A 70962-nucleotide genomic window follows, 5' to 3' on the forward strand; every position below is an offset into this window, starting at 1 on the left:
GATGTGGCAAGTTCCTTGGCTACGTATCCTAATCATTGAAGGCTCAAAGTGGAGATTGGGTTTGAAAATTGAGGGACAGAAGAAACAAAGGGGATCCATGTTGAAACTCAAAAGAAGGGACTTGGAAAAATAAAGTCAAGTCTGAGGTATTTAAAGAAGAGCTACTGAGTAATCTCATCGTCAAATTTAGAAAGCCTCGCTTATAGATTTGCGTGTACGGAAGTTGAAGCTACTCAGAGATGCAAAGAGCCATTTCTTGTTATTTCGTGCACAAGCAACATGACGTCCCTCATCATTACTGTCTATGCACCACAGTTCTCGAGGTTGCACGTCTGAATTTGGAATGTCAAAAGTGACGCAGGTTACAAAATCGAGATGCCATGTGTTAGAAAAGTTTGAAACGGAACATATTCCAATTTACTCCGAAAGACATGATCCTTGGATAACTATCAATTCTCAAGAAAACAAGTCATTTTCAGATACATAGTTATGGACAATTGTGAGACCATAAGTTTTCAGGGCTAGAATAAGGCAGATCAAAATACGAATGCTTCGAACATCTGGTCATGAACTCAACAACTTCTCCAGCAGAGATGCTCAGACGGAGCATCGACGCCACCATCATTTTGTTTCAAAGCATTCGGCAAAGTCCGACGACTTCACTGAGATTGACCATGTTTGTTCCACAAGACACAGGAACCTAATCCAAAAAGGAATCAACAGGTTTCCTATATTCTTGGAGTCCTTACAACCTAAGAATTGGTATGCTCCGCAAGTAATCATGCTCCTAAGAGGAAGTCATATCTACTTCCCAGATATCATCTCGGATTCTTTCGGTTTAATATGGATTTCATATCCGAAAAGGTTTCTATCTCAACTAGTATAAATACACCCTTCTAAGGTTGATCTTTGGTAACAAAATTATTGCTCACTTATCCACTTGTCTACAGCTTGAGTCACATAATATTGCTTACTAACTTGACTATTAGAGAGTCTTTGGCTGGCGCATACTACCAGTTATTTGTTCTTTTACAGGTAAACAGATTTATACATCTTTCACCATATATGGCGGTGCATGAATTTGATTTCAACAGTCACGAAATGGGAAGCACCGGAGAAAGAAAAATCTAACATATCCAAAATTGGAGCAGCTTGCGACGACTCTAAAACTTGCCTATACAACCTCCATTGCATCCCAATATTGAAGATGCTTAAAGAGTACTATTTTCTTTAGAACTATTTTCGTGACGATTCAGATGGATACACTTAAGAACACAATGTTGTCAGACTCTACAAACCATGAAAATCTTATGCCACGGGAAAAATTCAATGAAATCCTAGACAAATATAATAATAATGATCAATATATAAATGATTATGTTGCGATAACAAAGTACAATTAAGACAATGACTGCTTCAAGTTTTTGTCCTCATATGTGCAACACAAATGGCTCACACTTTCACTAGAACTGCCTCAACTTTAGGTTCCTACGGATTAGTGCGAATGGATTGCTTATTTGATGCAAAATAAGATTTTTTTTTTTTTTTTTTAAGAGCACTTCTTAAGAAGGTAGTAATTGGGTAGTAAAATTAGATTTGCTATGACACGTAAGAACAATGCATTTGAAACGGAGGTAGCGTTCCAATTAATAAATTAAAGAATTAACAACTAGCCTTGCATATTTCCAATGTCAATTGCTATTTTTGAAGTTGGCAAATTGACCTGCAATATATTTTAATAAGAAAATATTGTTTATAAAGAGTTGGAAACTAAAATATGGGCTCTAGAATATTTTAAGCTGAAAAAGAATTGAAGAGTTAATTGAAGTGTGGGTCGAAGAGACAAAACTGTAAAACAGTATAAAAGTGTCAATGCGTTAGCAAATTATACATTTAAAAGAAATTTTTGCTATATATTCAGATCAAAGAGAAAAACAAGTGCTTGTATATACAATTGGAGCAAAAACAAAAGAAACTGGCAAGATCCCCGTATCACAAAAAGTGCACGTGTCATTTCGTTAACCGTGATTGTCTGGAATATCTATCCCTCTGCTCGTGTGTCTAGTCTAATGTCTCCCAGTGTTTCACACCTCCATCCCTTCTACCAATATAAAATAGAAAACGAAAATTACAATTTCACACCATTGGTGAACAAAAATAAAAAATATTTTGGAAGGTAGTGAACTGGCTTCCCTTCAGTTCTCTTTGGCGCCTTCTGAGTAACTCTATAAAAAATAAACGAATAAACAACTAAATTTAAAACAAAAAAATAACCTGAAAAAAGCTAGCAAATGGGCGGTGGAGCAGTGGGGGTGGGAATAGTAGTACGCTCCGTCCGTATCGCCGGTCGCGAGAGAGAAGAAACCCAGGCCAGCCACCTGGCCACAAGCTTGAGCTGTCGTTGTTGTTGTTGTTCCTGTTGGCTCTCATTGCCCCCGGTGGCTCTGTTCGAAAACCTGCTCAGGCCCGTGATTTCCAACACGCTTCTCGAATTTATTACGCTCCCGCCGCCGCCGCTGCCGCCGCCACCACCACAGCTCCATGATCTCCTGTTCCCATCAATCCCTCCGGGCCCTCCTCCTGCCGCGGGCCCCGCAATCACCTGCTGCCCATTACTCTTCTCATTCTGCTGCGCCCGCTGACGTGTCATGCCCTCGCTCATGATCATTTCTGACCGTAGATACAGAAGATCCGACGGCAGTACGTCGCTCCATCTCTGCTGGAGCCCACCGGGATCAGACCCCGACCCGGTGGGAGACACGATGATCTGGTGCTCCAACCTCGTCCTGTCTTGACCCAACAGGAGTCCATCTTTTCTGGGTCGGTCGAAGCATCCGACGGTGGCCGGCTCGCTCTTCATTCGGATTGCCGTCCAGCTGTCCAGCGACCTCCGAAACGACCACGTTTGGGTTTGATGATGTCCCGGTCTGTGTTCTCCGGCGAACGAGTGCCGCCCCGAAATCCGACGAAAAACCGGGTCGTTCTCGATCTCCAAAACGACATCGCTATTCTTCGGATGCAACAGCTTTGCGGCGTCGTCGACTAAGAGGACGTCTTCGGGGTCGATCCGGTACCGGCAGAGCGGGCAGGTGGAGTGGGCGTCGAGCCACGTATCGACGCACTCGACGTGGAACGCGTGTTTGCATTTTGGCAGGAGACGGAGGACCTCGGTTTGGTCGAACCGGGTCAGGCAGACCGCGCACTCGAGCCCGTCCTTGTGGCCGCGAAGGGACCTGAAGCGGAACACTGGTAGGGACTCGACGATGGAGCGGTCAATGCCGGAGTTTTTACGTGGGGCGGGTCCGGTGGGTCCGGAATTGGAGTTTGAGCCGACGATAACTAGACCACCGCGCTTGCAGTGCTTGGCGTAGAGGAGAATAAGGAAGACGACGGAGAAGACGGTGGTGAGAACGGCGACGATTATGGCTATGCTCGGCCGGAGAGAGGAGGACCTGGTGGGGCCCGCGTTGTTGGGTTGAAGAGGATGGGGCGGTGAGGGAGATGGGTTGATAGAGCTGGCAATGTCGCCGAAGCCGGGGGTGGAGAGATGGGAATCTGCTGCTGCTGCGTGTGGGTGCGCGCGAGTGGGTTTGGTGATAAAAGAGAGGAGGAGGGTGGGGAGGAGGAGGAGGAAGAAGGTGGCGGGGGTGGTGGGCTTGAAAAAAAGAAAGAGGAGGCCCATTTTTCTGTTTTTTTTTTTTTTTTTTTTTGTGTGTGTGTGTGTGTATGAGGCGGGAGTGGTAGCAGGAGGCGGAGGGAGGGAAGAATCTTGGCGGCGTGAGGGCGAGAGAGTTTGTAGTTTTGTAGGCGCAAAAGGAGGAGGGGCGTCTTTCTTGAGATTCTTGCCCAAACATACAACCAAAATTAAACCTGACAATTGCATATGTTGGTATCTATGGGCTCGTTTAGATGTGCTTTCAAAATAACTGAAATCACTTTTAGAGAAAATGTTTTTGGGTTCCAAAAACACTTAAAGTGATTTCTATAAGAAGCACCAGTTATGTGCTTCTTCCAGGAAGCACTTTAAGTGTTTTTCCAGGATTTGCTTACATTTTTACTAAGGATTGGTTCCAAAAACATTTTTACTAAAAGCGCTTTCAATTATTTTGAAAGCACATCTAAACGGGTTCTATATCTCTATCATTTCTAACTAAAACTATATCATCATTAATGCATTTATTTCATCTTCCTCTCTTTGGATAATGCTAGGGATATTATTAGAGTAAATTATACAAAACTACCTCAACTATTGGTCTGACGATACTTTCATACCTCATCTTTTAAAAATGACAATGTCATACCTCATCTTACGAATTTGTGCCAATGTCAGACCTCCGTCAGTTTTTCTGTTACTTTTTTTGTCAAATGTTAACGTGACTAGAGACAAAACCCACTCACTAATCCAACTGGATTAAAAAATAATTAAATATTCAAAAATTAAAAAAAATTAAAAAACTAAAAAAAAAACAAAAAATGGCCTACGGGATCCGGCCTTCCCTTACACCCGCACCAACCATTTTTCTTCTTCTCTTTGACAACCACCAAACCCTTCCCTGTCCCCCCAACCTTCCTCCACCACCCTCTCTCTCTCTTCTCTCTCTCCTTTCTCTGGGATGCGGTCTCCCTCCTCCATCCCTCTCCCTACTTGCACTTGTCCTTCCCTCACCACCACCTCCCAACCCGACCCATCCCTCCCTTAGTCCCTCCATACCCAACATTCCTTCACCACCCCATTGCCGCCTCTCTTCCTCCATCTTCACCACCCTACTGAAGAAACCAAAAAAATCAAGCCCACACCTAGATCCCACACCAAAATAATAAAAAAAACAAAAAAAACAAAAAAACTAAACTCACACCCAGATTTCCTTCCCCTCCTACACACCCATCACCCTCCTTTTCTCCACCCAGCCCATCCTCCAACCTCTCTCCTCTGTCTGATTCGTCGTCGACCCCACACCTCCTCTGACCTCTATCCTTCGTTCGACCTCTCTATTTCCTCCTCCTCTTAGCCGTCAAAACCCTTATCTCCTTCCCACCTCCGCTCTCTTCGCCTTCAGACCCTCCTTCTCCTCCCTCTCTTCGTTGCTCTCTTCCTCGACGCTAGTGGTTGCAGAGAGAATAAGGAGTTAGAGTGGGAGAGAGATGCGGGAGAAGATAAAGAGAAGAAAGAGAAAAGGGTTGGTCTGCGGCGGTGGTTGTAAAGAGAAGAGGGAGTTAGAGTGGGAGAGAGATGCATGAGAAGATAAAGAGAGAGAGAGAGAGAGAGAGAGAAGGGTTGGTGCGAGTGGAAGAAAGGAAGGCCCGTATCCCTACGCATTTTTTATTTGTTTAGTTTTTTAATTTTAAATTTTTGAATATTTAATTATTAAAAATATATTTTATTTTTTTTAATCCAGTTGGATTAGTGAGTGGGTCATGTCTCTGGCCACGTCAGCATTTAACAAAAAAAGTAACAGAAAAACTGACGGAGGTCTGACATTGGCACAAAATCTTAAGATGAGGTATGACATTGTCCTTTTTTTTTCAAAAAAAATGAGGTATGAAAGTGTTGTCAGACTAATAGTTAAGGTAGTTTTTGGTCATTTACCCTAAATTTTGAGTAATGCTAGAGAGACTCAATTTGTAGACTAAATTTTGTAAACTAAATGGCATAGAAGTTGATGATTGGATTATTACTTAATCGTTGATAAACGTGCTCATTTTTTATTGTTAACACCTCATTTGATTTGCTAATTTAGTCTACAAATGTAGTCTCCTTAGCATTACTCTTGAAATTTCAAGAGTAATGCTAGAGTGATTAGATTTGTAAACTAAATTTTGTAAAATAAATAACATGGAAGTTAATGATTAGATTATTAATTAAACTTCGATAAACGTGCTCATTCCCTATTGGTGACACATCATTTTTTTTTTTTTGAACAATCTACACCAAAGGGAAGAGATGAACTTTGTCTGACAATGAACTAACAATAATGGGGTTCAAATTCTTCTTTGACAAGAATCTAACCTAAGAACTATCACTTATAAGTAAAGAGGAATACCACTAGACCGTAGTACTACAAATTTTGTTTGCAAACTCTACAAATTTAATTCCTATAGCATTACTCAATTTTTAAATTAAATTTGTAAACTAAATAATGTGTCACCAATAAAAAATATAAGTACGGTAGTCGACCTTAGTTAATAATCCAATAATTTATAATCACATCATTTGGTTTAAAAAAAAATTGATCTCTCGAATATTACCCTTTCTTTTTACAAAATTGTGATATTAGGAGACGAATTAGAACGAGGATGATAAATTCTCTTCATCATTGCAACTACAAATATTTTAAAGGGGCTTTTAAAGATGAGGACTTGTCAAAGACTTTTTTTTTTAAAATACAACCTGAAAGGCTTTCAATATCTAAAAAAAATCCTTCATTTTAATGCATCATGACACATCACTTATAATACAACCACAAATTTTACCACTATTTACAAGAATGCCATTTTTATTGTCTACAGTCTAACATCCACCATCAAAGTTTGAAAATATAACGGTATATTCATTATCAGCAATAAAAGTAACTTCCATCTTTATTGTCTAAAAAATGCCATCTTTACGTCTATAACTACCTACCTCTTGTTGTTGTTGTTGTTGTTGTTTTATTTATTTTTTTTATATTTAAATATTTATTCAAATTTGATATCATGTGGAGGATGCACTAATTTAGGTCCAATAGTTTCGGTATAGTCAATTAGATATGTAATATAGTTTAGGTCGGATAGATTCTGTATAATCAATTTGGTACGATTTGTATTTTTTATGTTTTAGTTCACTAAGTCCGATAAATTAGGTCCAATACATTATGTCCGATAAATTAGATACATTATATAATTTAGGTCTAATAGATTCAGCACGATCAATTTGGTATGGTTTGTATTTTTTTTATGTTTTAGTCCATTAGATCAAACTCGGTATCATAAATTTTTTATGTTTTAGTCCATAAGGTCCAATCAATTTGCTACGGTTTGCATTTTTTATGTTTTACATTATTCATTCATTAGGCCTTATACATTAGTTATGATTTACAAAATGCTTTTCAAATTTTTTGTGTTTGATCCCTTAAAAGGAGAATACATGCAAACTAAAAATACAATAAATTCATGAAAAAGTAATTAAATTTGACATGAAATATATAATTTGACATGTAATGTATAACTTGACATGGACACGAGTTAAAGGACTATTTTTAGTTTTTCATCTTACATACGGTATTATTAAAAACATGATTTTTTTAGCGATTAATGTGATATCCCACACCGCGCAGGGAAGTGATCCTTAAATATATATTCCTATCCCTACCTAGCACGAGGCCTTTTGGGAGCTCACTGGCTTCGGGTTCCGTAGGAACTCCGAAGTTAAGCGAGAAGGGCGCTAGAGCAATCTCATGATGGGTGACCCACTGGGAAGTTGCTCGTGAGTTCCCAAAAACAAAACCGTGAGGGAATGGTAAGCCTAAAGCGGACAATATCATGCTACGGTGGTGGAGCGGGCCTGGGAAGTGGTCCCGCCCGGGTCGGGATGTGACAATTGGTATCAGAGCCTAACCCTGGCCGTGGTGTGCCGACGAGGACGTCGGGCCCCTAAGGGGGGTGGATTGTGACATCCCATATCACCCAGGGGAGTGATCCTTATATGTATATTCCCATTCTACCTAGCACGAGGCCTTTTGGGAGCTCACTGGCTTCGGGTTCCATGGGAACTCCGAAGTTAAGCGAGTAGCTCACGAGAGCAATCCCATGATGGGTGACCCACTGGGAAGTTGCTCGTGAGTTCCCAAAAACAAAACCGTGAGGGAATGGTAAGCCCAAAGCGGACAATATCGTGCTACGGTGGTGGAGTGGGCCCGGGAAGTGGTCCCGTCCGGGCCGGGATGTGACAATTAAAATGAAGGTTTTTATATTTTAAATTATAGTAAAATTTTGTTCATTTTATGGTGTAATAAATGTACAGATGATGCTTTACCACAATATAGGAAAATAATTATACCTATGCAATTTGGTACGAGTTCGATCCCACCAATTCTCCTCTTTCCTAACAATCAACCATCTAACCCACTAACGCTATTATTTTACCTAAAACAAATGATGTGACATGTTTTTCTTTTGGGTCTAAATCATGTGATGATGTTTGTTTAGGTAAGTTTGCAACAAATTTGGATTCATTTATTTCTAACAAATAAGATGTGCTCACCATGAATCATGATAAGTATAGAGTACACCGAATTTATCCAATTTATGATTTTTGTTTCGTTTTCTCTTTAATTTTTTAATATGAATCTACGAAATTTGAATTCAATCATCTTCAAACGAAGCAAAGATAAGAATGTTACTACTACTAGACGAAATAGTCTTAGAAGCATTATTGAATCTTGATTTCAACCAGCTAGGGTTTAGGAAGATTTGCATTATTATAGCCATCGTTGCATTATTGTTCCTTAATTGGTTAGACAAAGACCTTACAGAAAAGAAAAAAAAAGAAAGAAGAACAAGGACAAGAACGGAACAACATCAGCACTGAGCCAATAAGAATGGCTGGTTTTGATGTGGAAGATAGGATGTACTGTAGGCGAAGGAAATTCATCCCCGCGTGCGTCCAATGAAGTATATACTTAAACGAATCCAATCAATCACAATGATACCAGAGAGGAGATGGAACAAGTTTACAATTAGCTAGTGTTCATGTTTAATAATATGTTGTCACGTATAAATTTGTATTCACGTGACAATGCATTATTAGACTGAAATGTTATAATAATAGCGAATAAGAAAAAGAAAACACTATAAAACCACACCATGGTGTAACAGAACGCGTGATAGATGCTTGGGATTGAACTCAACAACGAACAGCGCACAAGGTTGGTGCCCCGCTGTTCCTGCGCCCTTCTGGTTGATGATGGAATGTATTGGACTGGACTGCCAGGACTGGTCTAATTGTTCGTGTCCCGTGCGTTATTTCATGTTTGCTGCCAGGACTGGACCAGCATAAGAAATTTTGTGAACTTTTGGTTACATATGAATCCAATTTCCAAACCAGCAATTTACCTTTATTCCGTAGAGGGCATGGGATTGGGATTGTGCCTTTTGAAACGGTGGTTTGCTTAAAAACTTTTTATCTGAGCGCATCCACTACACAAGTAGTACAACCTGCAGACATCTCCTTTCAAGATCCACCCTGCTTAAGTTAAAATACAACTTTATACCTTACAAATAACAATATCAATATTCTTGTAAAATATAAGATAAAAGAGGACAATCGGAGGCAATTTTATAAAAAAGTGCATTACATGTGATGGAACCTAATTTTTTACGATTTTAGTGGTAATTAGGGTGGTGCCCGAACAATGTTATGGATTTTATGTAGAAACTTTTAAGATATATACATGTAGAAATCTGTACACATATACAAAGTTCTAAAAGATGATAGGCGCTCAACTTAATACTACAGTCTAGTGATATTTTTCTTCAGTTGTAACTGAGAAGTCTTAGGTTCAATTCTTGCTAAATGTGAGTTTAAACCACATTATTGGTAAACTACACGGTTAGGCGGAGACTAGGCCCTAGCACCTAGACGATTAGGCGGTCTAGGCATATTTAAGTAAACTCATTATATATTGTACAAATAAGTGTCTATTTATACTTAAAAAAATATAATTGTATCAGGATATATAAATTAATAAATAAAATGATGTATAGATTATTCTATTTTGTTTTTAAGAACATTTAAACCTAAAAGTATTTAAATTCTGATAAGTAATGAAAAACTAGTAAACAACCTCATTCATACACATATGAGTATACAGGTTCTAATTTTAATAACATGTTTATTGATACAAATTAGTATGAAATAAAAAGTTATAGCTTGTTTGGAAGTGCTTTTAAAATGACTAAAAGCATTTTTAGTGAAAATATTTTTGGGTTTCGAAAGCATTTTAAGTGTTTTTCCAATATTCATTGCATTTTAACTAAAGATTGGTTCCAAAAGCTTTTCATCAAAAACAGTTTTAGCTATTTTAAAAGTACTTCCAAACGAGTGACTCCAACTCATGCCCTTTTTATTAACATATATGAATCAAACTATATGTGAGTCTCACCTTAAATTCAGTAATATATTGCCTTCAAGATCAAGAATCTAATAAACTAAAAATGGATAATCCGGTTCCCACTCCTTACTGCCCATATTCCTAACTTACGCAATTCGCCCATTCATCTATTCCTCAAATTTAAATAAGTAAACACGTTAATCCGTAGTTAAATACATACAAAACTAGGAATTAGATTAATTAGGATGCTAATTGGTCTCATACCTATTTAATTCCCTTACTTATTGATGACTTATCTGATTTTGTGAATTCTCTCATTCCACGTAAGTATAGGCTCATTTGAAAATACTTTTAAAATGGTTGAAAACGTTTTTAACGCAAAAATATTTTTTGAAATCAAATCTTAATAAAAAAACACGAAGAAAAAAAAAAAAACAAAACAAAACCTAAGCAAAAAATAAAAATAAAAATTTCCCGAATGATAAATAGCAGCCCAATCTCAAGCAACAAGCCCATTCGTATTGACCCAACTGTAAAGCCTTTTGTTACCCTTTCTCTTCTTTTGTCATTTAAATTTGTTTATTTAAATTATTTATGAAAAAACATAGAAAAAGAGATAATAAAGAAGAAGAAGGAAGGCCTTAACCCTCGGGCCTCGACGTCGCGATTCAGAAAGAAGGTGAGAAAGAGGCGAAGAGGATTCGAAGCTGCTCAGCTGATCGTGAATTCGGCGGAAATTCCCCCATATTGATTCAAGTAATTGGCTTTCCTCTAGGTTGTTCTTTGTGACCCTAACCCTAATTTCCCTAACCCTAACCCTAGTCTCCGAATCCGCTGGCAGGGCAAATTATGAGTCTTTTATTTTGTTTGTCGTTAATGTCGATAATGTTACGCTTATTTGAAACGCTGGTGTCGATAATTAAAGGTTTGAATTTTGCAGAAGCGTAGGCGTGGATGGAGGTACAGACATGCGGGAAACCAATTGACTCATTGCTCGAGAAGGTGCTTTGTATGAACATTCTATCTTCCGACTACTTCAAGGAGCTTTACCGGTTAAAGACGTACCACGAAGTCATTGATGAAATTTACAACCAAGTAGACCATGTCGAGCCGTGGATGACCGGGAATTGCCGCGGTCCGTCCACTGCCTTTTGTCTGCTGTACAAGTTCTTCACCATGAAGCTCACCGTTAAGCAAATGCACGGTCTTTTAAAGCACGAGGATTCACCTTACATAAGAGCGGTATGTAGGTTAATCTGACATTATATACTCAATTTTATGTGTTGTTTTGAATTTGGAGATGACCATGTTTCTCATTAATATGTTATGTGCTATATTTTTTCTTAATGGATAATCAGCTTACTTTTATTTGATTTTCAGGTGGGGTTCCTCTACTTGAGATATGCTGGAGACCCAAAGACTTTGTGGAATTGGGTTGAACCCTATATTAAAGATGATGAGGTAAATGATAGATTATGTATTTTGGTTTTCAAGTTTCTTACTTTTTTTTATCATAGCTACGGAACTACTTTGAGACATAATCAAATGTTCCTGGCATGGACTTCTTTTATGTTATCGAATCATGTCGTCTACACAAGACTCTGGTGAAAGTAATGAAAAGGGGCATGTGGTGTGTCGTATATCCTGGAATGTTGCCACAAAGTAAAAATATTAGCTAATGGCTAATTTGAAGCGTGAACAAAATTTTGTTTCACTTTGTAAATGGTTTCAGAGTTCATTTCAAGATTATACTTTTTGGCTTGGTGGGTATAATTTTGTAGTAGTCAAGGCTTGTACATGGGGAAAGATGTTTCTCTCGGGGAAAAACAGAGGATTTCCTAACAAAAGGAAAACTCTGGTATTTGACTAAGATGTTTCTGTCATTAGATTGGAAATAGTGTTCAATATAGAAGGTATATATGTTAATATAAAATATTAGGAGATGTTATATTTAACGCTTCATTTCTGTGAACCAACGAAAATATAAGTCATCTACAAGTTTGGGTTCTCTTCCTTTTGGAACCTATGTTTACAGTTTACCGACTCTGAGTTTTGAATGATTCTTTGGTGCTTCTGCATGAATAGGGTTCTCAACATCCTTGCAAGTTTGTACAACAAAAAAATGGTTTATGAATTTTAAAGATTCTGGTCAAAGTCCTATGGTTCTTATAAGAGCTGTCCTTTGGTTCTTAAAATTCAAAAGCTGAAAATCACATTATTATTTTTTTTCTTCCAATTTTGATGGATTGGAAACTCTTACATTGTTGGCTGTTATATACCAATGGTTGTTCTCTTCACAAAACGTACTAACCATTTACTTGTGTCTCAATTTTCTTGGCATGAATTTGTGGTAGTGGTGGAGTTGCTATTACATGGAGTAGGTTCCTTTATCGGATGCTTTGTGTGTAAGTGTTAAATACGTTTCACTTGCAAATTTGAGACACAGGCGCTTCTTCAACTTAGTGAAGTAGTTCAATTTGCTTTCGTTATGCCTTTGGCTGAAATGAAGTGATGTTAACCTACGTAGAAAATGTTACTAATTTAGATCCATGTAGTAAAGTTGTATGTGCTTGTGAAGTTCTTTTGAACTATCTTGGCTTATCTTGTTCTTGGCCCGTGTTTTCTTAAGGTCTAGCTATTTATTGGCATAGATGATCACACATATAGAGGGCATTGGACGTAAATTGCTTTTGACACCAACTATTAGAATATAATATTAATCGTGTTCTGACACCTGTCTGTCAGTATTTTCATAAATTACAATATTACCATTGGATTTTCATCCAATGGGTAATAAAAAAAAAGTTTAGAACAGTCATTTAACCATCTTGGTTGAAAGGGTCTTATAAACATTCTAAGTAGTGTTCTAAAAAGCGGTCTAGGCGGTGGGCGGCGGTGCTCCGCCGTGATTAACCCGAAATCGTTCATTAAATCGGCAAGGACATTATGCGGTGTAAGGCGGCCGCCTGGGCGGGCTTGGCGGATGTTGGGCGGTCTGGGCACGGCCTGGGAAAAACTTATGTCGCGAGACTCACAACCTTCTTGTCTCCCCGAGTCTTGCCGTCTGCCTCTTTGTTTGCTAGAAGAGGAGTCGAATATGGGGAGAGGGAGGGAGGGAGGGAGGGAGGGAGATTTTTGCAATTGTAGGGATGGGTGATGGCGATGGGTTGTAGAAGGTAAGTCTGCAATTGCAGAGATGGGTGGGGCAGCAGGTTGTAGAAGATGAGTTTGTAATTGCAGAGAGGTGCGACTGCTTTAGTTAGGGTTTTAAGCAATTAGTAACTTTTTCTTTAGCTAGCATTTGTTAGGTTTATTTAAACAACTGAGTCGGTGAAAGATTAATTAAAAAAAAGAATGCAGGGCCAACCTTTTATTTTATTGAGAGGCCCAACAATATGGGATCACAAAATGATACAACTTTGGAACTTTACATATACACTCATATTTAACATATATAGCTATATATATTCTTTATTTTTTTTTAAAATAACATAGTATCAATGTTTATTTATATATTATGTAGTAAATTTAATTAATTTATATGATGTATTACTTAAATCTGCCTAGTCCGCCTAGGCCCCACCTAGCCACCTAGGCGCTAGGCCCTAGCCCACAGCCCGACTAGCCCCAAGCGTTTTTTAGAACCTTGATTCCAAGTGGTAAGTGTCTAAACCCTACTATTAGGAGATAACTTTTATTATAGTTTCTTTTCCAAATTTTTTGACTTGGCTTTGTCTTGATTTATACATTGACATGTAAGGATACTTCTGGACATAATAAATTACACTGCCAAAGAGGGGTGTCACTGTTAAAGAGTTGGTCTAAATGGTTCTCTTTAACATTGAAAATTAGTTCACCAGAGGATCTGCAGTTTAGTGCCATGGCATTTCAGGAAGAGAGGAGCAGCAATTTTGTACTGCCTGGAAGTGGGGTGGCAGTATTTAAAAGTTGATTGAGATTTTCTCCTCAACATTGATAGAAGATAACAATTAATGGTCAGAGTTGCCCATAGGATCCACGGTTGAGTGCATCATGGATTGGATATCTTGAATACTTTTTATTGTTCTCTTATGTTATTTTTTGTCACAAAGTCATTTGTATAACTCTTTGTATCCTGTGAATACCATCTGTTTCCACCTAATCTCATCTGTGTATGGTTCTGATATATTTCCCACTGATGCAACTTCTATGACAATTGTCACTTGTTTTTATTTTGTATTGTTATGTTAGCATATTGATTTTGTACTCCCTTAGTTATTCATTTATGTGTTGGCTTTGGTTTCAGGAATTCTCTCCTGGTTCCAATGGACGGATGACAACTATGGGTGTATATGTGCGCGATTTGCTGCTTGGGCAGGTTAGTTTCGTTGAAGAATGCACTATATTTGAATTTTTTTTTGGTGAAAACAATTATGTTCTCTATCTCTCTTCTCCCTCCCGTCCCTCACTCTGTGGGGATCTGCCAGTTGTACTAGTCACAACAAAGACACAGCCTAATTATTTATTCTGTATGCATTTGCTGTACCATATCTAGAATGCTGATGTACCTAATTCTACTGCATACATGTCTAGCATTTAACCAGCCAAAAATACAATAATTTATTAATTTAGTCTGCCAACTGGGAGCTCTTTGTTCTCCAAGATATGCCTATTATCTCCCTCCAAAATCATGTTTCGATCAATTTTATCTGATTATTAGTTGGATAAGTTTATGCACTTTTTAACTGGAGAGGATATCTATAACAAAATACACTAATGAGAGTGATCCTTTTTTTTTTTTTCTAATGAAAGAAAAAAGTCATGACTGGTGTAATTTGAGATTCGTGTACACCATATAGCAGAAATGTTGAACAAGTACCCTAAATATGAAGCTAGCTTCGCATTTAAACCAAGAATCAAGCTACAGTTTCTTTTGTTATCAAGTGGTGGTACAGTTATTTACTTGTGTGGCATGAGAGGGCTCTATGCACCAGCTTTTCGTTTCAAGAGTTCATCTGCTGAGATGCCACACCTAGTACTAAAGTGGGTAGGAGAAAGTTCACCAGCTAAAGTTGTTTGGAGTTATTGTCTCTAGTAGACAATAGTGGTTGACTAGAAAAAAGAAATGTACTTTCAATGTGTTTTTAGTACACTTACACATATCAGACTAGAAAGTATTGGGTAAAATACTTAGTGATACTTCTAGGACAGTAATTTAAATTCTTCTGTCTAATGCTCCGCCGATGCAGTCCTTTACAGTCACAGCTGCTGGTTTTCCAGATCACAGTGCGATTAAGGTCTGAATACATGTTCTTCTCGGAGTCTTGAAGCATGGTCTCAGAGTGCTACTGTATAAGGTCTAAATTTAACATGTGAAAACTATACCATTTCTTCTGAATTTGAATTGCACCATGCTGAAACTGTCCAAGAGAGTTATGAATTGTTTGTTAGTTGGTGTTCAAAGCCGAAGTTAGATGATGATATATTTTCTTTGCGATTTACAATATATGTAAGTTTATATACATTGGTAGTTTCTGTAACTGATCATAGTTAATTTTTCACATTTTCTGCATAGTTTCTGATGCAGCTTATTTTGGACAACAATTGCTCTTAACATGCAGCACTATAAATACTATTTTGCTGTCCACATAACACTTTTCATTGCTATAGTTGCTGAAGTGATTAAACTTTGTTGTGCTATTGCAGTACTATTTTGATACCCTTTTCCCCCGCATCCCTGTTCCTGTTATGCGGCAGATTGTTGCTAATCTTGAGAAGATGAAACTCCCCACCAAACTATCTGGTATTACTGGAGAGGCTACCCGCCATGGATCTGATGACACAGCTCGTCGCCCACCTTCTGTGAAAGCTGCTCTTTCAGTTTCCTTTGGTCAACGTGCTCCACATCGCGCTTCAACAAGGGACTCCTCACCTGTTCGTCGTACCTTACCGCCACCACCTTTTGACAAACCCAGTAGTGATGATCAAACGACCCGTCGCAGTCAGAGCCGTGAATATCCTGACAGAGAATATTCAGACAGGGACAGGGGAAGGGACCGGGATCGCAATCGGGATAGGGACAGTGATCGGGATCGAGAAAGATACAAGGAACGAGAGCGGGACCGAGACAGAGCAAGGGATAGAGTTAGGGATAAGGAAAGAGAGCGAGAGAGAGATAGAGAACGAAGTTCTGATTATGATCGGAGGTCCAAATATGGAGAGAGAGAAAGCCGAAGGGATCCATATGAGAGTAGCCGCGATGGCGGTAGGCATTCCCGTAGGAGTAGGAGTCGGAGTCGGAGTCGCAGTAGAAGCAGGAGTGGAAGTCGGAGTTTGCAAGCGGGCAGCACACTTCATTCGAGCCCACAGAGAGATGTAACCAAGGATAGAACATCTGCATCTAGCAACCTGGCAAAACTTAGGGATCTTTATGGGGATGTAAGTGACCAAAAAGGTGATACCAGTATGGACAGGATTCCCAGGGGAGATGGTGGTGGTGAAGAGGTGATTAGACTTGGCGGTTCTCGTTGGAAGTAGCACGGGGAGAATCTTCTCTTGTACCTGTTATCAGATGTGTCATTTGAGTCTTGTGGGCCGGATACTGTTTTTGATGATCAGGAGAAGGCAGAAAATCTTCCCATGTGTTGTCTTTCGTTGCAGCATGCTCATGTCGCGATGCTCCATGTATACCAGACATTATTTGGAACTCCAACTCCAGTCTTACAATTGATCCTCATGCGCTGGTTGTTGGGCATGAAGTTAACTTTGTAAGAGTATGTAATAACTCAAGTTTCACTATCGTTTCAAGTCTCTGAAATTTTGTATGTGTTAAAACATAGGTGCTGCAGCAGGGTTTATGCTATTTCTGTTGGATCAGATATTGCTTAGGCTTTCCTTGCTTTCCTTTCCTCTGGACTTGCGAGCTGTTGGTAGACGAGACTCGTGAATAATTAAGTTGTCTCAACTAGTTTGGTTTTTTGGGTTACGGCCTTCTGGATTCAACAAATCAAAACAGAATCGATGGACATAAACAAGGAAAGGAATGCACAAGGGGAAAAGAGGACCTCCGTTATAAAGAAGGCGTAATTGTATCACAAATTAATCAAACGAGAATCGAATCGTGTTCAGTCTTACCAAAGAAGGGTGTTTGATACGTCACAAAGTAATCAAACAAAATGTTTTGGCGTCTTCCCTCGTATTCCTTAGAATCCGTACAACGAGACGAGCAGAGCAGCAGTTGACAAAGCCCTGTAGGTCCCACCGCTGAGTGGACCGTCCTCCTATTACTTTATCGCTTGCTTATCTGTCAGGAATCAGATCAACCGAAAGGACACGCTCTGTCCTCGGAAGGCTTTACCTCGCCTGCTCACTGTTTGACTAGTGCATTCTGCTCTAGGGAAGGCTTTTTGTGCACTCACAATACAATTGTATGTACCTCCCTAACAACTCAAATCAAATCTTCCATACATACAACACGCACACCCCTCCCTCTCTCTCAATCCCACTCCAAGCCCCCAAACCACACATTAATGTCTTCACCTCTACCTGGTCAGCCACATCCCCTCTTTGCTGGTACGGTATTACTTACTCCTGTGCCATAATATTCCTTTCATCATCAGATATCTGACATGTTGTATTCTGCGTATATCTAGAGTTTAGCTATATCTTTGTACAAAAAGGCTATCTTATCACTGGTTTAGATTTCACAGTTTGACAACCTAACGTAACGCAGTTTCCATCCACTAATCAAAATCTGATTTGGGTTTGTAAATTTTGCTTGGCAGATGGGGTTGAAGCAGCTAGAGAGCACCTACTGACAGTGGACAATGGAGAAGCCCATGGGGACGTGAAATTCCGGATACGAAATCTGGCCAAGAAATCAGACACCACAGGAGCTTCCATACTCAATGGGTTGACCTTGAACATACCTAAGGGCGTCATCATGGGGGTCATTGGCCCTAGCGGCAGCGGCAAGTCCACGCTGCTCCGAGCTCTCAACCGCCTCTGGGAGCCCCCGTCCGGGACTGTCTTCTTGGACGGCCATGATGTTCTGGACACGGACGTCCTCAGCCTCCGCCGCAAGGTCGGCATGCTCTTCCAGCTTCCTGTTCTTTTTGAAGGTAACCCATTTGATCATTGCCCCAACTAGCACTCTCTCTCTCTCTCCCTCTCTCCCTCTCTCTCTATCACATATCAGATCAGAACATATCAGTTGGCAAATTGTTTTGCCAAATTAAGGAATTGATAACTTGTAACTTGTGCTAAACAGGTTGCTTAATTTATACGGTATTGACTTGGTTGCAGTTGGGTTGCTAATTGATTGTGTTTTAGATTGGAAAGAAGATTCTCAGCCCTCCTAATCTCTCTTCCCTTCCCTTCCCTCCCATTTGAACGGTTGCGGTTATAGCGTTTTTTTATAGAGACATAAAACAAAAAGCAATATGTGAGAGGAGGAGAGGGAAGGGGATGAGAATAGGAAGGGAGAGAATCCTGCTCCTTTAGATTGGTCATTGTAATAGAGATTTATAGTGTGATTATAATATGATTAGAGAGTGATTATAATATGAAAACCGTGGTGGGTTGGATTAGTTATATTGTAAAGTATTTATGCATCTTTGTCACTGTTGATGTAAGCATTCTAATTATAGATTTTTTATATTCTATACTCTGGAGTTTGCTAGAAAGTTTCAAAACAAAAAGAGAACAAATTCTATAGTTATGTGAATATTCCAAAGTTTTTAGCCGTTAGATTTTCATTTAAATATACAACAATGAAGATCTAATAGTTAAAAATGCTCTGAGACGCCCTAAAATATTATTTTCCCTTAAGTTTATTGAGTCCATTGCTGACTTTCCTTTGGGGTGGGGTGGTTCAAATCCAAAGCTTACTCTCTCACATTTAAAATTTAATACCCAATCAATTACTTGTAGGTATTTGCCTACCATGACCTGATTCTATAATAGCAGTGGTTAAACCTACTTGTCCTATTACTTGGATGGTGTTTTCCCTTTTGACCTTGGACATACCTAGTTGGTTACTCTCTCTGTCTAAACTACGAAAAAGGGATTAACATGCCTGCACATGTTCAGAACAAGACCACTTTAGAAAATATCAAATTTGGATGATTGTAATGTCAATTTCCCCCCTCTTTTGCCTACTTTCTCTCAACAATCAAGATTAAAAGAATTTGATCTTGTGCATTTCAAATGCAGTTTGATATTTGTATTTGAATTTCTGGTATCAGGTCTACTTGGAAAGAATTTGGAGTGCAGTGGTATATGAATATCCGGAAATTCTCCCCCACACTTTTTTTTTTTTTTTTTTTTTTCGCAAGTAAACGGTTGAGATACCATTCTTTTTTTTACTTAGATGCGCAGGAGAGCAAAGCTCTACCAATATATACTTGAGTATCTGTTTTCAATTGCAAATTAAGAATTGAGATCAATTCATTCATCAGGCACAGTTGCAGACAATATACGTTATGGTCCTCAACTGAAGGGGAGGAAGCTGAGTGACGAGGAGGTTCACAAGTTGCTGAACCTTGTAGACCTTGATTCATCCTTTGCCACCAAGACTGGTTCTGAAATGTCTGTGGGTCAATCCCAAAGAGTGGCACTTGCTAGGACCCTAGCCAATTCTCCTGAGGTAAAAACCCGATACATGATACCATCAACTCCTTTTTATGTGAATACTTGACTCTCGACATTCAAGAAGTCATTCCTTCTTACAGACAAATCATTGTTTGATACTTTATCCAGACATTCCTCCGTTCATGATCTTAATGTGTTCATATGACATTTAAGAGGTCATTCTTTCGTGCAGACAAATTCTAGTTTGACATAGCATTTTTCTTATTGTGATTGTAATAAGTTACTTTTGCATATGTCTGAATATGATTTGATGGTAAAAAAGGATGACTCGTTACATGTACGGAGCCAAACAGTGTTCCTTTTCGTTACGTATGGCATTGTTAGTAATGTGTTGTATTATACTTTTGGGAAGGTTTTGCTGCTGGATGAGCCGACAAGTGCGTTGGATCCAATATCAACAGAGCACATAGAAGGTGCTTTAGTGAAGCTGAAGCAGAAACAGGGGATGACCATTGTAATGGTCTCTCACAGCATCAAACAAATCCAGAGGATTGCTGACATTGTTTGCCTCCTTGTGGATGGGGAGATTGTTGAAGTTCTCAAACCAGACCAACTCTCTCAAGCCAACCATCCCATGGCACTACGGTTCCTTCAGCTCAGCTCTTAAGTTGTCTCTCCTCTCTCTCTCTCTCTCTCCTCTCTCTCTCTCTCTCTCTCTCTCCTCTCTCTCTCTCTCTCTCTCGATTGATTGGGGAATTTATATTGTTGTGTGCACAATGTTTACATAGCATTTGCTTGATGGTGCCTTCTGGAAAGGAAGAAACTTTTGCTTGTAACTACTCTAATGTTTGTAGTGGTTACAGTGATTCATATACATTTGAGAGGGGCCTAAGAACTATATTTACAGAATTTGTATACCAACTCACATTTCTTTCTCTACTCCCCCATCCATATATACACCACCATTACATATACACCACACATATACTTACACACACACACACACACTAATGTTTGGCTTTCTCTACTGAGCAAGTTTCCAATCTGACCAAAACTGGGGTCTTTGCATGTCTTCGCTTATGATTTGGCTTTGTTGTTGTCGTGGTTGATGACACGATCACCTCTTCGTGTTGAGCTTTGCTGAGCATGTTCCACATAATCTGTACATCTTCATATCCACACATTTGTACATCATCCTGAAGCTTTAGCAGACCACCTATTCCACCACCACACTCGCCGCCAACACTCCCTGCAACACCACCACCTGCTCATAAAGACAATGCAACATATATTCCTAATTCATAATTCACCTTACATTTTCTCTAGTAAAACGTCAAGAAAACTGTTATTAGCACTCTAAAAAGGTCGCAGCTGTAATGCACTCCTTGTTGAAATTTCTATTCAACAAACAGTGCACGATGACTTTTCTGGAGTGCTAATAAAAGCTACGTAGAAATCTAAATTCCTTTTCCATGGCTACAATAATCTGAGCCCACAAAACCCAATGCCATGAAAGGGTAACAAGAGTATATATGGCATTTGAATTTGATGGAGTACCAAAATGGCATGTTAACATAAAAGTGGGAAAGAAAGCAAAGTGGAAAAGTAGATGAAGTAGGTAGAGGGAAGAGGAAGAACAAACCAAGAGATTTACGAAGTTTGAGGGTGGCAGAGAGAGCAAGCAATGCCTTCCTTAACTTGTGCAGCCAATCCATCTTCAAGGTCCCAGGCTGGGACTCCACACTCCCAGCTCAGCCCAGCCCCTACCTTCCACCAGACTCCACACTTACTCGGTCTCACCTCTCAACAACAACAGATCATCCTATTCTATCCTATCCTATCCTATCCTAGAGAGAGAGAGAGAGAGAGAGAGAGAGAGAGAGAGAAGATAAGTGGGTAATTGCCAAGTGGATTTCTGAATTTATACACAAACTGTAAAGAAGAAGAAATGGATTTGGAGAGAGAAAGAGGTGATGAGCGAGCTTGCGGCAAGAAAGGCACCGAATCCCCAAAACACGTTTCTTGATGATCTTGCCAGGCGTCCATCTTCCAAGCAGCTCCATCAGCCACGACCCCCTCTTTAATTCCATCCCTTCATTGTCTTCACTCTCGTTCTTCTCTCTCTCTCTCTCTCTACATTTCCCGTTCCAAGACAACTCTCAATACTCATCATAGTCGGTTACTCTCTCGACTGACTGACTGAGTGACTGGAATGCCTTGAAGTTGTTGGATTTGACTCCCTCATTTTTGTTCATTTTTTGTTGAGAAATGTTAAGACACCTCTCTCAAAGTGAGATTTTAGAGATCTTTAAAATCTTTACAGACTTATTGTCTTCTTATAATTTAACATCAATTTTTATGTTAATATTATAAAATATTGTGTCAAAAATACAAAGTAACAGAGAATTTACGAAAAATTCCTCTTTTGAAAGAGTCTTCTTAACATTTCTCTTCTTTGTTTATTACTGCTGACTGTAGATTAACACCATCATCATCATATTATATACCTTTTTTATTCGGTTACATCCGTCCCTTCTGTTTACCATTCACTCTTTCTTTCTTTCTGACGGTCCACCTCACTCTTCTAGTCAAAAGTTTTTCCCAACATAAACTCTTTAAAAAAATTCATATGAGTCACTTGACTTTTACTTATAAATAAGATATCATAAATTGAAATCTCATAAAACGGACGAATTCAATATAAAATTATTACATATGTAAAAACATCATTATGTTAAAAGAAAATTCTAATTTAACACACAACTACATAATTCATTACAAAATTGTGGAGAGATGTATTATGGTTGTGTAAAATTATTAATTAAAAATGTGATTGTGTAAACTTAAAGTAGAATCCCTACAGGTTTTGGAGATCAAATCCTTATAGGTTTATATTACTTGCAAGACAAGAAAACCTATCATGATTTGTACAAATAAATGTGCAAGGCCAAGGTGTAAGGACATAATTCTCATACACCTAAGTCGTTCTCTCTCTGCCGTCGCTTGCCAAGGCAGACCTTGTGAAAGCTTTTCACCATCTTCATCAACATCCAATTAACCCTAAACTGCTAATTTATTTGATTTTAATTTAATTTATGCCTTTCTCATTGAAGTGGAGTGTTCTATGGTTGGTTACTCACAAGTGTCATTTAGAGTTTGGTATTCAAACAATCGTACGACGTTCACCATAAAGATGCTCATTTCCTTTGAGTATCTTTGTCCATGATATAGATTTGGTGCACCTATATTTTCACAACTATAGTTGAAGCAGGCGAATTTGGTGTAGAAGGTTGAACTTCGTAGGAGGAGGCATAACCTTGTGTTCAAGTTTTAGAACCCAAGGTCGAGAATGTTTCTTCCTCGGATGAAGTCGCTCGATGTAGAAGTTAGCAACGTGGTTCACCGTCACACCATCGCATCCATCATATTCGCCCGACGGAGCTCGGTAGCGAATTAGGAAAACATAAAACTCTAGACTCAATTCAAACAATACAATATCAACATTAAAAAGCACCACACCAACAAAATTCACAAAAAAATACCCACTAATCAAACCGATAAAAAAACCATATGGGGACCACTAAAAGTGCAAACAAACTCCAAAAAATAAAGGAGATTCGATCTATTCACCACATTATTATGGCTTCCCATTTTTTCAATGTATTTCTGGCATCGCAAGCCACCACAGTGCCCTTGTAAACAAAGTCAAAACATTCCTGACAATCTTCTAATTTAATCGAATCCAATTCATGCTATTGAATCTCACGGAAAAGAAATCCCCAATTTTTTTTTCAACTAGGTCGTACACTGCCTCAGAAAGCAAAGCAGAATTAGAAGACGAGATAGAGAGGTGAAGTAATTAGGTCATACAATAAGTGATGAAGGTGATTTTACGAGATTGCCCATGAAAAAGCGGTCAAGTGAGGGCATGTGACCGTTTTTAACATTGATTTAGATGAACGGCAACAAAATGACGACATTGATTCGCAGGGTTAATATTTAAGAACTAATCATCAATTTTCATATCATTTGTAATAAAGGGTAGAGGCAATACTAAGAGATTAAATTTGTAGACAAAATTTGCAAACTAAATTAAGTATCACTAATATAAATGAGCACGTTTATCAACGCTTAAATAATAATCTAATCATCAACTTTCATATCATTTAGTTTACAAAGTTTGTCCCTGACATTTAGAAATGTAAAGAATGAGAGAGGATCCTCACTGGATCCTTTTTTTGAGGATCACAGGGATCCTCCAATCACATTCCTTCTTCGTACATCGTGCGGTCAATTTTCGTCAGGCACTGTTTATATTCAATTTTAAATAAAAAATTTACAATAATTATTGACCGTACGATGTACAATGAACGAATTTGATTTAAGGATCTTCGAGATCCTCACAAAGAAAATGCGGCGAGGATACTCATTCCTAAAGAATTATTTGGGACAGAAACCCTACGTGCCATGTCACCATCCTACCATTGTTGCGTTGTGATAGGGTTAAATGTGTACGTGGGAAAGATTCGTTTACAAAACCCATTGACTAATGGGCCTACAAACTGGACGAAAGCAGTTGAGTAGGTATACGCGGTCGCCGGCCCATTCCCAACTCTTCCTGCTTTTGTATCCCAAAATTCCCACCTCTAGGGTTCGTTAAGTTTCAGTCCCTTCACCCGTCACCCGTCGCCCTTCGCCCTTCGCCCTTCCCTGCTATTTTTGCGTACATCTCACAATCTGAAACCACCGCACAAACCTCAAAAATGGAGGCAGACACGGCGGTGGAAGCAGGCCTCTCCCTGATAAAGCAACTGGCTTCGTGCGATAAAAGCAGCCGAGACAGAGCCCTCAGGGTCCTGCTCAAAACATGGCTGCCGGCGCAACTCAACGTCCAAGACGACGACATGAGGAAGCTCTGGAAAGGCCTTTTCTACTGCCTGTGGCACGCCGACAAGGTCCCGGTCCAAACCCAGCTCATCGATCGGCTCTCCGCTCTGGTCCTCAGCCTCCACCTCCCGCTCTCTCTCCACTACTTCTCGGTGTTCTTGCTCACCATGCGCCGCGAGTGGTCCGGCATCGACGCCCTGAGGTTAGACAAGTTCTACTTATCGATTCGCAGATTTATGACTAGTTTCTTTACTTTGATGAGAAATAATTTGTGGGATTTGGAGCTTGTGAAACGTCTGATGGGTGTGTTGGAGGAGAGGACTTTTTTTGCGGATGATAAGTGTTTGGGGAATGGGGTTAATTACCACATTGCCTCTGTTTTTCTAGAAGAGCTTAGGCCGTTTCTTCCGCTTAAGGCTGATGTTCTTGAGGTTCTGTTAGTGGGTTTTATTCAGGTTTCGGGTCAAGTGTCCGATAAGGTGTTGTTGGGGAAGATTAAGAGTAATATGTTCGATGTGCTGCTCAGGGCGGGGAAGAGGCTGTTGGAGGTTAAGAAGTCGGGGGATGATGTAGAATTGGGTGATGAGGTTGTTGTCTTCGGGACAATTGCGCTGAAAATGGGGTTTGCAAGCAAGTTTTATGAATCAGGGTCTTCACCTGAGTGCTGCCAGGGTAATAGGAAAGTGTTGTTTGGCTTGCACGAGGGGTTTATGAAGTTGGAGAAAGAGTTGGAATCTTCTGGGATTGAGATTTCTTTTCCTGATGTTGTTTATCAGGACGATGAGGAAGTGCCGAATTTGGTTCCCCTTGATAGTGAGGAGATGGACGTAAGTAAATCGGAGCCTGCTGATGTTGTCATGGCCAATGGGTCTGCCGAAAAGCGTTTGAAGAAGTGCAAGAAGAATGAGAAGGGCACTGGTGGTGCTAATACAAAGGCAGAGAAGAAAAAGAAGAAGAAAAAGAAGAATAAGAAGGAGAATGGGAGTTTTGATTCAGACTCTGAAAAGAGCTCTACAGACAGGGAGAATGAGAGTGGAGCTACAAATGGTGAGAATTCAGATGATCATCAGGTAACTGATGCAGATGCTTTTAAACTTGAGGATAATGTGATATCGAACCTGCAGATGCAGTTTGAGAAGATTGCTGCTGAAGCCGGCTTGGATGACGACGTTCCAAGCGCCTGTGATTTGCCTACAGTTTCAGATAAGGGTCCTATCTCTAAGAAGAGAAAGAGAATGAAGAAATCTGTTGAAGAAGAAGCCGAGGGTGGCACCAATGCAAAGAGTGGAGAGAAGAGTGCAAAGAAGGTAAAGTTTTCCATGAAAAACAATTTGGTGTGGAAGCCCCAGAGCCCTTTACCTCCGCAAGATTTAAGACTGCCTCCTTCTGCTACGCCTAGAGGAAGTGCACTCAAGAAAGGAGTACCTCCAGGTCCGATTAGGGAAATGCCTTCGCCTACTAAGAAGGTGAAAATGGTAAGAGTTGTTGCTGTCAAGAAGGCACGGAAGGCTGTCAAACGTATAAAGAAGTTGAAATCTCGTCCTACTTAGAAGATATCTTTTTGCTGGAATTTCTTTTTCTGTGTTTGTTTTTCCATACACAAACATTTGCCCCATATGTGGTCTTTCTTGTTGCCTATGCTCTATTGGGTTTATTCATAAAGTTAATTCTGACAATGATATTTGCTTATTCGTAAAATTGATTGAAATGATGCATTGGCACAGATGCCCTTTGTTTGGTACTTTGTTACTAACTGTTGGAGAACACACTTCCTCTAATGCTCTATAGTTCTATACTCTAGGAATCATCTATGGATGTTATGCTCGTCAAATGTATTTTTAATTAATTTCTTACTTTTCAAAACTGGATGTTTGTGATATTTTGCCCTGTTGTTATTTGATTTTAGTTTGCAGATTTATATTTGGTTGCTAGCAAAGGCCTTGGTTTACTTGGATAGCAGCCAGGCCACGGTTAGTTTGCAGCATGTTGTGCTTTTATTTTACTTAATTTTTTTGGTTCTTTCGGCGTTAGATGTGATACAAATTCCAGCTTATTCACCAAGGGAGATGTAGCTTATTAGTGTCATGCATGTATAGAAAGCTTGAGATTGAGTCAGAATGTCTATGTTTCTCCTGAAGCGACTTTGCCTTGGGGTTTTAAGAGGAGTGTAATATGGAGAAGTAAGAACATGTTCCTCACAAAAATGCCGAATCATCGGTAGCAGGTGCCTGCATTGTGTTTGTTCATGCGATGTTAATGATATTCTCTCTTTTGTTAACAATGAATTATTGCCATTTCTTGAACATTTTCTGTTTTTGAAACAAGTCGTCTTTGTGCAACATTGATGCCCCATGAATCCATTTCTTGAAGCTTTGAATTCTTCATTTGTAAAGTTTGTTTGCATCTTTATTGGAAGATTCAATAAATGCCACATTTTCGTTGAATATGTCGAAGCGCTTCTCCTTCTCCTTAATGTCGGCATATACACTTCCATAACGACCCATCCATTGCTCGTACTCCCATACTGGATAAGAGAATGGCCCGAGTTGCCGTCTCCGTGCCCGAAAAGTTGGTCGGTATCCTTCGTGCCCCCACAAAATGTTGTGCTATGAAATGTTAGCTTAGGTACATGGAACGGGACGGAACAGAGTGGTACAAGACGTTCCGTCCCACGTTTGGTGCGCCTAAAACGGGTGGAACAAGCTATTCCACGAGATGAGTTTTGGGTGAATTTTCATCGCCCTGGAACGACTCGTTCCACATCAGTGGAACACAAAATTATAACCTCTCCGTCTCCTTCTTCTTCCTCCTTGTTTCCATCCGAGGGCATCTTTGCTTCTGCTCCGTTCCGTTCCGTCCCGTCCCGTCTGCATACCAAACGATACCTTATGGAACTATTATTTTAATTTCAAGTCCCCAAAAGTCTGTCTTTGCATATGTGGGTCAAGACAAAATAATTTTTATATACAAAATACTAATCCTTTGTTTTTTTTTATTTTTTTTAATTTTTTTATGGGGAGTTCGTTATCTTGGAGTATACCAAACCTCACAACCTCCCTCGATGGCTTTATTGATTCGGTAGTAAAGTAATTTTTATTAATGTAATTTTTTATCCAGTTGGTAATTTCTGTTGATCTTTCTTTCTATATCCCACGTACGTACGTACATACATACATATGTATGTTTTTGTGTGATGTTTTGTTGTCACCATTGCGCAAACCTACTTTGCGTGACGTTTTGTACTAGTGTAATTAGTGATTAACCTTTTGTTATTACCAATTCAACCCGCATTCTTCCATTTCACAGTATGTGTAGAGAAAAACTTATGCATGATAACGCATTATTAGATTGGGACGTCATGATGACCTATTGCGGTTCCATTAAGATCATTTTTCTCCAGTAGGAGCGGCAACCTTCCAAACTAGGTGATAAAACATCTAAGCTTCAGGTTTACTTGTGACATCCGAAACTGTCTCTATTGGTTGTTGCCTAACAAAGTTAGGTTGCTTGTGTGCTTAATTATACTCAAATCATAGCTCAAATGCTTTGTCCTTTGATTGTTTTAGAGACTCTTGGAAATGCTCGTATCTTAAATATTAATTGTGCTATAAACGCAGACATTAGCCAGTCGATTCTCCACCGTTCATGTCAAAAACACTTGATTTGTCTATTTATTGGTCATGTGGCAGCGTTACAATTACTCCCTAATACAAAAAAATATAAAACATATAGAGCATATATCTCAATCTTTTTACGTGGAATGGAGGAAATCGATGAAATTCATGCAGCCGAGCACTCAGGAGGAAATCCTTGTGGGAAGCGCTTGGTATCTCTGCAGTAGTTGTAAATCATGTAGTTCTTCTGAACCCATTTCATTCTCTCTTGCCCTGTGGAATCGAGTGACTGAGTTAACCAGCTCGACTCGTTCGGGGACTCTGAAGGACAACGGGAAGTGCCTGAAGACCAAGTGCAAGCTTGGGCGTTGAAGTTTCTGTAGGAGGCTGTGAAGGGGGCTTTGCTCCAATCCGTCTTCACAAGTCCGCCGCGTGTGGCCCAATCGTCTGCATTCCATAGGCTTGAGTATATCCACATGCCTTGGTCCTTTGGGAAAGAGACTCCCTTAGATTCCAAGTTCTTGAACTCTCTAATGGGTGTTCCATCCACAGAGAAGCTATTCAACAAAGAAAAAAAAAAAAAAAAAGTTTAGTATACATCATGGAAAAAATGAATAAAACTACATGCATGGGCTATCAGCGATGCTCTCTTTACGACTTGTGTTGGACTGTAAATTTAGACCACACGTTCATCAAAGAACTCAATCCGATCAACGGTTTAGATGTACAATTTGATGACAACATAAAATGGTAGAACACTGTTTTCATGTTTCATATATGCATGTATCATATTTACTGACTGTGCCACTGATCATGTCTCTAGTTGTAAAAATGAGAATTCGTTAACACGTAACTAAATATCTTTTGAATCTCATTCAGTAAGACATGCAGTCAGTAAATATGGTACCTATAAGTAAAAAAATAATAGAGAGAGGGAGGGAGCCTAATTTTACATGATGGTTTGAGGGTTCCACAAGATGGAGTAGGTATGGAAGTCTTTGGTGGGATCAAACCAAAGGTAGAACTGTTGCTCCCTATTCCCCTTCCCTTGCGTGAAAACATTTGTGTGCAGAATATAAGGGTCTCCACTTAGGTTGCCTAGAAACTCGAAGTCTATTTCGTCATGAGTAGAACCCAACGACGACAGCTGCAAAATCAACAAATACATAAAAATATTAGACCCGCAGTTGCATGCAGGATATAAATATGAAGTATGAAAAACCAGAATAATTAACATAAATTAAGTTGCTAAGTAAGTTATACTGGGTGAAGTATAGTATATAAATACTCACATAGTAAGCTGTAACGGTGCCAGCAGAGTTACCAGGCACAAGCTTTATCTGCGTATCAATTTTTCCAAACAAGTACTGATTCTTCGACCGAAACCCCGACCCTGATGTCTTGTCCAGGGACAGCGTAAGACTCTGCCCGTTGTCGAGTATTTTTGCCCGACCATCGCCCCATGTTATGTCAAAATCTTGGTTGAAGTTTCCGGCCGATGCCGTCACCAAAACATTGAACACCAAAAGTACTAGAACAAGGAATATCTTAGTCATGGTTTGGTTTGTCAGAGAGGAGAAATGGAGGAAAGGCAAAGAGAGAAAGGTGTTTCGTGAAAATGCATGGGAATGACGAGGGGTATATATAGTAGTTCGATGGGTGCCGGGAGAGTATGGGAGAAGTAGGCTATTACGCGTATATTGCTAATAGGCAATGGAAAGGATTCAATCAGTGGTGTGGGGGTGAAGTGGTTGGGGAATATGCATGCGTTTGCTTAAGAGATTTGGGTTGACTTGGCTCGGCTGGGTGTACACAGGAGATCAGTGGGGACCCTTAGACAGCTAATAAAGATGATGTGTCCATTTTGTCCAAGTTTCTTTACGTTCTTTCTCCAATTGCATGGATGGCCTTGGGAAATTGGGAAAATGATCTTTCTATTCGACGCGGTTGTGAAGTAATGGAAGGCAAAGGCCTTGGGAGAAGATTCAAACTTCAGACCCCATGTACATAATATCACAGCTGTTTAGTCCTTTTAGTTTTTGGATATAAAAGATAAAATATTACAAAAATACTTTTACAGCAAATCGTTAATTCACTTATACATACTATTTATTTATTTACAACAAGTCACAATTTAATATGGAATTCACTACATTATATGTATCGTCATCAAATATATTTGAGTCGAAAGTGAAACTCTCTACAACCTAACAAGACGAAGACACTCTAAACTAGCTAGTCATGTATGTCACAACTGTTGATTCCTTGTAGGTTAGATATAATTAAATGGTCTTGTGATACCAAGTCTTCCCTCTTAATTATCATTCTTGCTCCCCAAACCAGAAAAAAAAATTATTAAACTTTGGTGTGGACTTCAACTTTAGTAATTAATTGGTGATAGAAAATGTAGGATTTCACACTGAGAATAATTTTGTCCACCACATTTGGTTTGACAATAATGCAGCATTGCTAGTACTATTCTGCTAATCGTTTCACTTGTCATGGACATAGATTAACTTTGATTGACTTTTTTTGGCAATAGATACAATCCCACGTCTACAAATGTCAAATATGAATCAGATTTAATTTGTATTTGAATCTGAAAATGAGTAATTAGAAGGATATAAATTTTCAATTTCTGTCCAATATATAACCAGTTTACGATCAAAATAACAAAGCCTATTACATTAACAAATAAAATATGAGCCAAAAATACGATCCACAAATACAAACGTTTATATTCTAGGTTAATAATGACTGATGTTATGTCATTAAAATATAAAGGACAAATCACTACAAGGTAAATAAAAAAAAGACAGTACCGTATCCATTCATTTGCAAATAATGTATCTTGAACATATAAATTCAACGATCGGAATCATTTAATTTCTTAATCCTTATTTGAAGACACTTCTACAAAAATCATTCAAATCGGAAATAAAATAAATGAATGTGTCATCATAAATATGTTACTTGGTACCTACACCGTTGATTTGTTCTATATTTCAATGACTAAATGATCTCCAATTCAAATAATTTTTTTGTAGGGGTGAAATGTAAATTAAAATTAAGAAATTGTACAATTCCTATTATTAAATTTGAACATTATTTGCATTGGAGAAATGAGTTCATCCCTTCAGAAGGAGAATGTACGTAGTTGTATAATACACATTAATATAATACGTACGTAACTACACATACTATACGTGAATTACCAAGTAGGCTTCATATAAAAGCATACCTAGCCTTTTATGAATAAGTTGCGTTGAAGTAGTTCTTGTAGATTAGTTAAGGTGTTGAAGATAATAGTCAAGATAATTGGTTATTAGTAAGTAGTCACCAAGCTGGCGGGCTTTTCTCCAACTTTGTGTATGGAAGTCTTAAAACATGACGCACCATTATTTGAATTGTAGATGGAAGAGTATGTATGGCTCCTCCTCCTCAATCGTCATGCCTCAGCCAGGCAGGAGGCAGCCAGCCAAGAAATTTTTTATTATGATCAGAACACGAATGATATATCATATGTTTTTATACAAATAATAAAAAATTTTACTTTTTAAGTTATTAACTTTTTAACACATATATTCCACTATTTATATAATAACATGTGGTGTACCACCTGTCCACCATTTATATAATGACATGTAGTGTACCACCTCATGTACCGGTCGTATTGAAAAATCTCTCCACCCAAGGAGGGTAGGTTATGTAACATCAATATCAATTTCGCCAAACAACGGTCGTCACCAGTCAAACGTTGCTTTCATGCAAAGCTGTTTCCATATGGACTTATCGGATAGGCCTATAAAATAAAAGATAGAATTTTATTCCTTTGTTTATAAAACCTAAAATATTCTTTTTTCTCTAAGATTGATAAAAACTACAGTAAGAAATAATAGGAAAAAAATAAAAATAAAGCAATGACGTTTCTACTTGCATACATCAGGGAAGTGGTTTTTACACACTGTTTTTTACTTCTCACATACTTCTTTTTATTTGTGGTATCAGATTGAATAAATCAAACAGAATCAACGATAATAATTAAATAAGGGTGTGTAAGATACTAAAATTGACGTTAGATTATTATTTCTCTATATTTGAGGCAAGTTCTAATTTCCAAGGTTTTGAGCTTAAATTTCAGCACAAAAAAAACTTCTTGTTTTGGGGACACTCTTCCGTTGGATTTTTCATAACCTCACCGTACGTTTTCATTAAATAAAGCAGGGTAAAGTAGTTATAAGTTGGAGACCAAATTCTATGTGTTAGTGGTTTTTTTCACACACAACCGGAAAAAAGAAACGCTTCTTTTTAATAGTTCTTAAGAGCTTTCGTTAGATGATATTTGGTTAACGAACTTTGAGTGCACGGTTAACTACTCACTCATTCATATATTGGTTTGGAAAGAGAAGCATCATTAGTGTTTGGTCGCCTTTTTTTTTTTATCTCCAATTTATTGTGATTGCATTGTTTTAGTTACATTGGCCAGTATTGAACTCTACAAGTCAAATAGAACTAAATTTCAATTAAATAAAATCTCGTACTAGTAAACGATTTATTAATTACAACCTCATATAAGCACAAGATACATATAAATCTCCTAATTGTTTATAGTGATTACAACTAATAATGTGTTAAGACTTATAATATGTGTAGGGTAATACCTCTAGATAACCTATAATAAGTTCATATGTAAAATAAATATATTAATAATTAAAATATACATGGTCGGTTCGGTTTGATTTTGATCAGTTTCAAAAGCATCAACCTGAACCAATCCAAAAGTAAATCGGTTCAATTTGATTTTAAATTGTTTGACCTTTTTCTTGGTCAAAATCAAACCAAACCGACCAATATGGTTCGAATTGATCGGTTTTGTAAGTTTGATGCGCAGCCCTAAAGTTAAACTTGCGCTAGTATGTCGATGACGATTGAACCCCTTATGTATAGTTCAAATTGCCAAATCCTTCATCACCTATAATTGTCTATTGCTTGCTTTATTTGTTCTGCAAACCCCAAACTTTCAAACCTCCACTACTAGTGTTGCGTGGTGATTAGTCTATCTTAATCCCTAATTCAATCATTAAGGTCAAGAATCAAGATAATAAGATAGAATAGAAGCCACGTCATGTTTGACATGATTAGGTTGTTTATATTGTGGATATCATGATCGAAAGATTTATTTAAGAGACCCAATTATCCTTGTAACACATTTTAAATTAAGTGAATAAAACGCATGCTAATCTGTGGTTAAATGAAGGCTGAAATACCTTTGTAAGTCTTTCCAGCTTCCAAAAATAATGGATAACATTGACTTGCTACCAGTTGTCTCTCTTTTTCTTAAAAAAAATATAAAACGTATGTTAATCCGGTCCTAATAAAAAAACGTAAGTCCTCGTCAAATGTTGCTTTCTTGCTCAACCTCGGCCAGAGCGTAGAGGTTACAAGTTGCACATAATTGCTATTGTCAATTTGAAACCAAATGATTGATTTGGAAGTGAGCCAATAGATTTCTAAATGGTTCATTGAAACTATTTGCAATAATATGAGACCTCATTCGTCTGACTCCGAACACCAATCCCACTGGCAATATTAGTGGAGGATTCACTAACTGGTGCATAAATATGGAATCGGATCCCCTCTTGAGCAAATCAAACGGACCGTTGAAATTTGATCCAACGGTTATAATTATTATAACTTTTAGAAGAATTTCTGTTTGTAACCGTTAGATCAAATTTCAACGGTCCGAATCCTTTGTTCGAGAGGCTTAACCTCCTAAGCTCATGAGGGGGTCCGGTTCCCATAAATATATGTGTAAACTCCACACGTCACACACACATCTTTTCAACATACTTTAATCCTTCGAAGAAATTAACTCTCTACATGGATATCATCTTCCTATTCCTATTCATGTTTGGATTTCAAATCACCACAAGCGCTTCTGTGTTGGATAAAAAGAAAAAAAAAAATTAGAAGTACTTTTGGGGTTCAAAAAAACATTTGAAATACTTTCTAAAAGAAACACCATCTGTGTAAATTTTTCAAGAAGTACTTTAAGTGCTTTTCCAAGAAACACTTAATGTGCTTCTAAAAAAGTGCTTTTAATGGGGTCAAAAAAGCACGTGAAGTGCTTTCTAAAAGGAACACCATTTGTGTGATTTTTGCAAGAAGTATTTCAAATATCTTTTCAGAAAGCACCTCAATGTGCTTCTAATGGAAGTGCTTTTACTGAAAGAGTTTCTAAACACAAGTGCTTTTACTAGAAATTGGATATTCATGTCAAACAATTCCAACAATCACACATTTGATAATCATGTAAAGAGATCCAAAATCTACCTACAATGCAGCTCAAAGGAACATTGTTCATCTACTCAAAGCAATCCGCAAACTTGACATTCTTTTTCATGAAGCAAACATGATGAGAACTTCAGTGCCTCCAAAATAGGGGCTTTTCAAGCATCTTGACATATGAGTTACGACATTATCTTCGTAACTAACTGCACAGTTTCACCTTTTTTTCTTTTTTCACCATCCGCTTTTCTTATTGCTCATCCATCATTTTGGTGCCACCAAACAAGTTGGTAGAACTACTTTGCATTCCAAATCACTCGTGTTGAAATCGAGCAAGAAAGGAGAAGAAAATTTGATGCGATGAATTACGCAAATAAATATTGGGAACTAATATTGGGACTGTGTCCACGAAAAGCTTAAACATTACAAGCAACATGGCCAATCAATATAACACGAGGACACAACACGTTTGATGAAGGACAATAAGAAGGGATAGGAATACAGAAGATATCCGGACTGACTTCCCGTCTTTGGCATCACACCAAAGGTGTATCAGAGTCACTCCAACAGTGGAAATAGAAAAATTCCGGCATCACACCGAAGGCGCCTTGGAATCACTCCAAGGTTCGTGCCTCACAAACAAGCAAGAAATAAAAATTTCTTGCACTAACAATGATCTTAAAAGAAAAACAAAGTAGCCCTTCTTATAGGTAATTGGCACATGAATCTGGAAAGATCCACATCAATATACTTAGGAATTCTAAAGATTCATTTATGACACCAAATACATTAATATTGTAACGTAGCGAGACTCAAAGATAATGAACTTGCAGACCGTGTGTAGACAGGAAAGACTTAGAATTTTGAACTTGGCTAGGTTTGATGCATCGCTACTCCAAGAGGAATATCTGTAAACCTGTTGTTTGAACCTAACAAGATGCTACGCATACAGAACCACTCATGAAACTGCTCAGAAATTGCTCTCTGAATGTTTCCTTTTCTCCATCCGCCCCCACTCTTCTCTATTCTTGTTCTGGATCATGACATGGTAAAAATTTAAACCAAACCCACGATAATGACATAGCAATTTGACCCTACTGAGGAATGGAACTTCTGGAGTGGATAACCTATAAACTTTTGCTCTGTAATCTGCAGTGATCTCATAGCTAAAGACAATTGGGCCACATCTATATGCACACAAACACAAAAGACACATCCATTCTCTCAGAAGCAGCAGCATCAACGATTACATAGTGTGTTAAGTTTATAATAATATGCAAGTATTCACTCAACAGTAATATCTCTGCACACGGAAACTTCACACAATAAGAACTTACATTGATTACCCAACCTTCATTTCTTTCACAAGTTTGTTCCCTCTATTTTAGACCTATTTTGTTTCATACGCATTCTAGTTTCAACAAAAAAAGCTCGTTCTTTCTATTCATATGTATGATAATTGCAAAAGAAAAGTTCGTACCACAACAACAACAAAGCCTTAGTAAGGTCAGCATTGAATCCTATAATGCCAATAGAAATAATGTTTTCTAAATGTTCTTCAAGCTACACCACGTCTAAGCTTCAATCAAACTAGTTAATTATGTATTGAGAAAATAACCATCCAGAGGTTAAGAGTTAAGACTTTCATCAATAATGAGCTAGGGAAGAAAACAGCAAACTGAACAAGTTTACCACGAACACAGGTTTTACAGAAACACACATCGGTTCAGCAAACATTTATCTGACAATAAGAATGTTCCCATAAGGTTCATTCAACCAAATAGGAATAAGAGATCAAATATGGACGGAAGTCCAATTTCCAAGTTCCCTCCACAATGCTACATTAACTCGATAAACATAAAACCCAAACCTAAAAACCACAAAGGAAACACAAATAAAATAATTTCTCGGCTCCTGAAGACCAATGCTTTGGCATTTAGCTTTGCCTTTGTTCACATCATCCAAGCAAAGAAATTGCACAATGCAGTTTAAAATAAATAGATAGGTGGGAATGGGAAAAGAACATTTGGCACATTCGGCCTGAGCTAAATTATAAAGGGGGAAAAAACACAGCTCTTTTTATTTACTCATAATGTATGTACTGAGTATTTCCCCTACACAGCTCATGTAACAGGATAATGAGTAGACGTTCACTATTAATCCACGCTTAAAAAACAAACTCTTCCTCTAGTACGAACAATCAGTATATATAACAAGCACATTTAAAAAAATAAGAAAAATAAACAAAACCCATTACAACAAAAACACTAAAAATTAAGCAGGGATCTGTACATGTGAAGTTGGACGCAGAAGAAATGGAGTAATGGAATGCTGCTGCTACACAGGTGGAATGTTGGAGAAGGAGAAGCCCTTGTACCCTTTATACGCATAGTAAGCAATCCGCGTGTAATAGAAGCCCGGAAGAAACAAGATCCCACCAAGTATCGCAAAAAATAACCCTGAAATTATTGGAAAAAAAAACCCACCACAAATTAAGAAAAAAATTGAAAATTGAATAAAAGGGGTTTTACGGTTAGGGTTTGTGGGGTAGATTACCGTGGGCTTTGTCGCCGCCGACATGGTTGTAGGCCATGAGGATGCCGATTACAAGGCCCAGAGTGCCGGTGACGAGAAGGGCGAGGGCGAGGGCGATCTCTTTGATGGGAGGCTTGTTGCTGACTGTATAAGAGTCCTCCATCATCATGTCCTCGTCTGTAATGGAAAACGCGTGATCGACGTACGCCATGGCTGATTGGATTAAGCTGTGAAAACTGGGTTAGGGTTTGTTTGGAATTCGAATTTGGGATTTTAGCTGAATTTTGGGTTTCGGTTTTGTGACAATTCAAAAGATGGAAGCTTTGGAGTTTTGGTAATGGTCAAAAGAGGAGAAGGGTCAGAGTCGGAACAGGATTGAGGAAGAAGAAGGTGTGATGGACACCGCGATTTGTGTGGTGCTGCCACGTGACATGTATGGAGTATTACGTCAGGTGTTACGTTTCTCTTTCTTCATTTTTCGGTAGATCACAAGATGTATGATCCGTTACATAAGTTAACCTCGTGTCACGTACACACACAGCGGATCTTTACTTTGCTTCAATTGGAAGTTGGTATTAACACATGATTTTTAGTAAACATCTTCACCCAATGCAAGTGGTCCTTTATACAGTGGTGAAAATGTATTGAGTTCTTACATAATGGTGTGGGTTTGAAATCGTCGGTGACTAATCTAACAAAATTTATCCTTTAACAAATAACAATACAAGTTATGTCACTTAGTACTACGGTTTTGGTGATATTCTTCTTTACTTGTAAGTGAGAGGTCTTATGTTCGATTCTCACCAATAACAAATTTGAACAACATTATTACTAGCCCATTGTGAGGCTAAGTTCACCCATTTCCCTTAGTGTAGATAATATCGTATGTTAAAAAAAAAAAAAAAAAAAAAAAAAACGATACAAGTTATAATTGTCCACGACACATTTTCATATTTTAAAAACGCTGCATTATAGCTTTATTATCAATGAAAGAAAAAGCATTGCTCTCAATATAAATCCATATGTTATAACTCAATCATTGATCTCTCATTTAGTTACGCAATATTTTCACAATATTCATAGAGGAAAAGGCTCTCACAACTGAAGTAGTAGCAATCGATAGAATCAAAGTAAATGTAATTAGCAATACATGTGATTATATACTCTATTCCTCCACGTCTCCGCTTTTGCAAGACTACCAATTCTTTTTAATTGAAAAAATTCACTACTTGAATGCATGTCAAAATATAATTCCCAAGTTGATCTTGAAGTGCCTAGAGTTGACAAGTGAAAAATTCATTCAGACAAAACTTAGGAAAAACAAATTAGCTTTTGATCATCAAAATCCGATAGAGCTATTTTATCTAGCAATCAGAGTGCATGTATGAAAGACAGCTCTAACCTTCAAAGGAGCAGCATCCAAATTATCCATGGGTGTACGCTAGAGTTCGGAGAGTCAACTAACCCCCTTCCTCCTTAATGGGTCCGCCCCTATGTTCAATGGAATTTCTTTTTATGATTCATAAGTTCAATCTTTTTTTCCTATAGTTTTGTTTCAACATTCATGCTTTTAGTGAATTGAATAAATTGTTAGGTTGATATAATTTCGTCAGAGTAGCTTTCTTGATATTTTGTCATCATAGGTACGAAGCCCCAATAAAGAATACAATGAGTTATTCTGCCGATGGTACCAATAAATAGCACCATTGTTGTGAGCCCCATTTTCGAAGCCTACATTGTAAGGCAGAATGACCAGCACTGCTCTCCAAGACCGATCAGTTTTGGAAGAGTAGATGTTGATCCTGATCAGCTGCTGCGACGATGCCCTCGACTCTTCAGTAACAAAAATGAGATTGTAAAAGGCTGATATCAGTGGATCAAAAGCCAAGTTGATCGGACTCGCAAGTCCTTTTTGTTGCTTTCACACTTGGGTGTTGAGACACCAACTCTCAAATAACTCAATTTGCACGAAATTCACTACTCAACACAGTCCACTGGTGGAAGAATATACTACTTATTAGCATTTCTGCACTCGTACCCCATGGATAATCCATTATGGTAACCACGAACTACGGTTAAGCATCTATGGTAAAACACATACAATGCATATTATCGTTTATGGTAATTACATATACACGTATAACCATGGTTAATATAAAGCATGACGCGCCTTACAGATAAGAGCAAACTAGAGACATCAAATGATTAATGTAAGACATGACGTTTCCTACAGAATAAGAACAAAATTGTCAAATGCAGCAGGAAATGAAACGAGTTTATGAAGAATAGTGTGCTGCCATTGGAAGCTATTAGAAGCAGTATCCTGCTTTTTGGAGACATACAATCCAGCAACTAGAAATAGTCCAAATTTACATTGGAGGAATGGTTCGTACCCTCCAGTAAGTGCCCCTAACCACCAATTTTCTGCTCCTAGTTTGTTTCACCATAAACAATCATATGTGGATCGTGTTAAATCGGCGGCTGAATCACGAGTCCCTGACGAGTTATGGGTGATTTCTTCTGATTTCGATGTACGAGAGTAGCACGACTCAACTTGTTGCGAAGAGTACAATTTAGGCCAAATTAAGGTGGCAGCAATGGTAACCAACTAGTGAGAGTATGAATCTCATATCGTGAAAGTGCAGAAAGCACTCCCCCACAAAAATGACACAAGTTGGCTTCTCATCCAAGTATTACAGCTACTTGGTTTCACATAATAGTACATATTAGCTCATTTGCTTTCACATATCAGTCAACCCCCTCCTGATCCAGGCAGTTTAATCACAACCGCTGTGCTGCTGAATGGAGTATGGCCAATTCTAAGGCTGATACTAAACCTGCTGGAGAGATCACTTTCTTGGTGTTGGTGCTTTCGCCCTATGGGAGAGTTTTAAACCTAATGTCAACGGCACAAACTACACAAGTTATTAGATCACACAAACTGCTTAACTCACCGCTTACCAGTTTAGTAGTTCTTTACTCTGTTTGGAAGAAAGGAAAAGAAAAAGTGAGCCATACCATGTCTTCATCTCTTCCAGTCTATCCTCACTTCTCAAGCCTTCTTCCTTAGTCTGCAAATTATATAACCTCCCTGAATTAATATTGGCTGCATATGCTGTAATTATTCCAGATTTTATAAAAGAAAAGACATAACTTTCTCATATTAAAAGCCACAATCACATGCATACCTTGATCACGTTCATGCAGAACTTCATTGCATAGAGCATTTTCACGAGTTGCCAAGTTTAACGATATTGTGAACATTGATTAGGTAACCTGACTGATTGCATCAATAACAGTTGGCTGGGAGTACAAGGATTTGCAGGTGCACAATGTTGGTTTCTCTCCTGTCCCCGCTACATGTATCGGTTGATTGATTGTTTCCATATGCTACTACTCTTTGAGTTCTTTGACATTAACTGGGATGAAGACCCTGTCCAGAGACTTGTCTTCTTATCGAATGGGCAAGTTCTGCTTGAACTCTCGTCTGCACCACCAGATGCATAAAGAGAGGAACCCCATTCTGATTTGACCTTACCTGGTTCTACATTTCTCTCAAATTGATTTTCTTACTGAGGCAAACAATTGAAAGCTGTTCATCAACAGAGGGGAAACTCTTCCTATACCTCGATCCAACTATATCCTTTATTTTTTGGCACACCTCTTTCTATCATTTCCCTCCTTATCTTTGTAGCACCTTCCCAACTACCTCCTTCAGAGTACACCTTCGACAACAGTACATAAGGTACATCATTTTCTGGAACCAACTGAACTAACTTCTTAGCAGTCCATTCTCCCAACTCTCTGTTCCCATGTATCCTACAACCACTAAGCAAGGATCTCAATATAGCAGGCCAAGGAGTATAAGGCATCACTTCAATCATTTGTCTAGCATCTTCAAGGTATCCGTGTCGTGAAAGCAGATCAACCATGCAACCATAAACATCCTGAGATACTGGTTCCATCTTGTAATCGGAGTTCATTAACTCAAACAAAGAACAACCTTGATCAACCCAACCCACATGACTACAAGCTGCTATAGCAGACACAAATGTGGCTTGGCTGGGCTTTAGATTTGCCAACCGAATTTTCTCAAAGATATCCATCGCTTCCTCGGCCAGACCATGATGAGCGCAAGCCATGATCATAGCATTATATATAACCACGTCATCAGATCCAAGTGACTGGATAAAGGTCATCCTTGAATTTCCAATATCCCCGCATTTTGCATACGCATCTATAACTGCACTAACAACAAAGACTTGCATGTGGAATCCCATTTTGATGACAATGGAATGGACAGATTTAACTAACTGATAGCTTGCAATATCGGCACAACTATTTAGAATGCTTCCCAATATAAATTCATCAGGCTTCCCACCAACTTCTCTCAGAGAGTTGAAATTCTTTATAGCTTCAAAAAAATGTCCCTGATGCACCAGAGCAGATATCATAGTTCCCCAAGATACCAAATCTAGTCTCTCAAACCCTTTAAGAAACTCAAAGGAATCATCCAGTAGTCCAAATCTAACATAGCACTTAATTAATGAGCTACAAACATATCCGTGGAAGGAGATGCCCAACTTGACAACTGCACCATGAATTTGTCTAGTCATATATTGGTGTTCATCATTATAGCAAGCTTCCAGTATGATGGAGAATGTGACTTCACTCGCTTCAACTCCCAAGTCCCATAAATTACAAAAGATCTGCATGGCTTCTGAATAACAATAGTTTGAATTATACCCAGAAATCAACTCATTCCAATAAGTTATGTTTTTGTAAAGTATGCCATCAAAAAACAAGTGTGCCATGTCCATAGCGCCACATCTAGAAAACATACTGATTATTGAGCTTCTGACATTAGGTTCATTCCAGAACCCATATTGTAATGCAAGGCAGAAAAACTGACGCCCAAGGTTAAGATCAAGTAGCTCACCGCATTGCCTAAACAAGACTGAGAACGTAATATGGTTTGGCTTCATGTTTTCTAGCATGAACTCATGGACTAAGTTTGCAATTTCTCTTGCATTCTTGCCTTCAAAGAAGACCCCAAATGCGGTGTTCCACGATATGACATCTTTCGTTTGTATCCTATTGAAAACGTGCAAAGCCAAATCCATCCTACCATTTCTAGAGTACATATCCATAAGAGCATTCATGACTGAAGTACTTAATTTCAGCTCACTTTGGATGATCAATCCGTGAAGTTGCTTCCCAAAATCCAAATTTCCGACAACAGAGCAACCCTTTAGAGCATTAACAAAGGTGAACTGGTCCATGCTTATACCTTTGCATACCATCAAACATACAACTTTCAATGCTTCAAATCCATAGCCACATTGCCTGTAACCTCCAATCATAGCATTCCAACCGGCAGTATCAAGATTGCTTATAGACTCAAACACTCCCTTCGCCGATTCGACATCCTCCAACTTAGCATACATGTTCAAAACAGAACCACCCACATAGCAGTTCTGTTCGATCCCAGTTTTCAATGCAAAACAATGAACACTCATGCCGAATTCATATGCTTCGATACTAGCACACGCTGCACACCCCTTGAGAACACTACCAACAGTGAATTCATTCGGCCTCAACCCACTTCTTACCAGTTCCAAATAAAACTCCAAGCCCAATTCAAACTGACCGTCTTGGACGGCAGCCGAAATCATCAAAGTCCAAGTGACGAGGTTTCTCTCAGGCATTTCACCAAACAGTTTGAACGCATCACCCATAATCCCACATTTTGAGTACATTTTGATCAAATTATTGAATACAAAACCGTCATTAGTGAATCCCAACTTGATGACACGGGAGTGGATTTGGGTACCAAGAGAAGCTGACTTCAAATTGTCAGAGAGGGAAAGAGCAGCGGCAATGGCAGTTGGGTTTTCACCCATCACGAAATTGGAGGATGAAGTGCAGGATTTTGAACTGTAGAGTTTGGAGATCGCATGAAAGTGCCTGAGTGAAGGGCAGAGGCTGCCTTTTGAAAGTTCGAAGGTGAATAATCCCTTTGCCCACATTGCATTGCAGGTTGAAGTTGGGTCTTTTGGGAAAACGGGGAAAATCTTTTGAAATGTATTGGGTTTGTTTCGAAACTTGTTTGAAATTAAGATGTAGAATTCTTTCCCCTCCTTTTCTCATCTCCTTCTTCCCCTTCTTCGACGTAACCTAATCGTTAACCGTTCAAGTAGGAAGGGAAAGGAAGAGAGATTAGAAGGGGGAGAGAATCTTCCTCTGTGTAAATTACTAAGGATTTTTATTGCACAGAAAAGACTATACTAACAAACGGATGAGAATCCTCTCCGGATCCTCTTTGTGGGCCTCCTAGGAATCCTCACATCATAATCGTTCATCGTACATCGTACGGTCAGTTTCGTTAGGTACTATTTGTGTTTAATTTTCAATAAAAAAATTCAAAATGATTTCTACCTTCACAATGTACGATAAACGGATCCTAGAATCCCACAATTTGGATCTAGATGGGATCCAAATCCCAAACAAGCAGCGGCCACCAGAATTAGGGGTAGGTTTGGTACGTACCAAAATTCACATGCCAATTACCACACTAAACTTTTGGTATGACAAACTCTTTAATAATTACCATACCAAATTTTTGGTATGTCGAATTTCGATATGCCAAACAGTTTAGTTCACGTGGCATGATAATTATAATTATCACTTTATTTTGGGCTACTTTATGGATCAAAATTTGACTTTTTTTAATTCAAAGCTCAAACGTATGTTTTTTCTATTTTTATGGCTTTATCTCGTAATCTTGTTGCCTAAATTGAAAAACCTAAGGGCGTGCTTACTAACCCGGAATCGAAATGAAAGTAAGGAGTTCGATTCCGATTACAGATCATACATGTGTTCACTAAAATTGTGAGTAATCAACAGTGCGTGGGACCCACACAAAAAAGTGGAATTCAATTCCTGGAATGAGAGGAATTGGACTCCCTACATCAATGTGGTAATTGAATTCCGAAAGGATGAGGGAATTAGGAATCCATTTGCTCTTCCTATTATGCCTTCCTATCAATAGGCCGTTTAATCTAACAAATTAATCTCACAAGCTTGGAATCTGGTAGGGCGAGGGAATCGGAAATTTGATAAGTTCAGGAGATCTGCGGGTCGCAAGCGAGATCTTGTCCCCGAACACCGAATCGTCGTCGTTCAGGAGGCGATGGTCCAGCCTCTTCGACATCGCCAACACACACGCGTGGGCGTAGCTCCGGACGATAACGCCAACATCAATATCTCACGGATGTGCTTCTCGCTCGCCGACTCATCCTCCTGCAACATCGCTTTGACGATCGTGACCTCGAGGTCTAGGGCCAAATTCCTCATGTTTTTGGGTTTTTCCTTCTGCGGGGAAGGAAGATGAATGCGGCTGGGTTTTTTCTTTTGCGGGGAGGGAAGATGAATGCGACTGGGTTCTTTATTTGGTTTTTACACAATTGTGGATATTTAATTCTTTAATTTAACTAAATAAGTAAAAATAAATAGTTAAAACGTTTTTAAAAATAAATACATACAATAAAATAAAACAAAAAAGGGTATTTTAGTAATCACGTTAAGTCTTATTCCGATTTAGTTGAATTAGTAAACAACTTCTATGAACTCAGTTTCATTTCTATTTCGATTCCTAAACATTTAAGTAAACAGCTTCAACATGAATCCGATTCTGATTCCTCTTCGTTTCAATTCCTCTTCAATTCAATTCCTCCATAATCTAATTCCTCCTATTTTGATTACAGTTACGTAAACGAGCCCTAAATAGAATCTCTGCATTAAGAAACCACAAGCAACAAGCACTCGCAAGTAGGGGTGGAAATTTTTACCAAATTACCGTACCAACCGCCCTACCAATCATACCATACCAAATTATTACCAAAAATTTGTACCAATTGGTAATGGTACAGTATTGGTACCCAAAACCAGTATTGGTGGTATACCGTACCTACCAATATTATTAATATTATATTATGTATTTATTCATATAATTATTTGAGGGCAAAATTAATAAAATTAATAATAATTATTGTAGAAGTGTGAAAAATGTAAAAAAAAAAAAATATATATATATATACACACAATCACTCATAGTGACAAGCTTTACAACTTTCATGAAGAGGTCAGCTTCAAAATCCAACACTATAATCCTTAAACCTTAAATTTATATTTAACCGTCGATTGTCATTTACGCTTTATTCTTCTTACTGAATTTCATTTTTTTAATTTTCTTTCTTGAAACCATGATCATCTGGCGGATGTAAGAAGATGAACGTTCAGATCTTTGATATCACATTTCGATATTTATGGTTAACTGAAATATGAGTTGATGTCATATAGTTTGTAGAAACTTTATAAACATCAAGCAATATTTTCACTAACCGTAAAACTCTGAACATAATATCAACGATCCAAACCGTTCATCTTCATGCATCCTCTAATAGATCATGTTTTCAAAAAAGAAAATCCGAAAAAAACAAAATTTGATGAGAAAAATGAAGCGTAAATGTAAACAACAATCAACGGTTAAATTTTGATCTATGATTTATATGATTATAATGGCGAATTTCAAAGTTAAGCTCTTCACGAAAGTTAAAGCTTGTCATTACGAGCGTTTATATATTTTTTCTATATTTTTTACACTTCTACATTAATTAAAAAATATTAGATTTTGGGTAAACTAAGTGGCGTAAAACAAAGTGGCAATTACCATTGGTATACCATACCAACCAAACTATTTGATATACTAAAAGTTTGGTATGGTAATGGTAATAGATTTTGCCGTACCAAATATTTGGTATGTTAATTGGTACAGAGATTTTGGTACGGTAATGTACCAAAACCACCCCTACTTGCAAGCACACCAACATCAATCCATGTAGAAAGTGACAGTGTCGAAGTAATATGAGAGGCAATGAAAGATTTTTTTCTAAACATTATTGAAATATTATAGAATTATATATATATATATATATATATATTATAACATATATTTATATTTTTTGATACAGTACGGTAATACCATCGATAATAGTATCGAATACCAATACCGTACTAAAAATTTTCGGTTCACTATAATACTGTGCCCTTACCAATTAGCACAAAAAGTTTGGCAAAAAATTGATATGGTACAATTGACAATTAGGTTGGCATGGTAATTTGGCAATAAATTCCACCTCTAACCAGAACAACACAAGGTAGAGACACCAACGGTCCACCAAAGTAGCAACAAAAGAGGTAAAGTGACACACCCCGACCTAAATCAGAGCGTGCTAGCCGTCACGTGAGAGTGACGTAACCATGTGCACAGTGCGGAAGCAATAATGATATGGAGAAATACGAGTGAATAAAATCCAAACTACCAAAAGTACTAGCTAAAATAAGGTGCTAGTGCGAGATTAAGTGTGAAATACACAATCAGAGCATAAATAGCCTAAGTGCAGTCCGACTGGACAAGTACTAATTATACAACACCCAAAGGTGATCCTACATTTGTGATGTTCTGTTAGAACCACTGTCGAAATCTCGTTGAAATCATTTCCATCTTATGAGATTAATCCGAATTGCTCTCGAGACTTAAAGTTCTTGGTCCAATATACTAGTTTGGATGAGCTAAATGGAATTGAAATGAGAATATCATCGATGATGTTTTCACTTATATGGTAGCTACCGACATAAATGAAAAGCGACGATATCGAACCGTGTTCCGTTGATTAAGTGACAACGTAGAATTGATTGGACAACTAAAGTTACAATCCAGGTCAAATTCCTTACCAAAATGTGTATTGGACATGTCGTTCCTACACTGCCCAAGGTAACCCTATTATGTTACAAGTGGGAAAGGAAGCGTTATGAGATGAAAGAAATAGTGCGATATGATGCAAGCCTTACGGCGCAAGGTTTCTCTCAAAACGTTCCGTGATTGATAGCAACATTATGAAATGTGGTTAGTGTTTTCTCCATGTGGATATAGATATGGAGATTTACATGTAAGTTCCTGAAGAATTACATGGATTGGTTCAAATAGTTCCAAAACCACGGAACACCCTCTTAACTCGCTTTGAGGCGTTCACTTACAATCCGACGGATGTGGTATACCTGTCTAAGTGATTATTTGATTAGTCACGGATATGAATTATGCCTTTGCGTGTTAAACTATGAAGTCTTATTCCAAATTGCTAGAGTTACAGTTTATGCCGTTGACACGAATCTCACTAAGACTTCGGAAGAGCTTGAGAAAACTGCCTCGCACCTGAAGATGGAATTTGAGATGAAGGATCTTGGGAAACTCGTTTATGCCTTGACCTGAAATTGAAGCATTGTTCTGACGATATTTTGGTCTACCAGTTGAACTACACCTCGAATGTGTCACTTTTAAGTATACCTTTGATCATTCATACGTTATATGCAAATGAGACATTTGAAGATGTTTTGGAATCCGAAATTCCATATCTAAGTTCAACTTTACGCTTCCTTGTACTTAGCTCATTGTATTTAGACAAGATATCTCTTTCACTGTTGATCTTGGTAAAGATGTAGCACTGCGCCGACACGCAACCACTGAATTGGTATTAAAGACGTACCCTGAAGGTACTACATGGGCAATCCCAACGCATCTCAAGCGGATCCAACCCCCATGTTCCTCGAAATGATGCTTGCCTTGTTTGTTATGCTGACGCGGGTTACTTATCAAACCCGCACAAGGCAAAATCCCCGAATGGTTATGTCTTTACCGTTAGAGATATCGCAATATCTTAGAGGTCCACGATATGACCTTAGTTGCAAAATCTTTGAAATGTTCTAAGACTCACCTCACTTCACTACGCCACAAGGGAGACATGGTTAGGAGTTCTTGTTGAGCATATTTGAAGTACTTGTTATGTTTTCATCCATCGTTAAGTCCCAACAACGATCCATGAAGACTCTGCCGCATGTATCAACCCGACCAAGCCATGATACATTAACGAAATCAACACCATGACATATTGCGTCCACATCTACATCAGCAAAGCATCAGGAGATTGAAGTCATGCAAGCCAATCCCAGACAACCTTGTCGACCTCTACACGACGTCATTGTTGAAGTCAACCTTCCAAAAGCTTGTCCGAGGAATTGGTATGCCTAACTATCATATGCAATACTTGTAGTTCTCATTTGGAAGTTATGTCAAACTCAGGGGGAGTATCCAGAAGTATATTTACTTGATCTTAATGTACTCTTTTTCCCTACGATTAGGAGCATTTTTCCCACTAGGCTTTTACTACCTAACTAGGTTTTAACGAGACACCCATCATGGGCTGATCATACCCTTGTGAGCTCTTCTCCTTACGTCCAAAAGATGTATAGTTTTGACTTAATGCAACTTCTCACCTTTCTCCTTAGACTATGGGTTTTTCCCCACCTTGGGTTTTACCATAGCGAGGATTTGTGAGTTTTACCTTTTTATGCATTCTTCCGTTGATTTGAGACTTGCATTCGCTCATTGTGCCGACGACTTAATCAACTGTACTTACTTCAACGCTGAAGACCTGATGCATCATTTACTTGAGTATTTACACACTCAAGGGGGAGTGTTGCAGTCTTATTGGAATAGGAATGTAATTGTGTAAATCCTAGTAGATATGGGAATATCTCTTATATTCTTATTAGGAGTTGATTACCTATTAAATGTTGTAATCCTAAAGGGTAAGGAATTAACCTTCCTTACTACTATAAATAAAGGCACAAAGGGGTGGAATAACACACACCGACAATTACACATTTCTCTCTCTCTCTCTACTATTGCTGCACTCTATGGCCTCCATAATTGTTTAGTAAATTATGCCTACAACAATATATATATATATATATTAATTAAATGTAGGGGAAACTTGATATAGGTCCAATTTTATTAAAATAAGTCCAATTCCTTAAATCTTATTATTTTATTATCAATAATTATCTCTTAAATGATAAGATTTATTATAAAAATCAAATTTCTTCCTAATTATCTCTTTGATTATTTATTTATTTTGTTCTTTCTTGTTCTTTATCCCATTTTAAACCCCATTTATAGATTTTAGTTTTTATTTTTATAATCAACCTATATCATAGGTTAATTATATTTATCTACCTATATGATAGATTCTTTTTTTATAATCAAGTAAGATTCATGTGTCTTGCTTATAGATATATTATGTTTTTTCTACCTTTTAGTTAAGTTTCATATCTTACTTATAGGTATGATATACATTCATATATTTGTTACTTGAGTTAGGGTAGAATGATTTGCAAATAGATTTATGTCAATATATTATTTTTTTGTTATAAGATATTAATTATATTTTTTGGGGTTGAAAATTCATAATATTAGAAGATTTTAATTGATTTTTAATATTTTTAGAAAATATAAATACATATAATTAGGTAATTGGACTCACTCCTAAAAACCATCTATGTTTTTGAACCTGGATCTAAAAGCCCCTTAAATGTAATGTTTATAACACTAAATGAATATATTTAGAAATAAAATTTAATTATCTTGATATATAAAATTTTTAATTACTGAAATAATTAATGACGTTTATTAAAACCGTGGAACCTTGATGAAAATTTGAAAAGGAATCAAGTCTCAATGAATAGAATTGAAAAAAGAAGGAAGGAAACCTAATTTCTTCACACACACATTATTGCATGCATGCAGTTGCAATATTGGGTGTTAGTGAAGTTTTGCATGGCAACCCCATCGGTTCATGTCCGGGGGTTGATTGCAACATAGACTGCGCAAACAGATTTCCTGGCAGCAAGGGAATTTGTGACCCATCAAACCATTGCACCTGCTATAAAGACAACCCAGGAAAAGGTACATGCAATCTGGGTTTGGGTTATTGCGATCCCGGGTGCGATGCAAATTGTTGCTCTGACAAGTGCTCAAAACAATATCTTGGTGGTGTTGGATTTTGTGACGATACTTTTGGACGAAAGATTTTTCAGTGTGACCCAGTGGCGAAGCTACGTAGGGGTGAGGAGTGGTGTCCGCCCCTCCCCTCGTCGGAAATCAAGCCCAAGAGCGGTGGTTCCACCCCTCTGGTCCTGTCGGAAGTGATGAAGTTCGTCTATGTTTTTTGGGTTGATTACTGCAGCAAGTTCTCTTTTTTGTGTGTGTGTGTGTGTGAAAACCACACCAAAACGACGTCGTTTTGGTACTGGTTCAAAAAATTTAAAAACTCTTCAGTTGGACGACATCATTTGGGTTATTGAGTTAAAAATAAAAAATAAATTAAATAATTAAAGGAGTCCCCGGTGCGTTCACTATCCCAGACCCCAAGCGGAGAGTAGCAGCTCCCCAATTCCCAGCCGCAACATCCTGTTAGCCTTCCTTGCTTCCAAAGTTCAAGCCATCTCTCTGGTGCCAGGTTCCAGGCGCTATCCTTTGGTTTGGTTGGCCACTTCTCTCCAAATTTTTAGATGAAATCTTTAATTTCTAAATTTATATTATCCCTAACCCTAATTCATAATTTAATACAAAATGTTGTTTAATTTATATAGAATCATAGAGTAATTGATCAACATTGTTAATGACTATTAATTATGGATTATTGATAAGAAATTCTATAATTATTGATGAATGAAATTATTATTTAGGGTAAAATTGAATTTTTTATTATAGATTAATTGATTATTGATATTAATTAATTGAATTTTTGTTTATTGAATAATTTATATGATTATTGGTATTGATTGGTTTAATTAGTTATTAGCCATATAGTATATTCTACTTTAAGATTAAGAGTCTAAGATTTTTTTTTTCTTCACATTATACAGTTAATTAATATAAAGATACTATATTGAGCCTATTATGCAAAGTTTTCAAGGTATGGAACATCGTCGGCAACTATTGTAATGTGTTTGTATTGATAAACCATGAAAGACATTACTATAAAAGGATTTGATTGTTGTGATTTTTTTTAATCTTGCACTCTTTAAGTTCACCCCTCCTGGCTTCGCCACTAGTGTGACCGGCACATAAGTTGGTACACCATGTGTCATTATACAAATAGTGGGATTTGTGTGTTAAAAAGTTAATAACTTAAAAAATAAAATTTCTCACCACTTACATAAAAACACGTGATGTACCACTCATGTTCCCGTCACAATAAAAATTTCTCATTTTGGACAAGCATATACCATATGTCAATGCAGTTTCCGTGTTAGAAATCCTAAGTATTTCATATTTGCAACCATAAAAACTGAGAATAAAGTGTATTTTAACACCTTTATAATCTACTCGATATATTTATCATCAATGAATCAATTTGAATGAGAAATTTTATATGTATTTGTTTCCTGCAATTGATAAATTTCTTCCATCGATCGTCTTAAAAAGTATTACAATAATTTATGTTGTATCATATTCATATATGATTCCGAGGATGGTTTCTTGTCTTCCTATTCCTTCAGCCTTCAGACGAATTAAACATTCTCGTTTATGTTTGGGTTGTTCTAATCTGCCAGCAGGATCATTGTTTGATAAATTAATTTGTAGGCTAACTTGGATAAGGAATTCTAAAATAACGGAATTTAATTTTATAGAATTTGTGATTTAATTTTTTGGATAACTTAAAAAAAAAACAATGAAATTTAAATAAAGAATTTAATGTGTATGTAGAGTCATTAATATATAAATGAGAAAGTGTAGTTAGAACTTCGTAAGTATTTGTCCCTAAACTTGTTGTAGTGTGGACCAATAGTCTATAAAAACAAAGGGGAAATGTTATTAGTACTCCAAAAATCTCATTCTACATTCCTCACAAGTGTATTTGTCTTTTTAATTATAGAAAGTTTGGAATACGAAATGAGATTTTTAGAGTGCCAATAACAATTTCCAAAAAAATATATAAAAAAAAAGGGTTTTCAAGGGGCAAAAAATGCATGGAAGTTCTAATGGAGTTAGCCGAAATGAACTTTGCTCCACATTGTTATAAGTTCAAAGACCAGTTCAGAAACTAAAGCCCCAATCGAAGTTAAGAAATCATTGATCCAATTATCTCTTATCATTTTTTTATTTGTACTAACCACAAAAGTTAAAGCTGGAAGGTGAAAAAACAAAAAAATCACTAAACCGTTAAAACAGGCTTCACCCTTTGTAATTATGGGACTTTGTCTCACTGTACAAGTAATAATGAAGTTGAGGAAAAGCAGCGGGACTTTCCTAGTCGTTGGCTCATCAACAAGGCTGGTGGAGGAGATCAGTGTTTTTTCTTCATTTTTTTTTTCTTTTTTCTTGTGTTTTTTCTTCATTTTTTTTCTTTTTTCTTGTGTTTTTTTTTTTTTTTTTGCAGCGCTTCTTTTTTAGTTCTTGAGTTGTTGGATCATCAATTTTGTAGCTAGAATCACTGGTAAGCTTCTCATCCTTAGATTTTAGTTAATTCATTTGCATGTAACAGTTTTAGTTACCATGATTAACCTCTTTGATTATATCTGTATCACAAACATTTTGCATCTGGGATTTTATTCTGTCTAATTCTCTGTTTAAATTTCCACAGTTTCTTAATAATCTGGGTGGTACTTGAATCCATGATCTAATATTTTTGGTATATTGAGTTATTCTCATACTTTGTTCTTGGCCAAAAGTGGTCTTAATCTTACAATTTCCATGAATTTTACTTGTTTTGGTCGATTAGGACGGAACTCATGTCCATTTTTGTGATCTGTTGAGATGTCTTCTTTGCTGTGAAGATGAGCATGATAATGCTTATCATTCTCGCAATCAATTTCGTCGGAAAACCCTTTCCAACAAGCATGATTAATATTACGAAACCTCCCACAGAAACACTTCGCAACCCTTGACATCTTTTACTCCAGATGCATCATCCCTTAAACCGCCACCGACCCGATATAATCAAGTCCTATCTCTTTTTAATTCATCTTCATCGTCCCTCACGCCTCCGTCATCTTTGTCCAAACCACCACAAGTTTCTTCAATCAATACATTTTCATCATCCCCTAAATCACGACAATCTGGTTCTGTTGATTCGTAATTAAAATCCCTTAAAACCCCAACATCTTCATCTAAGCTTCCCCAATCCACTTTTGGTAATTCATCTTCATCACTCCTCAAACTCTCAACATCTTCATTCAAATCATCCCAATATTTCTCCAGTTCATCAACTAGCCCTCCTATACCTTTGCTGTCATCATCTTGATAGAAATTGGGTAGTTCACAGGATCGAAAACGGATGTCGTTTAGACTATCCATCACAATATGGTGTGAAGGATATGAATAGAGAGTGAGTATGGAATTGAATGAATCTGACAGAAAAGGATTTGACAAATATACAAAGATGGAAATATCCTTTCTAGATGAGGAGTATTCTTCAGGGGAAGTTATAACTTTTCATGTTGAAATACAACTGTTCATATCTTTTTAGAATTAATTAATTATATTATTTCATTTATTAATTAATTAACTTATTTCACTACAATCATATGTATATTAGTATACCAATGTTATCGTATACCTTCACACATGATTACACATATTGTGAAAACGATGTTATCATAATCATATTCCAACATCTCCCACTTGATTATGATGACATAAATGGTTTCCTATTCTGATTTGTTTCTCAAGAGTATTACTTATAAAGAAATTCAATGTAACATCATATATATGGCTTCTTTACTTAGTGCGCAACATTCCACTTTATCTAATAACATTTTACTCTTTAGTAAAATGGCATCATATCCAAGTAACTAGGAAAACCAATCCATACCCGGTTACAAATGATGACTTAGTCCCACACTATACACCACAGTATTATATAAATTACTTCTTGAAGCTTATTACGAATTTTACTTTCAAGACGATTTATTATAACCTAATTACCTCACTAGTGCCCTCTATCTTTAACCGACCAAGTACTCAAGAACCAGATAGAGTCGCATCTACTTGTCCATGTTTCAAGCGTCCCTAAAATCATGCAACGATGCCCGCCGCACGTCTCACACTACAACACATCTAGATGTTTTGCAAACCCATTGTAGTCACATGCTCTCTAAATTTTTCCAGAGACAATCCCTTGGTCATCAGATTGGCCACATCTTTTCGAAGGGTATGTAGTCGACTTTTACCTCTCCTCTCTCCACTATATCTTGTATTTAGTGATATTTAATATCAATGTGTTTCCCTTTGGAACCATTTGCTCCACTCTTTATCAGAAAGATGGCGGACTTATTATCACAAAACACATTGACGGGCTCCTTGGGTATACCTATATTTAAATTATCGAGAATTCATTTAGCCCATACTGCAGTACTTACTGTTGTGCTACAAGATATATATTATGCTTCCATGGTAGATTCTGCAACACAGTCTTGTTTCTTACTTAACCAAGAAACAGCCATTCCACCAAACAAGATAATGTTACCACTTGTTGACTTTCTGTCATCCAAGTCGCCTATGAAATATGTATCGCAATAACAAACTAAATTCAGATCATTTAATCCAAAACAAAGTTTCATATAATAGGTGCCTAATTCTCTTTACTGTCATCCAATGTTGCTTTCTGGGGTTGGATTGATATCTACTTACCAATCCAACTGCATGACATATGTCAGGTCTTGTGCTAGTCATAACATACATCAAACTTCCAACTGCTTGGGCATGTGGAACATTTTGCATATCAATGATGTCTTGCTTTTGTACGAGACACATATTTTTGGAAAGCATCATTCATTTACAAACAGGTGTACTAACTGGCTTGCAATCTTGCATATTAAATCTTTTAAATATTTTATCTAGATAATTTTGTTGATCCAAATAGATTGACATCTCTATCCCTAGTAATTTTAATTCCTAGAACATAAGATGCTTATCCCATATCTTTCATTTCAAATTTGGATCTCGTGTATGACTCAGTCTTTTCAATCATATCTATAGAGTTACCTACAAGTAAGATGTCATCTACATATAATGACAACATATAGAAATTGTCTTGGCACTTCCAAGAGTAAACACAATGATCCAATGGATTTATTTTATAGCCCATTTCCATAATGGCTTGGTGGAACTTTAAATACCATTGTCTTGATGATTGTTTAACGCCATACAACGACTTTCTTAATTTATAGACTTTGTTTTCATGTCCTTTGACATGATATCCTTTGGGTTGAATCATATAGATGTCTTCCTTCAAATCTCCATTTAAGAACGTTGTTTTGACATCTAACTGATGAAGTTCTAAATCCATTCTAGCAACAATTGCCATAAGAATACGAATAGATGTAAACTTTGCAATTGGAGAGTACGCCTCCACAAAATCTATAACCAGTTTCTGAGTATAACCCTTAGCTACAAGTCGAGCCTTAAACTTATCCAAGGTACCATCTAATTTGTACTTCTTACGAAGTACCCACTTACAACCGATGGGCTTTCTTCCATCAGGTAGATCAACCAATTCGCAAACTTCATTTTTTTTTTTTTTTTTTGTATGGAATCTAGTTCTTCATTCATTGCTTGTTGTCATTGTTTAGACTCAAAACTATCCATTGCTTCTTTATAATTCCTTGGGTCTGGATCTCTCATTAAATGATCTACATTGTTATGATCACCAATGTTTACATCTCCCACTTGATCATGGCCAATGTCATGATCATGAGACAAGTCCTAAAGATTCGAATCTTGTATTGGATTAGCCAAATTAGTAGTTTCAATAAAAGTAGCATCTCTACTTTCAATCAATCCTTTCTCAGAATGATAAAACCTATATCCGACACTATTATCAGGATATCCTATGAATTTACATTCCAAAGTTTTTGCTTGTAATTTATCTCTTAATGGCTTTGGAATGAGGACATGCGATTAACAACCCCAAACTTTTAAGTTTGATAAATCAGGTTTTCGCCCATGACATAATTCATATGAAGTCAGTGGCTTCGCCTTTGTATGAACTATATTCAATATATATGTTGCAATAGACAAAGCTTCACCCTAAAAATGTAGAGGTAAGTCAGCATAAGACATCATAGATCACATCATATCCATGAGAGTTCGATTTCTTCTTTATGCGATTCCATTTTGTTGTGGTGTATAAGGCATAGTATAATTATGCATTATACCATTCTCTTTGCAAAAATCATCAAAGCCTTCAAATTCTCCACCTCTATCACTATTAAGGGTCTTTATGGATCTTCCTAGTTGGTTCTCTACTTCTTCCTTGAACTCTTTAAACTTGTCTAAGGCATCATTTTTATGCTTCAAAAAATAGACATGCGCATAACGGGAATAATCATCGATGACAGTCACAAAATATTTAATTCCTCTATGGGTGTTAGTTCTTATTGGTCCACATAAATCTATATACACTATCTCAAGTAAATTTGTAGAAGTCCAATGCTGAGAAAATGATTTTCTAGTCATTTTTCCTTTAATACATGATTCACATGTATCAAAATCATGTGCATTTACTTGAGGCAACATTCCATTTTTACTCATGCGTATCATTTTTTATTTATTTATGTGACCTAAACGTAAATGCTATAAATATGACAAGTTTTGAACAGTAGAGATAGAGGCATACTCGGAAGAAATACTTTTATTAATACAAATACTTTTATTAATACAAACTGAGTACATATCATCAACTCTTACTCCCCTTACATAAATATAACTCTTTTTTCCAATAGTGATAGCACCATTCATGAACCTTGTCTCAAAACCTTTCTTTTCTAAGATAGAGACAAAGACAAGATTCCTCCTTCTATTGGGTGCAAATAGAACATTTTTAAGCACAATGGTAGATTTACTATTGTTGATCTTGCAATTTCATTCACCCAAAATATCGACATAAGTATTGTTGCCCATGTAGGGACGATGTTCTCCTAGTGCTTTCCTTGAAATTGATGAAGCAACTTTTGTCCTTGCATACATGACAAGTTGCTCCTGAGTTTATCCATCATTGTCCTTGATCTTCAACAATGCGTGCTTCAAGACAGTCAAAATCAGTTCTTTAGAATTTTTGTTGTTCTTGCTTCGTTTTGGGCACTTTTACCTATAATGGACAGTCTCTCCACAATTGTAACGTACACTCTCCTTTCCTTTAAACTTGTTCTGCTTGCGGTGTCCAAACTTTTTGAAGTTTGGGCGCTTGTTACTACTACTATGTGGCTTGTGCATGTGTTGCTTGTTTTTCTGAGAATCTTCCGCTATGAGGAGGTTGGCCCTGCCTTGTCCACATTCATTTTTCCTATAATTTTACAAATTTTTTCAATAGCCAACATTGCAGGAAATGTATCCATCATTAAGTCAACTTGACCATAAGTCATGGAAGTAACTACATTTTCCCAAGAATTTGGGAGGCTACCAAGAAGAACACTAACTTGCATTTTATCGGAAACTGGATGGCTAGCATTGGCTAAGTCTTTTGCCAGCACCTCCATTTTAGTAATATGATCAACCATAGAATCAGTTTCCTCCATTTTGTCTTATTGTATTCCTCAAGCAATGACTGAATGTACATTTGAGATTTAAGGCCATACTTCTTTTCAAGTACATCCATGATTTCTTTGGCCAAATCATATTCTTCATAGAGAGGTATTAATTTCTCTTCCATGTAATTGAGAATTGTGGCATTAGCCAACTCATTATCTTCCACCCACTTATTTTAAACTCGGGAGGGCCCAAGGGGTCTCTCGCCCTTGATAGTGTATAAAGTCTTGTCATGGGTTCAAAGATAAGTGATCATTCTGTTCCATATTCGATAACTAACGTTGTTCAACCTCTCTATTTTAAAAACTTCGGATTTGGAAGATTTAGTTGCCATAGCTCAGAAAATTACAAAACAAACACAATGCTTAATACAAACTTAAATACAAATACAAATACTACTAGTGTACTTTTAATTATTACAAGCCACAAATACTAAATGTTCTTAATAAATTAAAGACTAAAAAACAAAATAAAATAAAAGATAAAGACTTATTTATTTTTAGTAGCATATATCGGACGCACTCACAGAGGCTTTGTCCAATCAGTGAAAGACGAGTACTTGTTCAGGCGATCACGTCGAAAGAAGGCTCGTGGATTTCTTGCTTGTCTACTTGGCCAAGCGTGATCAATTCTTTCTCTATTTTCATGAACAAAATCAGCATCTTCTCATCTAGTGGATTCTTTTTCAATTCTCAGTGGCCTTGGTCCCTTTAAATTTCTTGCAATTAAAATTTCTATTTGTGCCAAATCAGGATATAAACCATAACGAGTATTATATTGATCCAAATGATTGAGCACTCTAACTCTTGGATCCCTAAAATTAATCCTTTGCTTCCACTTTTGGTCTTCGTGACTGTTATTCAAAGTATTCCATAAATCAACCTTATGAGTAAAATTATTAGGGTAAACGGGATTAATAAAACCTGAATTTGGTTTGATCGTAACACCCAAACAGGTAGGAAAGGGTTCCAATTGCAATTGTCCCAAATTTTACCTAGAAGAGGAGCCCACTTCAAAGACTTTGTTGACTTGACTTTGTAATAGACACCAATCTCTATTATTGCACTTTGCTTTTTCATGTGCACTATCAAAGTGCTCAGAACAAAAAGCTTCCTAGATTTTATTTGTTTCCCACGTGAAGCCTCCCCATAAACAAATTCTCCTTTTTATTTTCAAAGCAATTCCCTTCTTCTTCTTTATTTCGAAGCACTTCCTTTGGGAAAAAATAGGTTCCCCTCTCTGCTGTCTCTAGAAAAACTTCGTTCTGCAGCTTGACGGATAATCTCGAATAGCAGAGACAATTCTTCTTGGAAGATAACGGTGTTATCGACGTGGTTTATTACCACGAGAGCACAAAACCGCGGCTAGATGACGTGACCATGGTGGGAGAACACGACCACACTGCTGAGTGTTATGAGTCGATAAAATGTCGCAACGAGTCCACGGCGGAAAGCGAGACCATGATGGAGACAAATGGCGTGAAGGGCTTATTTTTCGAGCCGAAAGTTGCGAGTTCAAATTCAGATTTGCAGTAATCTGAAAGAAACTTCGAAGCAGACTTCATGGCACAGGTAAATCCCTTGGGCTTGGTGACCAAAGTGTAGGAAATCGATCAGCACTTGAAGTTTCCATTTCTTGTGCATATTCAGTTTTTGCATCTAGCAATGTCGACTGCAATGGGTTTTCTGAGGTTCTCATAGGACTGAATAAACCCTATGGATGTAATTCGTTCAAATTATGACAATGGTAATTATATTCGGGGAGTGAACTTAGTGAATTTGAACCCTAAAATGGTTCAATGGCATATTGTGTTTTGTTCTATGCCGAATGAAATGGTGTGGGGAAAAATAGTTTGAATTGTTGGGTTAATTCAAGCCTGGGTTCAAACGGGTTGTAGAATGGGATTGCGAACATGATATAATGTTCGAACGATTAGGTATTTTTGTGAGTTTAAGATTCTACAGGAAAATTCTCAGATGCTGATTCTTAACTTTCGATCAAAATCGATTCAATATTTTCCTTGTCCACCAACGTCTTCTTCCCTAATTTCTTCTCAAGTTGAAACTTAGTAAGAACGTTGCTGGATTCGTTACTTTATGAAGAGGAAGTCTCAAATATAGTTTGAGACGTCCTCAAAAGAAAATTAGGCAAATTGTTATGATTCATGAAAAAAAAATAAAACTTGTCTCTAATACCAATGATAGAAATTGGGTAGTTCATAGGATTGAAAATGGATGTTGCTTAGGCTATCAATCTCAATATGGTGTGATATGAACAGAGAGTGAGTGTGGAATTGAATGAATCTGACAGAAAAGGATTTGACAAATATATAGAGATGGAAATAACCTTTCAGGAGGACTTATATTCTTTAAGGGAAGTTATAACTTTTCACATTGAAATACAATTGTTCATATCCTTTTAGAAATAAATAAATAAATATATTATTTCCTTTATTAATTAATTAACTTATTTTACTACAGTCATGTGTATATTAGTACACCATGTTAGAGTATGAGTATGAAACATGATATACTGAATGAATTCTTGGTTGGAATTGTCTCAGCAGTGTGCTAGAATAAATCCGTTTCCTTGTAGGATTGTAAGTATTTTGGTACTGCATTGTGTGAGGGTTTTGGATTCTGCATAGATTGGTCTTATACAATTGTAATACGATAAGGTTTGCTCCACATGAGTTCTAATAGAATGATGAGTTGGATTAACACTAAATATAACTTCATTCACTGCTCTTGCAAATATGATGCTCATATTGTACTGAATACCTATTGTTTAGAAAGCACTTTTGTTTTGTAGAGAGGAGACGATTGATTGGTTGTGAAGCTGCTATGGCTTATTCGAGTTCGAATTCTGCAGGTATGTTCATAGCAATCTTTGTTCTTGGTCATAGACTTATTACTTGGTTTGTTTTAGTGTGTAGGTAATTCAATTGGCGTGTCAATGATCTATGATTCAGTTCTTACATGTGGTACCAGAGCGTAGGTTGAACACTGTCATTGAGTTCAAGGTTTTACACAAGAATCTGAAACAAAAGCCAAGAAAATGTAAAGTTTATCCCCAGAAATGCATAACCTTGTTCTTGAATGTAGGAAGAACAACACCGTTTAAACTTTGTTTTGAATATAGGTAGAAACAACATCATCTTAAATAAATAATAAATAAATAAATAAAAAGAGGCTTCTGACATTTTGACCATTATGTCTTTTGGGTTCGCACCCTTCCTTCCTTTTTCTGCAATTATATTGATTCAAACACTCTATGCTTCTGGTTTTTCTCGATTTATCTTATTCATGTTTTGGATTAAGGTTATTACATTTTTCGATTGCTCCAAAAGGTATGTTTATGACTTTAAACTCAAATTTAGGTTAAAATTATTTTGAATGAAAAAATGCCATGTATTTGCATATAATTGACATTTAGACTAGGATCGTGCTGATTCAAATCAGGGGTTTCAAAAACAATAAACTAAATTGACTATTATTCCAAGTTTCCACTACTGTTTTATATTAAGTATATTGAATTTTTTATTCTTGATATATGTATGGTGTGATATAACACGAATATGTACGTTTGAATATGATTCCTGGATGCAATCTTCTATGAGTTATTTGCTCTATGTATGGCCAACCTTTTTAAGATATAAGACCATGTTATAAGAAAATTGACTCATGATGAGGATTACATGGTGAAATAGATAGAAATCATGAATCCCAAAAGATTCAAAGTGTTGATTTCATTGCTATCTTTTGCAATTTCACTAAAAACAATGAATTTGGCTATTGTGCCTATACTCACTGGTGGAAGCAATTACAGGAAGTGGAGAAGGGAAATTGAATTGATTTTGACACTGAATGAGTATGACATAGCATTGGATACATCACAGCCTGTACCTCTTACTGATAAGAGTACAAAGGCTAAGAAGTTAGAGTTTGAAAGATGGACAAGGGCTAACAAAATGACATTGTCAATTTTGGAAAGTGGGATGACAGACACCGTGCATGGATGCATCAAAAGGTGTGAGCTTGCAAAGGACTATTTCAAAGCCATTGAGAACAAGTTCAAGGAATCACAAAAAAGTTGAAATTGCTCAGTATATGACTCTTTTCACAACTTACAAGTTTGAAGGGGTGGTTCAATAAGAGATCGTATTATGAAGATGACAGATGCGGCCGAAAAACTCAATTCATTAGACATGAATATTTGTGAAAAAACAACTAGTATTTATGATCCTACAAGCACTTCCTTTGAAGTTTAATCAACTGAAAGTCTCATACAATACTCCAGATAAGTCATGGTCATTGAATGAGCTTATATCTCAGTGTGTTCAAGAGGAAAATCGACAGAAGATGGACAAAGGAAAAGAAGTTGAGGCAGTCGACTTTGTTCAAACATCAAGGAAGAAGGACTTCAATGGAAATTCTGGTAAAACTTCTAAATCCAAATACCCTGATAAATCTTATGTGCCTGTTAAGAATTTTGACTCCTCTAAGTCTAACAATTTTAAGGTCAAAAATAAAAACATAGAAAAGGTTAGGTGTCACCATTGCAAAAGTAAAGGTCATTATAGAAAGGATTGTGAAATATTCAAGGAATGGTTGAGGGCTAAGGGTAAGACTAATGTATATGTTTGTGAGGAATCAAATCTCATTGAAATTCCTGCAAATTCTTGATGGTTTGATATAAGTACATCTGTGCATATAACAAATTCACTACATGGTTTTGAGAAACCAAAACAAGCAAATACATATAATGTTTATGTTGGTTAGGGAACCAGAGTCACAGTTGAGTCTATAGGAAGGGTAAAACTCAAATTGTCTTTTGGTTTTGTGTTAGAATTGTCCAATGTGTTGTATGTGCCTGCAATGAGAAGAAACCTACTGTCTGCATCTAAGTTAATAAATGAAAGTATCACTTTCATATGTAATAAAGAATGGCTGAAATTTTTCAGTAAAGGGTCTTTAATAGGAAAGGCTGTTTTACATGATCATTTGTGGAAAATGCAGTGCAGGGTATTGAACAATGAGTTAAGTATTTTGAACACAACTGCCAAAAGAAAGCATAATTTTGACATTTCTTATATGTTATGGCATAAAAGATTAGGACACATTTCGAAGGATATGATCATGCAGTTGTCAAAGTTGAGTTTTATACCTGTTTTGAATTTTAACAGTGCATCTGAATGCATTGATTGTATGAAAGGAAAAACCACCAATGTTAGGAAAATGGATGCTAATAGAAGCAAACACTTACTTGAGACAGATGTTTGTGGACCTTTTCCTGTCAAAACCATTTGTGGAAATTCATATTTTGTGAGTTTTATATATGATTACTCCAGACATGGTCACATATGATAAAAGATAAATCAGCAGTCCTTGAATGTTTCAAGATTTTCAAAATTGAAGTGGAAAAACAACTAAACCTTGTAATTAAGATTGTTAGATCATATAGGGGAAGGGAATATTTTGGTAGACATGCTGAGGCAAGACAACAGAAGGGTCCTTTTGCACAATTTCTTGAGTCACAAGGTATTGTGGCTCAATACACTACTCCAGGTACACCCCAACAAAGTGAAGTAGCAAAGAAAAGAAATTGAACCTTGATAGGAATGGTTAGGAGTCTCATTTCTAAGTCAAAGGTACCTGGTTTCTTGTGGGGAGAAACATTGAAGACATTTAACTACGTGTTGAACAGGGTTCCTACAAAGTCAGTACCAAGGACACCTTTTGAGCTATGGACTGGCAGAACACCAAGTTTTGATCATTTTCATGTGTGGGGTTGCAAAGCAAAAGCTAGGTTTTACAATCCAAATGAGAAAAAGCTCGATTCTAGAACCAATTCATGCTACTTTGTGGGGTATTCTAACAAATCTAAGGGTTTCAAGTTTTATTGTCCTCAAGCACAAACAAGAATCCAAGATACTTACAATGCAATTTTCTTAGAAGACCAAGATGTATCATATCTAGTACAAGACACTTTTGAGTTTGAAGAATCTGAACAACTTGATGGTTCAATTCCAATGGACCACAATCACATCTCAGTGTTGCCGAGAAATCATGCAGAGAGGGATGATTTTGGTGAAGAGATGACACTCGATATAGGTGCTGATATGCAAGCTAAACATGAGGGTACTTCTTATGCACAAGATATATCTCTTAATGCTCAAAGTTCTCATATTGATAGCGACACTAGTCCAGTAGGTGATCAATTGAATCTGAGGAAGTCCAGTAGAGTTAAAAAAAACCAGTTATTTTAGTTGATTATATCTATCTCCAAGAAGCTGAATTCAACATAGGGGACATTGATGATCATGTTACTTACCAGCAAGCAATTCAATGTCCTCAAGTTACATTATGGAAAAAAGCAATGGAGGAAAAGCTGGATTCCATGTTCAAAAATAAGGTTTGGACACTTGTGAACTCCATTTTTGAAACAAAACCAATTGGTTGCAAGTGGGTTTACAAAACTAAAAGGGATACTACAGGGAAAATAGAGAGATATAAGGCACAGTTGGTAGCCAATAGCTTCACTTAGAGATAAGGGATTGATTACAATAACACATTTTCACCAGTGTCTTCCAAAGACTATAAGAATCATCATGGATTTGACATCTTGTTTTGATCTGGAACTACACCAAATGGATATCAAAACTACCTTTTTGAATGATGATCTAATTGAGGACATATACATGATGCAACCTCCTGGATTTATTGAAAGGGGGAAAGAAAACATGGTTTGCAAATTGAATAAGTCAATCTATGAACTTAAACAGGCATCAAGGCAGTGGTTCCTTAAGTTTGATCAAGTGGTAACTGCTCATGATTTTGTTGAAAACAAGATGGATGATTGCATCTATTTAAAGCACAAGGGATCGAAGTTCATTTTTCTAGTCTTGTATGTGGATGACATTCTGCTTGCAAATTCAGATATTCAATTGCTTAAAGAAACCAAGACTGTTTTAAATACTCACTTTGAAATGAAGGATTTAGGGGAAGCACATTATGTTTTAGGGATTGAGATAACAAGAGACAGAAAAAAGAAAGCTTTTAGGATTGTCTCAGAAAACTATATTGAAAAAGTATTAAATAGATTCAACGTGGAGAAATGCAATAAGGCAGACGTTCCAGTTAATAAAGGTGACAAGTTTACAAAAGATCAGTGTCCAAAGAATGAGAATGAGATCGAATTAATGAAGTTGAAGCCTTATGCCTCATTGGTTGGAAGCATTATGTATGCTAACATTTGTACAAGGCCGGACCTAGCATTCATTGTTGGAATGTTAGGAAGGTTTCAATCAAATCCAGGAGAATCTCACTGGGTGACTACAAAGAAGGTATTAAGGTATATGCAAAGAACAAAGGGTGATCATTTAGTTTATGGCAGAGATGATAATTTGGAAATGATTGGGTTTACGGATTTAGACCTTGCTGGGGATGTAAATGAAAGGAAATCAACTAAAGGTTACAACTTTATGCTAAATGGTGGTGCTATCACTTGGAAAAGTGTTAAGCAAACAATAGTATCCACTTCTACAATGGAGGCTAAATTTGTTGCATGTTTTAAAGGAATGAAACAGGCAATGTGGTTGAGAAATTTTGTTGTTGAGATGAGAATTGTTGACTCCATTAAAAGGCCTTTAAAAATGTTTTGTGACCATAATGCAGCTATGTTTTTCTCTAAGAACAATAAAAGAACTTCAGCTTCCAGATTAATGGATGTGAAGTTTCTTAAAGTTAAGGAGATGGTGAAGAAAGGAGAAATCGAAATTCTGTATTTGTCTACTGAGAAGATGATTGTAGATCCCTTTACTAAAGCTTTGCCAAATAATGTGTTTAAGGCACATGTTACAAGAATGGGAGTTTTGGAATCTTTTGATAAGTGGGAGTGAGCAATGATTGGATTTGGGATTGCTTTGAAACTCTAGTGCTATTTGTGTTGCTGCAGTTGAAGATTTCTCTAGTTTAGCTAGTTATGACATGATGGTATTATGTTTGTTAGTTTTCCAGCTTAGCTTTTGTTTTGGTATTCCATTTTTTCAATTTTTGTGATTGATTGTTTCAGAAAGCTAGTTTTTGCGATGAATAAATAGTTTGAGTTTGCTAGTAAATCAGTTTGTGATCTTACTGAGATATACTTTGGAACTATTTGGAATACTGTTCTGTTTTGAATGATTTTTGCTTTGATTATTGGCTGAGATTTTAACTATAATTGAGTTAAGATTGGCTTAAAAGAGTGGGAGTAATGAAGTGTTGGCATTACTAAAATCATTGTTGTATAAGTACAAGATGCGAGTTTGGATATGTAGTGATTCTGGGATAAAGTCTGCAATTGTGCAGATGAAGTCCTTGAGTTCCATATTTTGAATTGCATAGGTAAATTTGAATGCGAAATTTAGAAGTCTTATTGTTTTAGACTTATTTATTTAATTAATCATTGTGGTTTCATACTCAAGTGGGAGAATGTTAGAGTATGAGTATGAAACATGATTGAGGGTTGGCTAAAATACTGAATGAATTCTTGGTTGGAATTGTCTCGGCAGTGTGCTAGAATAAAACCTTTTCCTTGTAAGATTGTAAGTATTTTGGTACTACATTCTGTGAGGGTTTTGGATTCTTCACAGATTGGTCTTATACAATTGTAGTATGATAAGGTTTGTTCTACACGAGTTCTAATAGGAGAATGAGTTGGATTAATACTATATATAACCTCATTCACTGCTCTTGCAAATACACTGCTCATATTGTATTGAATACCAATTGTTCAGAGAGTACTTTTGTTTTGCAGAGAAGAGAAGATTGATTGGTTGTGAAGCTGCTATGGCTTCTTCAAGTTCGAATTCTGCATGTATGTTCACAGCAATCTTTGTTCTTGGTCATAGACTTATTGCTTGGTTTGTTTTAGTGTGTAGGTAATTCAATTGGCATGTCAATGATCTATGATTCAGTTCTTACACACCAATGTTACGGTGTACCTTCACATATGATTACATATATTGTGAAAACCATGTTATCATAATCGTATTCCAACACATCTATGTTTTATTCTAAAACATCTAAATTCATCTCGTCCTCTAAGCCACCTCAGGCTTCATCTAGGCCACATTCACCATCAATAAAGCCTCCAACATCTTCTTCCAAACTATCTTCATCTTCCACTAAACCACCCGTATCCTCTTGTAAGCTCTCTCCTGTGTTTAAGCTCGATCTATGCCCCACATTCTGAAATGCAATAAATAAAAAGACAAAAAGAACTACGTATGGGTTGAAAAGGATACATTACCCATATTCACCATTCCCATAAATATAACGACATTGTGCCCAAGGTTCTACCAGCCTTTGTGTTTAACAACATATAAGGATTACTTTGTTGCTCTGTTATATGCTGAAGAGTTCTACTTTGAGGTTTGAATGAGTGTTTCCCTTTTTCTGTATCATACCGATTATATACAATTTCAATTTCAATTCCAATTACCATTGTGCTTTTCAGTATTTTACGAGCTTTTACCCCAGTGCGTTAATGTTAAATTGTAGAATCTTGTGACAGATAGAACACTGTTATTTTCTCAATCTTGTATGCTTGTATTTGAATTAGAAATGGGCTCGCTTTCATTTGTATTAGTTGAATTTGAAGACGATTTTTATGTTTGCCATGATTCGTCCAACAAATATGACGTCAGGTGCTCTTTCAATATAAACTGTTTTTAAAATAGCTCACCAGGCAATGTAAACTGCATCAGATGCTTTGTTTTGGAACTTCTTATTTCCTAATGGTGTCTCCCCTAAGAGCATTCCCACTGCCCCAGTGCTGCTTTCTACGTGTTTTGAACTTGATCCAGATCCGTTTTCAGCAATTCGTCATATTTTAGGCATTAAGGGCTCACCACCTTACCTAGTATCAGGATGAAGAGCTAGAGTGGTTAGTGTGGAGTAGAAAATAATCCCATAATGTCAAACTTGCAAAACAAAATAAAAATAAAAACATGTAGTACTACGGTCTAGTGGTATTCTTTTTCACTTGTAAGTGGATGTCTTAAGTTCAATTCTTGCCAAAGACGAATTTGAACCATAATATTGCTAGCCTATTATGAGGCTAACCCTAACCCTTTCTACCTTAGTTTAGATAATATAGTTTGTTCAAAAAAAACCCCCCAAAAACTTCAGAAGAACAGCACGTCAATTTTTCTCAAGAAAGACAAGATTGCCCTCATTAAATGGGCATTACTCTCAAATACTCATACATGCAGCTTACCAGCCCTAAACGTCCAAGCATATGACTACGACAACTCAAGGCTCCCCTGCTCATGGGTTGGAAAAGTTAAAGGCATTAACGATATGATTAATTACTAAATCTTATCTTCAATATATTCCCAATTACGATCAACTCTATCAAGTACTAAAGCCCTACCACAATCAATCATGGATACTTTCATCATCATCCCAAGATATTATCTCCTAATTAATATCGTGGCAATATTTTTTCCTCATTCATCCAACGAAGAACACCTTGGCCAATAGGATGTCGTAGGGCAAAACTCTAACCCTACGGCTGACCACTACTCCTATAAATATCTTCATCTCCACCAAATTTTGGTAACCTTTTTTTCCATGCTTACAAGCCCTAAACACTCACTCTTTTCAGAGATATTAACTAAGACATCATAGATCTATTAGCCAAACACCCCCCACCTCGTGGGCGCGTGAGCGTTTGGTCTTTGATCAAAGGTGTTAATAGTTTTGTAGGTACAAATTCGTCAAGACTGAAGGCGACAGATTTTTGCTATCACAAATTGGTGCTTTCATTGAGAGCTTGATTCAAATACTCAAATAAGGCTCTCACAATTATTTTAGAATTTTCTGTTACGTTCAATTTCTCATACACTCCTTATTACTAAATTTTTTCCTAGAAAAATATTTAATTATTCCCGGAAAAAAGAATACAATGGTAAAAAATTCTAAAACCACGACAAACGGAACACCCTACTTTCAAGGATTTGGACCAGAGAACAAAGGCCAGGACGTGGCTCCACATTAACTGTCCTCGAGGCTGAACACGATGGCAAGGGAAGCACCACCGCTGCAGGGCACCACCATCACCATGGTTATTGCCTAATAATAACCACGTGGCCATCAGACAGCAGCCCACGCTGCCTTTGTAACTGCAACTGATGGGCAAAAAGCCTAGGATCAGTAGGCTGCATGCCCAAGCCACGAGGCCCATGCCCAAGCCACGAGGCCCATGCCGTGGCATCCCCTGCTATCGGCCAGGCAGCCTAAGACCAAGCCTAGGGGTGGAGAAAAGCAGTAGCAGTCCACAGGCCACAAGCCCAGCTTGCTGTAAGAGCAGCCTAAGCCCAAGAGGGGCTGGCGCACAGCCCAGTAGCCAACCAGGCAGGTTGGCCTGCATGATGACCCGTTCCACTACCCAGAGAGATCGCAGACTGATTCAACCGATCCGGATTAAGGCCATTGGATTGACGACTACGCAAGGATAGTTTCACCCCGTTTTTCTGAGTTTTACCTCTTCTGGACTCGGGTTTTGCACCTACAGCTTACTACACTTCCATCATTCATGGAGATGTCCATCATCGAAGCTCTTCCACCCTAAATGGTGATAAACACCGTCCCAGCACACCACTGACTTAACCACCGCCGTCGGACAGCAAACAACTTTGGTGAATTAGCTTTTGGATCACATGGAGGCGCAGTGCACCCTAAACAAGGTGTCCAGAAGCAAGACAAGGGCAACTGATCGTGACTTTCTAACAACATCCCTGCAAGTGGTCGCTCAACCCGCCATGAAACGAGCTTTTTGGCATTGTACGTTCTCGACTTGGCCCTTGGGAAAACTTATGTCCTGCCTTAGTGTGCAGAGAAGCGTTCATTCCCAACTTGGCTTATCAGTCAGTGTGCACTCACGGGTGGGTCCAATCTTTGACGAGCATTCCTGACATTCCAAACGAAACGTCCACTTGCGGCTAGGCTCGTGAGGATTACTTATTATCAAGCACCAGAGCAGGAAGCATGATGGCTAGAGAGAAACACAAAAGTAGTCTGGCTCAAGTTTAACTGGCAACCTATGTCAAGCACTACAACAAGTAGCTCGCTCACAACCAGAGACAAACCACGTGTACCACAGCCGCAGCACAGACGAGTTGGACAAACGAAAAAGCAACACAGACCATGTGAGAACCCATATTTTGAAAATATATTTTACTACAAATATTATTTACAAGATTAATTTTGATTTTCAATTATATATTTTATTTCAACTTATGTTTTATTTTGTTTCAAATTAATATATATAATATATACATATACATTAACCTATACATTTTAAACGTATGGTTTTCTTTCCAACCTTTCTCCTATCTTTCATTAGATTGTGCTAGAAGTGCCTGATAAGCACTCTAGTTATTGACTAATGGAAGCTATAACTTGAACGTGGCTTCAATTAGCCTTAGGTGGCTGCCCCGTATCATTTCCTCCTTATTTGGTTGACACCTTGCATGCCACCATTGTCTGGCTGCCAAACCAACCAATTAGAGGTCATTGTTGGCTGCCTCACTCTCGTATAAATAGGAGCTTTCCCACTCCATTCTTTTACAACATGCAAAGGTTGGTTGATTGTGCATGCTAAGGTTGTATGCTTGTGCATGCACTTTAAGTAGATTATATATATATATGGAGAGAGATAGAGAGCTTAGAAAGAAAAAAGGGTGAAAGAAATACATGGTGTTAGGAGTTTGTTCGTGGACCTTGGCACTTGGGTTGGAACATAAAGTTAGGTTCTAGCTTCGGAACTGAGATAGGGAGTTTCTTTGGGAACTTATCACCATTGGAGTATATGTCTTGTTTAAACTTTGTGAAATAGGTGTTATACTTGATATATCTTGTTTAAACTTTATATATTGTGGATATTGGAAGATGATTTATTTACTGTTATTGTTGATAATGTGGATATTGTGATAAGTTGATTATATGCATATATCAGTGCATATTGGAATGGATGGTTTTTGTTGGTTATTCGAGATTGGGATATGGAATGGACCCTATCTTTTGTGTGGTTGAGTTCAACTTCCATAGGGACCAACAAGAGTGGCAAAAGTGAAATTATAAGAATGGTACCCTGAACCCTAAACCCTTGGGGACTCTAGTAAACCGAGAGAATGACCAAACGACCAACAAAAAGGGGTATTTGGGATGATTGAATTACGGGGGTTAGTTTGTATATTAGAACATTCGGACCACCGTTGCAATGGTAAAATGCATGGTATGGGACATGTAGGTTGGTGTGTTTTATTACATAGATTAACAGGTTGGGTAATTGAAGTTAGGATGCACTCATGATAAATCATTTATGTTTGATAACATGTTATAATTGATTTATGTGAGAATGACACTTGGTTTAGCCTTGACAATTACCCTTGATAAGATTTATGTCCCTACTGAGCTATGGTTTCATTCTCCCTATACAATTTAGA

General features: G+C 37.4%; 8 protein-coding genes across 16 annotated transcripts; 3 read left to right on the forward strand and 5 right to left on the reverse strand.

The window, feature by feature from the left end:
• Nucleotides 1–1890: 1890 nt before the first annotated feature.
• Nucleotides 1891–3980, reverse strand: LOC103940659 (RING-H2 finger protein ATL43-like). The gene has a single exon (XM_048567768.1). It carries the CDS (start codon nucleotides 3881–3883, stop codon nucleotides 2285–2287), a length of 1599 nt encoding a protein of 532 aa, XP_048423725.1. The 5' UTR covers nucleotides 3884–3980; the 3' UTR covers nucleotides 1891–2284.
• Nucleotides 3981–10680: 6700 nt separating this feature from the next.
• On the forward strand, nucleotides 10681–16943 carry LOC103937797 (pre-mRNA splicing factor SR-like 1). 5 transcript variants are annotated; one of them, XR_007252088.1, is made up of 6 exons: nucleotides 10681–10844; nucleotides 11029–11330; nucleotides 11469–11549; nucleotides 14374–14445; nucleotides 15317–15424; nucleotides 15774–15915. XR_007252088.1 is itself a non-coding variant. In XM_048567736.1 (6 exons), exons 2-5 carry the CDS (start codon nucleotides 11043–11045, stop codon nucleotides 15393–15395), a joined length of 489 nt encoding a protein of 162 aa, XP_048423693.1. In that variant the 5' UTR covers nucleotides 10682–10844; nucleotides 11029–11042; the 3' UTR covers nucleotides 15396–15424; nucleotides 15774–15915. The 5 variants fall into 5 exon arrangements, 4 of the variants coding, with proteins under 4 accessions (XP_048423693.1, XP_009346035.1, XP_009346036.1 ...); XM_048567736.1 differs by having other exon boundaries at nucleotides 10682–10844; nucleotides 15348–15424; XM_009347760.2 differs by lacking the exon at nucleotides 15317–15424 and having other exon boundaries at nucleotides 10683–10844; nucleotides 15774–16943.
• Nucleotides 16944–17386: 443 nt separating this feature from the next.
• Nucleotides 17387–20597, forward strand: LOC103940657 (ABC transporter I family member 17). The gene is made up of 5 exons (XM_048567737.1): nucleotides 17387–17639; nucleotides 17852–18187; nucleotides 19526–19713; nucleotides 20071–20354; nucleotides 20385–20597. Exons 1-4 carry the CDS (start codon nucleotides 17597–17599, stop codon nucleotides 20323–20325), a joined length of 822 nt encoding a protein of 273 aa, XP_048423694.1. The 5' UTR covers nucleotides 17387–17596; the 3' UTR covers nucleotides 20326–20354; nucleotides 20385–20597.
• On the reverse strand, nucleotides 20465–21611 carry LOC125469816. Of its 2 annotated transcripts, none has more exons than XR_007252089.1 (2): nucleotides 21301–21611; nucleotides 20465–20907 (listed from the first exon to the last, which is right to left on the reverse strand). XR_007252089.1 is itself a non-coding variant. In XM_048567738.1 (2 exons), the coding sequence occupies exons 1-2, from the start codon at nucleotides 21371–21373 to the stop codon at nucleotides 20666–20668; spliced, it is 330 nt and encodes a 109-aa protein (XP_048423695.1). In that variant the 5' UTR covers nucleotides 21374–21607; the 3' UTR covers nucleotides 20465–20665. The 2 variants fall into 2 exon arrangements, 1 of the variants encoding a protein (XP_048423695.1); XM_048567738.1 differs by having other exon boundaries at nucleotides 20465–20922; nucleotides 21301–21607.
• Nucleotides 21612–24301: 2690 nt separating this feature from the next.
• On the forward strand, nucleotides 24302–26286 carry LOC103937795 (ribosomal RNA processing protein 1 homolog). Its single transcript, XM_009347757.3, has one exon. The coding sequence runs from the start codon at nucleotides 24422–24424 to the stop codon at nucleotides 26093–26095; it is 1674 nt and encodes a 557-aa protein (XP_009346032.2). The 5' UTR covers nucleotides 24302–24421; the 3' UTR covers nucleotides 26096–26286.
• A 1828-nt stretch (nucleotides 26287–28114) lies between these two features.
• XET2 (probable xyloglucan endotransglucosylase/hydrolase protein 23) lies at nucleotides 28115–29847 on the reverse strand. The gene is given in 3 exon segments (NM_001302275.1): nucleotides 28115–28716; nucleotides 29113–29306; nucleotides 29452–29847. Coding segments are annotated over 3 exon segments (849 nt in total). The 5' UTR covers nucleotides 29716–29847; the 3' UTR covers nucleotides 28115–28325.
• Nucleotides 29848–36500: 6653 nt separating this feature from the next.
• Nucleotides 36501–37356, reverse strand: LOC103937793 (transmembrane protein 230). Its single transcript, XM_009347754.3, has 2 exons — nucleotides 37004–37356; nucleotides 36501–36906 (listed from the first exon to the last, which is right to left on the reverse strand). Exons 1-2 carry the CDS (start codon nucleotides 37191–37193, stop codon nucleotides 36785–36787), a joined length of 312 nt encoding a protein of 103 aa, XP_009346029.1. The 5' UTR covers nucleotides 37194–37356; the 3' UTR covers nucleotides 36501–36784.
• Nucleotides 37357–39067: 1711 nt separating this feature from the next.
• LOC103937792 (pentatricopeptide repeat-containing protein At3g09040, mitochondrial-like) lies at nucleotides 39068–43201 on the reverse strand. 4 transcript variants are annotated; one of them, XM_048567759.1, is made up of 3 exons: nucleotides 40171–43201; nucleotides 40001–40053; nucleotides 39068–39878 (listed from the first exon to the last, which is right to left on the reverse strand). In XM_048567759.1, exon 1 carries the CDS (start codon nucleotides 43009–43011, stop codon nucleotides 40603–40605), a length of 2409 nt encoding a protein of 802 aa, XP_048423716.1. In that variant the 5' UTR covers nucleotides 43012–43201; the 3' UTR covers nucleotides 39068–39878; nucleotides 40001–40053; nucleotides 40171–40602. The 4 variants fall into 4 exon arrangements, with proteins under 4 accessions (XP_048423716.1, XP_048423715.1, XP_009346026.3 ...); XM_048567758.1 differs by having other exon boundaries at nucleotides 39068–39897; XM_009347751.3 differs by having other exon boundaries at nucleotides 39068–39859; nucleotides 39944–40053.
• Nucleotides 43202–70962: the final 27761 nt, after the last annotated feature.

This window comes from the organism of the source record quoted next, unplaced genomic scaffold, assembly GCF_019419815.1.
Source record: "Pyrus x bretschneideri cultivar Hongxiangsu unplaced genomic scaffold, Pyrus_bretschneideri_v1 Contig46, whole genome shotgun sequence".
NCBI classification, from domain to species: domain Eukaryota; kingdom Viridiplantae; phylum Streptophyta; class Magnoliopsida; order Rosales; family Rosaceae; genus Pyrus; species Pyrus x bretschneideri.

What these genes read in the sequence shown, in the direction of transcription:
- LOC103940659 (XM_048567768.1), bottom strand. Translation starts at nt 3,883, where the DNA reads ATGCAATTGTCAGGTTTAATTTTGGTTGTATGTTTGGGCAAGAATCTC.
- LOC103937797 (XM_009347760.2), top strand. Translation starts at nt 11,043, where the DNA reads ATGGAGGTACAGACATGCGGGAAACCAATTGACTCATTGCTCGAGAAG. An exon ending in CCTATATTAAAGATGATGAG is followed by an intron (nt 11,550 to 14,373) that starts GTAAATGATAGA and finishes CTTTGGTTTCAG; the next exon opens with GAATTCTCTCCTGGTTCCAA. An exon ending in GCGATTTGCTGCTTGGGCAG is followed by an intron (nt 14,446 to 15,773) that starts GTTAGTTTCGTT and finishes GTGCTATTGCAG; the next exon opens with TACTATTTTGATACCCTTTT.
- LOC103940657 (XM_048567737.1), top strand. Translation starts at nt 17,597, where the DNA reads ATGTCTTCACCTCTACCTGGTCAGCCACATCCCCTCTTTGCTG. An exon ending in GCTTCCTGTTCTTTTTGAAG is followed by an intron (nt 18,188 to 19,525) that starts GTAACCCATTTG and finishes TTCATTCATCAG; the next exon opens with GCACAGTTGCAGACAATATA. An exon ending in CCCTAGCCAATTCTCCTGAG is followed by an intron (nt 19,714 to 20,070) that starts GTAAAAACCCGA and finishes ACTTTTGGGAAG; the next exon opens with GTTTTGCTGCTGGATGAGCC.
- LOC125469816 (XM_048567738.1), bottom strand. Translation starts at nt 21,373, where the DNA reads ATGGATTGGCTGCACAAGTTAAGGAAGGCATTGCTTGCTCTCTCTGCC. An exon ending in CAAACTTCGTAAATCTCTTG is followed by an intron (nt 20,923 to 21,300) that starts GTTTGTTCTTCC and finishes CTTTATGAGCAG; the next exon opens with GTGGTGGTGTTGCAGGGAGT.
- LOC103937795 (XM_009347757.3), top strand. Translation starts at nt 24,422, where the DNA reads ATGGAGGCAGACACGGCGGTGGAAGCAGGCCTCTCCCTGATAAAGCAA.
- LOC103937793 (XM_009347754.3), bottom strand. Translation starts at nt 37,193, where the DNA reads ATGGCGTACGTCGATCACGCGTTTTCCATTACAGACGAGGACATGATG. An exon ending in CGGCGGCGACAAAGCCCACG is followed by an intron (nt 36,907 to 37,003) that starts GTAATCTACCCC and finishes CAATAATTTCAG; the next exon opens with GGTTATTTTTTGCGATACTT.
- LOC103937792 (XM_048567759.1), bottom strand. Translation starts at nt 43,011, where the DNA reads ATGTGGGCAAAGGGATTATTCACCTTCGAACTTTCAAAAGGCAGCCTC.